This window comes from Mytilus galloprovincialis, chromosome 13 (genome assembly GCF_965363235.1).
Source record: "Mytilus galloprovincialis chromosome 13, xbMytGall1.hap1.1, whole genome shotgun sequence".
NCBI lineage: Eukaryota > Metazoa > Mollusca > Bivalvia > Mytilida > Mytilidae > Mytilus > Mytilus galloprovincialis.
In genome coordinates this window covers 57,181,141-57,253,229 of record NC_134850.1, presented here as the reverse complement: position 1 = coordinate 57,253,229, position 72,089 = coordinate 57,181,141, and the positions used below count along the sequence as shown (strand labels likewise).

The following is a 72,089-nucleotide window of genomic DNA, read 5'->3' as shown; positions in this document are numbered from 1 at the left end:
CTATGCACGTTGACTTTCTGAAATCAGTAAATATGCGAATAATGCAATAAAATAATAATAAAAAAACTACCTCAAAAATCAATTATATACAATATTAAACCAATTTCGATGGATCAAGCAACAGAAAACTTTCAACTCTATCGTTTTTTTTATTTGTATGAAGTCATGTTTTGAAATGACTTAAATGAGCCAAAAACATTAATGTACTTTCGCGGATTTTTATTTTATTTTCATTTTGTTGATTTCTATCGTATTCCTACACCAACCCTGTTACATCTAAAATTTTGGATCACAAAAAAGTGTTGAAGAATCTAAATATCAATGACCTCAAAGCTAAACCACCTGATTGTGTCTGTTCACATTCCCATTTCGTGTATAATCCTGCTTGCCATGTTTTTCTGGAGACCTAAACATAGTCAATAACTACAAGTTGAGACAATCTTTGTCCACGGGTACGAAATTCAGAGAGTCACAGCCAATCAATTGAAAGCAGAACTTCAAACTACTAATGAATTATGTTGAGGGTTTTGCAAATGACTGGGTAAAAAGAGAAAAGGTTGAGCTTGACACTCTTTCGGAGTGGATAAAATCAGGGAGGTCATTGATTCAGATAAGAGTAAGTAAGCTTAAAGGGTCAATGAGCACCAAAGCTCCTTCCATCTTAAAAGACCCTCATGTCATAGAGGAGTTGTCTTGCCTTCATGACAAATATGTTGTCGTTCCAGCTGACAAAGCCTCAAACAATATTGTTTTTGTTTGCAAGAAACACCACATTGACTGTCTGATTAAGGAACTGGGTATACATAACACACTATCCTACATATACACCTTGAACGCTTACGAAGCAGGTCCTAATCTCCTTTGGTGTTAATCCAAAGGATGAAGACCAGGATCTTCCATCCTTATATTGGATTCCTAAGCTTCACAAGAATCCTTATAAGAAAAGGTATATTGCAGGTTCTTCCAAGTGTTCCACTGAACCCCTTTCTAAAGTTCTTACTCCCACACTCACTGCAGTCACAAGAAACGGTATATTCAAGGAGTGTTGTTAATCAGATGTGGATACTTAAAAATTCAGAAGAGTTATTGGTGAATTTACAATTTCAATCATTAAAACATTGTACCAACATTAAAACCTTTGATTTTTCAACTCTTTCTGCCACTCTTCCACATACTCGAATGAAAGAACTCGTTGGCTTATGTTTCTTTAACAAACAGGGCACTAGACGTTTTAAATATCTAGTTTTTGGCTGGAATTGAGCTTACTTTGTGAAAAATCATACAGAGTCAAGGAAAAATATACCGACGAGGATATCATTGCCATGCTGGACCTTTTAATTGACAACATATATTTTGAATTTGGAGGTTTGGTCTTCTAACAGACTATTGGAATCCCAATAAGTACCAATTGCGCTCCTCTACTTTTGTTTTTATATTCATATGAAGCAAAACTTATCCAAAAGCTTTTAATGGTACTATTGTTATTGTCTTCTTTGAGCTCTTGTGCATTACTTCTTTTTATCATGCCCCCGAATAAAAATAGTTGTTATTTTGTCTTTTTTTAATTACAATTTTTAAAACAATAAAATCGGCGAAGGTTTGCAAACAGGTTCCAATACATGTGGATTTACGTGGGAATACAGTGTAACTGCCAATATTATGTATATCTTTGAGTCTGCGCTAAGTATATATATATATCTATATGGAGAATTTTATCACGGTGTTGTTAACAAAGCGAAAGAAGCACGTCATACATGTAATATTATTAGAATAACTGATTAACTTCGTTCAGAATAACGTTTTCACACTGATACACAGCCGCAGATACATTCAAATTTGAAAAGGAGGGCGGGGCAGATCTAACACCCGGAACACAATGATACGACCACATAAAATCGGAAGACAAAGGGGAGTTACTACCCCTGGAACACCCCTATATCCACCACCGCTACCTAACTCGACGATAATGATTTGCAGTTCAGAGAAACGGTCTTAAACTAAATATCATGAAATACAACGTGTGTATTATATCATAGTTTTTTTTATGGCATAGCAATATATATTAACACAAATATATGAGTCATATTCTAGGATATTCTGTTTATTTTAGTTAGAATTAGATTCTGAGTTATTTAGAAAACCTTTGAGATCTTTGGCACTTGCTGGCTCATGCGGCCATATGCAACTGGTCTCCCAGAAATCGCTTTAAGATGGTTATTCAGTTGGTAAGAACCGAATTTTATTCGTGTTAATGATCTTTTTTAATTGTTGTTGGATGTTTCTTCATTCATTATGTCATAAACAATTGATGGTATAGCACTGGTGTTGTGAAAGATATTTGCTCAATTGGATTGACCTCCTAATAACGAGTTGTTGACCTTGCAAGGCTGGTGTGTATAAAATAGATGTTTTATATATTTTCGCTATTCGAATTTCCTAAAATGTTTTTGATAATGTGAAACGAATTTTAATGAACACTATTAGTACATGTAGTAATTTCTTATGTTTTTGCTTTTAAAAAAATAATCAATTTCTATTCTTATGAATAACAATGGACTTAGTTTTCGGGCTGTAAAAGCAGTTGTTTCCAAAAACCCCGCTCGTCAAATGTGGTGGTCAAAATACATGGTTTTTCGTAACACTAGATCTCTTCAATTTACACTTGCTACAGAAACAGAAAATACAAAGTATAACAATAGAACTGGGGTGTAACCTTTGTTTTACACTTATGAAACTTTTTCTAGAACAAGTGCCCCTATGAAGAAAAGCCTATTTCCGAATATTTAGATAAAGGATTAAGAGGGAAACTGTCGAGAAACCAAATAAAACTTTTGATTCGTTCAAATTCTAATCGCATCTTTGTTTACTGTTTCATTAGAACATTTTCATTTTTTTAGAATGTGAAATAGTTCATTATAAAACTATATGACCTTTTACAAAAAGTGAGGTGACATATAACCTTGAAAAACGACAATGAAGTGACCTTTGGAAAACCGGAAGTAGCTATTTTTGCAGTTAACTCATTTACAAGTACTCATAATCCATATTTGTTTGTAATATAGATACATAAACTTCTAACTAATGACAAGTGACTTTCGAAAAACCGAAAGTGGCTAATTATCTTCTACGGGAAGTAAAATTTCCTTCATTTCACTCAAAAGTATATAAAAACCAATTAATAATTCCATTAGCATAAAGAAACTTATGATTGGATGCCAACTTTAACATCGAGTAAACATGAACAGTAACAGGTTTGACATTGAAAAGTTGAAAGAAAGCAACGTATGAAAAGAATACACAACCTTGATAAGAAATAGATTCAGAGTTTTAGAAAACTTAAATGATGAAGATGACACAGAAGCAATTGATGATAAATGGGGGAAGAATCTATTAGATTTAAACAAAAACAGAAACATACAGATTGGATTACACCTAGAACATGGGACAATATTATTATCAGGAGAGATACAAAGAAAAAGTTGAACGAGGCAAAATCACAACGCCTAAAGAAAGATACCAACTTGAATATAGCCAAATACACAGAAATGTGAATGGAATGGTACGAAACGACAAGAGGGCTGAAAAGACAGAAGAAGGCGAGCAAGGCAATTGATATAAAATAACCAAAATTATTTGTAGCAAAAACACAGCATCGTTTTATATTCATGTAAAAGACAACTAGGGAATTTGTTAACATCTGAAAATGAACAAGACAAGAACAAAGATGGACAGAACATTTCAGTGCGCTACTAAATAGACCAACTCCAACAGAACTCCCTATTATTGCAGAAAATAACAACAAACTAGAAATCAGCATAGAACCACCTGAAATGCATGAGATAATATCTGCAATCAAAAGCCTAAAAAATGGAAAATCACCTGGAAACGACAATCTGAATGCTGAACTGTTCAAATTAGACCCAGGCTTATCTGCCATCCTGCTTTATAACATCTTTAAAGACATCTTGAATAAAGCACAGATACAATACATCTGGAATAATGGCACTTTAATCAAAATACCAAAAAAGGGAACACTTAATGATTGTAACAACTGGCGTGGCATTACACTACTTTCTATCCCAAGTAAGATCATGGCAAAAATCATAATAAGACGAATTGCAAACTCCATTGATGATCTACTGCGAAAAGAACAAGCAGGTTTTCGTCCGGGAAGAGGTTGCATCGACCAAATATTTACATTAAGAAATATTATAGAACAATGCACAGAATGGCAACGGCAGCTATATATAAACTGTTTTGACTTTGAGAAAGCATTTGACAGCATCCACAGGGAAAGTCTTTGGAAAATATTGCGATCATATGGCATTCCACAACATCTTATTAACCTGATAAAAGCATTCTACAAGAGATTTCGGTGCAGGGTTGGATACAGTGATATATACTTCCAAGTAAAATCAGGAGTAAGACAAGGGTGTGTCATGTCATTGACACTCTTAATTATAGTCATTGACTGAATAATTAGACAAACAACTGCTAATACACCAAGAGGCATAAGATGGGGCACTTTAACCACTTTGAAAGACCTAGATTTTGCTGATGACTTAGCATTAATGTCTCACACACACCAACATATTCAAGATAAGACCTCAGAGCTAGAAAAATATTCAGGACAGATGGGGCTGACAATCAACGTAAAGAAAACTGAATGTCTTGTGCGGTGCTTTGTTCACATGTATTATCTTTTCCGTATAACATGTATTTTCGAACAGATATAGTTTCACTATCGGCCTTGTAGTTTCGGTATTCTTCATCTTTGTTTCAGCGGCACACACAAATCCATCGTTTCCTCGAATAAGTTCAGCTACAATGGCCATTTTCCAATTGATTCTCTTTGACTCATCGTGCACAAGAACAACGTCGCCAACTTTAATTTGTTCATTGTTATTTCCATATGCTTTGTGGTATTCCCTCAATGATGTTACATAGTCATTTTTCCATCTTGTCCAAAAGTCCCTGAATAGTTCTCTTTGTCGTTCATTTTGTTTACTTAGTGATGAAAAGTCCATAAACACGGGTTCACTGTTGTCCTTTTTCTACCACATAAGAGGTGTGATGGAGTAAGTGGTTCACTGTCGTTGATACTCGTTGAGGTGTATGTTAGTGTTCTGTCGTTCATTACACTTTCTACTTCGTAATAATAGTGCACAAAGTTTGAAAATCGACCAATGATTTTCCGAGGACTTTATTTTAACGTAGTTTTTGTTACTGCTATTAGTCTCTCCCAAAATCCACCATACTAGGGAGCACGATTCGGAATAAATATCCACTGTACACCTAAATCTGCGATTTTACTTTGTACATTTTGCGATTCAACTATTTGTTTGATTTCTTTTGAAGCTGCAACAAAGGTCAGCGCATTATCCGTTATAACAAATTTCGGTGTAGACCTGCGACTTTTGAAACGGCGAAAAGCTTGCACAAAACATTCTGCGGATAAATTCGGTCAAACCTCTAAATGAACTCCTCTTGTTGACGCACATGTAAATAAGCACACGTATGCCTTACTTATATGTTTGTGTCCATCCCTTACATGTAGTACTCCTGTAAAGTCAATACCGGTCACAGTGAATGGCGGTGCATCTTGGAAGGCGTGCTTTGGGCAAAGGCAGCGGGTCCGGAGCCTTATACGAAGTTCCATTTACTTTAAGACAAGCAGTACATTTACGTAAAATCTTATTAACAAATTGCGAAAACACGGTATCCAAAAGTTTTGACGTATATGCGATATGGTACTACTAGTTCCTCAGTGTAGCAAATTCTCGTGTGCATCTCGTACTATCAACGTTGTTAGCTGTGTGTTTGCTGGTAACAAAATAGGAAATTTGGCGGACTCGGGATTCGGTGCATTCTCTATCCTTTCTTTACATCGGATAATGTTGTTCTGATCCAGAAATAAATTCAACTGACGAATCCTAGAGCCATTTTTTGTACGATCTCCTTTTACTAGCGTGTCGTATTTCTCCGGGTAGTTTAATACATGGCATGACCTAATCCAAAAGTGTGCTGACTTCTGTATTTCTTTCATATTACATGAGCAAACTGTTCTGTCATCCTTTGATAATCTACAGTTTTGAATAAAACGTAATACATATGCCGTCGTTCGTAATAGTTTCTTGTATGAAGAAAATCTGTCAATTTCCACTAAATCGTGAATTCCTGTCGTTCTATTCTCAAATGTTGGTTGCTGGACATCAATGTTATCAGTCAATGTAGATAGTACAGAGTTATGAACCGGACGTTTTGTTGTATCTATTATCCATGACGGACAATGATTCCATAGCATGTGTTCTGTATATTGAGTGGCCATTATTCTGCGTGTAAGTATGTCTGCTGGATTTTGATCTGTCGGACAGTATCGCCATCTATAGGGTCTTGTTAACTCGTTAATTTAGCTACTCTATTTGCAATAAATCGTTTTAGTGGTTTTTTCGACATCAGCCAATTCAATACTATTTGACTGTCAGACCATAATTCTACGTTTCTAATGTTGGTATACGTGGATAAAATGTGTTGTGTAAGTCTCGCGCGAATTACAGCTGTCATTAACTCTAACTGCGGTAGTGTTAAACTTTTAACCGGAGCTACTCTTGTTTTCGCCATAATCAATTTGGATTCATTCCCGTTGCAAAGATAGGCTACGGAACCGTAAACTTTGAAGCTGGCATCAGAAAATACTTGTAGTGTTAACGATGTAGTTTCGTTTTGTTTACCGGTAAAACAACGTCTCTGAAAAGCAGTCCTGATACTCTTTTGAATGTTGGTTGCGATGTCAATCCATGTTTCGCATAACTTTGTAGGTAAGAAATCATCCCATTCGTAGTGTTCGCGCGAAAGTTCTTGGAGAAATAATTTTGCTCTGATTGTGATTGTACTCAAGAGGCCTAATGGGTCATATTTTCGACGATTGCTTCAATATCTCTCGTTTAGTGATATTTGTTTCCGATGTTAAGTGAATTTCGGGTTGTGCGAAATAAAGTTCGTCTTTTTGTACATCCCAACGCATTCCTAGTACTTTCAGTTTGGTGTCCTTGTCAAGTATTTTATCAGCGCATGCTATTGTCCGTAAAAGCTGACTGTTCGATGTCCACGATCGGAGATTAAATCCACCTTTTGTCATTAATTCTCTGGCTTCTATGTAATACTGTACGGCTTTCTTCTCTTTAGTTACGGTCGATATAATATTATCAACAAAAAAGTCCTGTTCAATCATTTTAGCTGTGTCACTATTCTTTCCTTGAGTCTGCACATGTTTGAGTAGTGTTGCGCTCAGAATAAAGGGGGAGCATGTAGCGCCAAAAAAAGAACAGACTTAAAACGATATGTCACCAATTTACTGTTTATGTTTTCTGCATCAGATATCCACAAAAATCTTGTCGCATCTCTGTCATGTTCGTGTAAACCTACGTGTAAGAATGCCTTTTCGATTTCAGTTTAAATTACGATGGCATTTAATCGGAAACGCAATAACAGTTTTGTCAAGTCATTTAGAACGGGTGATGTATTCATCAGACAGTCACTTAATCTCGGATACTGATCAGATTGTCTACAACTACAATCGTATACAAGGCGAATTGGTGTGGTTATCGAATCTTTCCTAACTGGGTGGTGCGGTATCTAATGTACTGTCTTGTCGTTACAATGTTACATTCTTCATCATCGATTTTTTTTCAATGAAACCTTTAAGAGACAGTGTCAGTAACTATCAAGTATTGTCCTTATCATGACCGGAAAGTGAAATTTTTTTTTCTTTTAATGTTTTGATATATGGTAATTCATAAACATGTTACTGAAGTTGTATATCCACTGTTTCCATGGTAACGGATAAACAATATTGTTGAGTCATTCATTATATATATATATATTTATCATATACTAAGCATTTATATATAGATTTTGCATATGTGTAATGAGTGGAAGTACACAAACCATAATTTCCCACCCGGGCTGATAATCCATATCATGGACCTCTCGTGCAAAACAACAACCCATAACAGAGCCTCTCATGCAAGTTACTTCCGGTATTTCCGGTATCAGCTGTTTACTTTTCCATTGTGACGTCAGATAATTTTTTTTGTTATGACGTCACGATTTTACGGGAACTTTTGTGCTGTCCAGTATTGGCAAACAAAGGTGAATTTGAGCCAGTGGTAAATTTGTTTGTACAGAACCAGCTGTTATTGGAAAAACAGATGTTAACATGGCTAATTAATAAAATCCAATGACAAAGACTTTCAAAATAATGATAGTTTAGTACGTGCTAACAAATGCCTTTGACAATTATGAATCATCTCATAGTAGAATCATAGCACACAATGTAGTAATAATGATCATAATACTGTAAATACTTCTATCGTCTATGCTGCTAGCTTTCAAATTTTTAATGTTTCAAAAAGCCTCTATAAGAAATGGTACAATAAGATATATGGAGTTAGTAATGATAAAGTGGACAATTTTAGTGTATTTGATGGATTCATAATTTTACTTTTTATAAAGTGTTTTACTGTTTTATTTATTTGGTTTGTTTATTAGCCTTACATAAAACAATTGTCGGAAGTATATGATAAAGAGATCAATTCATGGCCTTTTCGACCCATATTAGCAACTCGACTACGTCTCGGGCTGATATGGGAGTCTCGGGATGATACACGGGCCGATATGGAAAAGGCCATGTATTAATCTATATATACATATATATAGATTATACCATGGTATTTTTCATATTAGACCACATATTAGCCGTAGTCCGTGATATCAGCCCGGAAGCCGACATGCTCGATGGATGCTTTTGACCATTGGCATATAAAGGGTCTAATATGAACAAAACCATGTTATGTTCTTTTTATATTTACTTCAGAAGAAAACCAAGACAAGAAAACTTTTTTTTAATAATTATCAAAAGTACCAGGATTATAATTTAGTACGCCAGACGCGCGTTTCATCTACATAAGACTCGTCAGTGACGCTCATATCAAAATAGCATAAAGCCAAACACGTGCGAAGTTGTAGAGCCTTGAGGATCCAAAATTCCAAAAAGTTGTGCCAAATAGAACTAAGGTAATCTATACCTGGGATAAGAAAATCCTTAGTTTTTTAGAAAAATTCAAAGTTTTGTAAACAGAAAATTTATAAAAATGACCAGTCACATAATTGATATTCATGTCAATACCAAAGTGCTGACTACTGGGCTGGTTATACCCTCGGAACGAAACGTCCACAAGCAGTGGCATCGACCCAGTGGTGTAAATAGTTATCAAAGGTACCAGGATTATAATTTAGTACGCCAGACGCGGAATTCGTCTACATAAGACTCGTCAGTGACGCTCATATCAAAATAGTATGAAACAACAAGTATTATGTAACTTTTATAAAATTCATTTATTGTATTATTTGTTTTGCAATTTTTTATTTTTATTTTTTAAGAATATGATAAAAGATTGTAATAATATTGGTATCTGAATATTTGTTTTGGGTTAAAGCAACAATCTGCTATGAGGTCAGATATAAATACTACAAAAATCATTCAAGTTGTACAAATCAATGAGAAACTCCAAATGTTTTAGGAAACTTATCAATTAAACAATAACGATAAATAATGCTACGGGCATCAGAGGAATGTATGTTCCTAAACATCAGCACGGATACAATCTCTATTCTTTCGTTTAACAAATGTCACTCATATCACAATATTAATGTAAACTATTCTCTTAATCTTACACATTAAGTGACTCCTAGAATTCACAACAGTTGTTATTTTTGTAGAGATTATCTTATAGTTCTTCGAGTACCATCGCAAAGTATAGAGAAAAACGCCATGTTATAAAACAATTTCCAACTCGTATTCAAAAGTTGTTTCCTTTTATTAAAGAATAGAAAGTGTCTTACTAACAGTGCGGAAGACTTGGTTGATATTGCATATGAAAGGGAATTGAAACTATATTTTTCATTGCAAGCATTAGCGGATGTCACCTTTCCACCATTGCCACTTAGTTGCAGCTATTTCGATAATTTTAATCCACATATGTTCATTGCTTCACTTGCTAAATCCTTTTGTAAATTTTCATAACATTAAGAGGATTTAGATTTTTTTCACATTTCAGCCGTTTTCATGGCAACGGCAGCCATTTTAGAAATTCTAAAGTCAAATTCACATCGTGCCAGTAAACACCCATATTTAGTTTCATTTAGTTTGGACCATTTTCAATGTTTGACTTTTTTTTTCAATTTCCATGGCAGCGGTTTTTTAAAGTCCAAAGTCTCTTCTATACTTGCTTATTAAATCATAATAGGTTTCATTAAGTTCGGAGCATTTTGAAACTGGTTTCCATGTTAACAGAGACATACAAGTTTCACAATGCTTTTTGAGCATTTTGACCATTTTTGCATTGTTTCCATAGTAACAGCAGCCATTTTGAAATTCTACAAAAGCCGATCATTGTTACTGTGTAGTTTCATGAAGTTTACAGTATTTTGAAAATTTCGTTGTAGTTCCAATGATGGTCAAACATAAAAAAACTTGTATAATATGGACATTTACCTTGTATGAAAAGTTTATTTTTTTTATATAGATTTTCAGTTTCCCTGGTAAAAGCAGCATTTGTTTGTTGCCAATGTAGGATTTCAAATTTACAAAGAACGCTCCGGACAAAAAAGGTGGAAGAATAATAACAAGTAGATTTTGCCCGTCAAACAATAGCGGATATCACCCACTCAAATCCCATGCCACTAAGTAGCAGCCATTCAAATAAATTTAAAAAGCGAATACACATATATACTTGGCAATGCATCATTCTGTAAGTTTTAAAAAAAATTGGAGCATTTTGTAATAAATTACATTTTCCCTGTTCCCATGGTAAAAGCGGCCATTTTGAAAATTTCAAAGACAAATAGCACATCCCATTTAATATTTCTGTAAAGTGTTATCAAGTTTGGAGCATTTCATTTTAGGAAATTTTTGTATTTGTGTTGTTCCCATACATTTATGGTTCAGTGACCGATTCCAAAGTTTGGAAGACAAATTCCACATTTACACTTGACCAGGAATATACCATGAAAGAATCACGGAATTTGACCTCTAATTTTTAGTGAGTATATGCTATTTAAAAAGTTCCCTTAGGGTCTAATGGTAAATGTTTCCTCAGTTTCCATGGTAATAGCAGCCATTTTGAAATTTCTAAATATGGTCAACATATCTTAGTAATCTAGTGAACATTCCCATAAAGTTTCATCCGGTTAAATGTTATTATAAAAAAAATATTGGAAATTGCAATTATGTTTTTTTTCACATTTTGAAATGGTCCCATGGTTACGATAGCCATGTTTAAGTTATAAAATTACACTGCAACTCTAAAGTACCTATGTATTTGGTGATGAGAATAAAGAATAAAGAAAGAAAAAGTGTCCTTGTTTTAGTGAACAATCATTGCGATAGGTTCCATTGTCTCTGAGAAAAGTCCCGGACAAAATTGGAAATAATAATAATAAGGAAAGGGAAAAAGAAACAGGAAAATCAATATGTCAACCGACCTTGTCGATCGGGTGACAAAATTAGAAGAGGGAAAAAGAAACGGAAGAACAGCAATACCAGTATTTTATTTGACATTGTCGATCGGGTTACATAATCACTGTGCTTAAACGGCTGTGGGTAACTTAAGTTACCCACAGCCCAAGATGGCGGACTCTAAACTCGTTGATATTTAATTCATACAAAATGTACCTTTTGCGACGTTTTTCATGCAGAATGTAAATATTTATAGAATTATTGAATAAAGAAATGACTAACAATTACCATAAATTTGTTAATATAAAGTTCACTAAAGCGCAAGGTCAACTTTAAAAAATGCATAAGATGTCCGTAACTTTTTGATCGAAACTAAGCAGACTGTCCGTAACTTTATTTTTAGATGTGGGTAACTTTTGATTTAAAATTTTAAGAATTATAATTTCAACAATTAGAAGACAATTAACATCATAATTTGTAACCTTCGCGGCCGTTTATACTACTCATTCACCACCAAATGTGATTTTATTAACGCATCATACTTACACCACAGACTTTTATGTGGGGTTTGTGGTACTCCATCCTGGTTATGGTTTGAACTTTTATTTACTGATGTGCGTCTTATCGACGTTTTTCGCTTGTCAGACCAAGGCTTTTCCATACTCTTTAATGATTTGAGTTTAATTATATGTGTGCGGTTTACCTTCTCAACTGTTTCTTTCTATGTGTATTTTGATGAATACTCTTTGACGCGGCTCGGTATTTATACATCCCACCAGTTAGTTATAGTGTTAATTTTTTGAATATGTTTCCTAGTATGTATTTTTTCTCTCTTTCTATGTTATCAGGGGTTGTTAGACTATTAAATTACCCTGTTGTCCTACGTAGTTATTTATATTTTTATATACTATGTCGAATTGTTACACTATGTTGACTGCTCTTTTCCTTTTATTGTCACTGACTTTTACCTATTGTGTCTTTTAGTTTTATTCAGTTTAATGAGATTTAATGCAACTTGCATACAAATGAAAAATGCAGCTAGCTGTAAAACTAGGTTTATTCATTTATACAAAATGTCCTTTTTTTTAAGTTTTCCCATTTACTGTAAATCTTGGCCAGGGTGCCGCAATATCACCGTGCGCAACGTCCCAGTGTGTTCAGATTGACACCCCTTTTTTTTTTTTTACTGTCAATGCTGATGGGATTTGTTTTTGTGGGGATGAGAGAAAAGTGTTTTTGGCTTTTTCAAAAAGACGGAAAAAGTTTGTGCACTTAAGTCTCGTATAGTCTATCCACTGCATGCCTGGGCAATTTGGGTTCCCCTCCAAAATCCCGGATTCACGCTACCCTTGTCGTTGCTGGCAGAAAATCAGTAAGTGTATACATGCTACATGTATGTGTAAAAAATACTTGTGTAGTCTACTTGTTCAAAAATAAAAACGAACAATGATGTTTCAACAGTTTATCTGCTATGATCGGAAACAACCCTCCGAACTAGGCGATTCGGGTACCCCGACGTTATACAAAATGAGACCCGAGTTTTGCGGATTTATCGTGATTTTTTTCATATTTTTCCCAATTTTGTCTTCCATCGATACAATGAATTATATCATACTAGACATCTACTTCGTTTTGTGAATATGTTTTTCGATGCAATCTCTATCATCAGTTTAAACATTACATCCGCGTATGTCGATTCTTTGAAAGTTACGGACATCTCTATTGGTATGATGAAAAAAGTTACGGACAAGTTGTTTTGAAGTTACGGACAGCCTAAGTGTTTTTTTAAATCGTGCTGTGATCGTTTATTTTGTAGAATTTAATCACCTTTCCAGTTTAAGGGTTTCCCTAAACGATTAATACAACTTTTAAATTCAGTTGTTTAATTGATGCATTCGTGGTATTGTTATTCTATAGAAGAAAAGTATCTAACCGACGCAAGGCGGCTCCATCTTGGGCTGTGGGTAACTTAAGTTACCCACAGCCGTTTAAGCACAGTGATAATAAACAAAAGAATTCACCCTTCAGCTAACTCTATTTTAAAATATTTCGAAATTCCTTTCTTTTTACGTATATTTATCAGATATTTTATTCTTTTATGTCAATGTATAACTAGACACAGAACAGTAAAAGTGAGTAGTGTTTTATTTCCTTACTTGAAAAGCTTTGTACATTTCAATGCATGTACAAAGTTAGTGCACGCAACATGTATTTCTGTTTAAATTTCGAGATTTGGAAGCCTGTTTCGTATTGTATTCACAAAGAACGAGAGACAAACTAAAAATATTTAGTGGTATTCAATAACATTTTAATTCTGTACTGTCTCTTTATTTGTTTAACAGACTGAAAAAGGCTTGATTGTAGAATTTTGTCAAATTTAAAAGTACTTTAAGCAAATTACAATTTTATCATAATAACTTCTTGGCCGACACTCGGTTAATCGAAAGATTGGTCGGTTAATCTATATTGAGTATGCGGCTATTTGTGCAATTGGTCTGTTAATCGGGTTGGTTATACGTCTGTTAAAAGTAAAACGCACAATTTTATGTTAAACTCTATTAGATATACAGATTTTTGGCATTTTATGAGAACCAAATCAAAAAAAGAAAAATGTCTGACAAAATGATAGCTATCATAGAACATTTTCCACCTGTAAAAACATTTCATAGTCTGCGCAGTTTTCAGTGAAACAAAAAGGCGTCGCGCAAGTATGTAGTATTTTTCCTTATACGCATAGCAAATGTTTTTAATAAAAGGCGAAACAAACAATTTTAGATATCATTTAAAGGACACAAAATAGTACTTTGGTTCTAAAAAATAAATTGACATTAGTAAATATTTCATAATACCACGTTTTAGTGAAAATTATGGGAATAGGGTATGTTAATGGGTAGGACAATTGAAATTGTGTCAGTTAAGAGTTATTTAGCCACGGCAATAGTTTTACTACCTTTATATTTTCCCATTGAAAGAGTTAAGAATGAGATTTTCTTGAGTAAAGAAAATATGACAATACTGTGAAACAGTATCCTTCTAGTAAGAACATTTTTATTTTGACTTTCTTTGCCTTTTATTGCAGAGTGTGTCACTTCAATATAGCGTGGTATTGATTTGCCGCTGGAATATGCATGAATTTATTATTAACGTTTTCAACCAGCCTTAATTTTTGCGTCTGTTCAAAGTAGCACCGTCTCAAATCCGACAGAAAGTGTCTTTCTAATACAACACAGGGTACATATATAACGTGTTGTCGTTCTCATATCCACATGATATTTGTCACTGGACATTAAACCCAAATTCTTCAGCATCATCAAATTAGTTTTTTTCTTCTATTACTTAATCAAATGTTGTTTACAAATCACTCTAAAGAAGTAAATGGAAAGGAGCTAATGCAGCTAGTTTTAATTCGTTTTATTCCGTTTAGTTCCTTTCTACATAAGCGCATAGATTAACTGCAGTTGTCCGCATGTAAACTTCCAGCATTTGTCACCAATATGAGTACATCGTAATCCGTTAGTGTTTCAACACCAAAGTGTTTTTCTTCCTTTTTTAGCAATGCATCACTCTCTACTGTCCTTATCTATTATTCTATATTCTGAGTCTCCATCCTGATTCTCGAGTATACCATGAGGGTCCAGATTGGGGGTGTTGTTTATTTCTGTATTCTGTAAATTGTTATGCCACTTTTCTCTACTTTTTATTTATCTTACTCATTATTCTTTCTCTATTTTTTATATTTTAGCATCCCAATATATTTTACTTACTGATGTTAAGTTACATTACGACGTTTATCTCTGATTTATATACTTGTTAGCAATGTAGATGACAAATTGATTTCATTCTTGACAATTGAACATAATCCACATGATATATGCGACCATTCTTGGATGAAATTATTATTACTTTAATACTATGACCTTTTTAAAACCATGTTTAACAATTTTCAGTTTCCATTGTCTAAATTGTTCGTTGTTCATGTGTTGTTTCCGTATATTTTATGTTTCATTGCTCATTTGTTGTTTCCGTATATTTTAGCCGCTCGTCATTAGCCTACCCATTTGATCCGATAACACCCCATATAGCAATAAAATTATACTTTTACTGCCATTCATAACTCTTAACAGACCAATTAACAGACCGTGTTTTATACATCCGACCCATTAACAAACCAGGTTTTTAATAAAGATTGATTTATGTCACCAGATTCGTGTAGATTTTTCACACAATGATATCAATATGGTAAACAAACATAATGCCTGTCTTTTTCGATATTAAAAATATTGCATGCGAGTAGATTCAAACAACGTGTCATTTTGTGTACATTTTATGTGTGTAAAATGTGTATAAATTTATTGATGAGTAACCCGCTTTTTCATTTTTAAGATCGTATATCGAAGCTAAAAAAATAATAATTACACCACTGGATTCAGTACATTGAATTGTTTTGTTAGACATGAACATTTGTGATGATAAAAACATATTTAAAAAGTTATACAATGAAACAATAAAACCTGATTAACAGACTTTAGCCAAACCGATTAACAGACCAACCGCCGATATAGCTGCATACTCAATATAGATTAACCAACCAATATCTCGGTTAGCCGAGTGTCGGCCGTGAACTTGTATGCGTTACACTATAAATCATAGGGTCAAAAGAAAATATTTCAGAGGAAATGCTTGTAGCTTTTTTAAGCCATTATAATACTATTGAATTGGTGTAAGAAACCAATTATTTATCAAATCTCAGGATTGCATAGAACCCTGTATAATAAATAACTTTTTTCGTGTATAAATTTTTCTACTAAGCAAAAAGTTTGAGACACAAGGTTAAAATAAAAGCAAAAAAGAAGTATAGAAGTCTTGTATGCTGTTTTTACGGGGACGGCAGTACTTTAAACATTGAGTTCATTAAAAGAACATCGATAGTATTCTAGTCAGGGGCCAGTTATTTACTGGTTACTGTTTCTTGCTGTGTTACATATTTTTTTTCGTTCATTATTTTGTGTGAATTATTACGTTTACTTTCCCGTTTGATGTTTGAACGTTTGCCATTTCGAGGCCTTTTATATTATACTATGCTGTGTGTGCTTTGCTTATTGAGTAAACACGTACAGTGGTAATTTCAATAATGAAAGTGAGTGTAGGTTTTAAAAAATGTGATTAAATCAAACAAAAGAAGTGACTTTCATGACAAAAGCCTATTGGTGAAGTAGTTTAATGGAGGTTTTCACCAAACACATCAGAGATCTTTTGTTGTCATTAAAAATAAAAATATGGTAAGGAGATCTCACGAAAGAAAACAACTTCTTGACAATAGTTAAAAAAACATTGAACATGATAACTTTTTATGCATGAAAAGTGGATCTTACCTAAAATTATTATACTTTAAAGAAGACAACACCCATATTAACCGTACTAGTTGTCTTTTCCTCAATTGATATAACAAAACGAGACAGAATTAAAGATGTACTTCATACCGAGATTATTTTTACAGTACTCTTAGCATCCTACTTATCATCAGTTTTGTGTAAATATATTATAAATTGAAAATTCAGCGAAATGTTGATTTAAATTTTGGACTAAAAATATCTATGGTAGATACCCTTCCAGTTCTAGAATTATGGCATTATGCCTAATAAATTTATTTTAGGTAAGTTTATAATTAGTTTTGTGCAAACAAATTTTATGCAAATATTTATAGTTACGTTTTGCATGTGTATCAAAACATTTATTAAACATATGGACTTTTCATAAAAGTGAGAAAAGACAAACATTCGGTATTCATGGGCTATGTAAAACTTCACCAGTATCTGAGCAGAAAACTGATGAACCATAGGTATGTCAAAGGAGTCACGTCTTTTTTCTTAAAATGTTCATCGGAAGATTCCAAGACCTTGTTGATAAATATTCCGTGTCTGTGCTTTTTTGTTATGTATTTGTTTGTTTTTATAGTGATTGAAACTACAACACAATGTTGACTGCTATTTTTGACATTTTACCTTTTATGTCTATATATTTTGTTCCCACATCATTGTACATAAATATAATTTGTTGCGACTCTCATACAAGTAAAATGTTTAGCTAGCTATAAAACCAGGTTCAATCCACAATATTCTACATGAGAAAATGCCTGTACCCAGTCAGACAGTTGTTATCTATTCGTGTGATATGTTTGAGCTTTTGATTTTGCCATTTCATTAAGGACTGTCAATTAAGACTTTTTCGAATTTTTGTGATATTACTTTTTGAATACTTTTGGAATGTTTGATGATGATGATGACTTTATAAAAACATTTACTATCTTTTAATATCAAAATACCAAGAAGGTAAACTGGTTAAAACATCGGTTATTATTCCAACTGTTCAGACGAAGAATTTCCTTAAACCTATTGTACGAACTAATCTTTTTCATGCCAGCTGACATATAATGCTGATACCAGGTCTGAACACTGTCTTCCATTTCACCCCAGGTCTTTCTCATGTTTTAAATTCACTGTCAATTGTCCTTCTCCATCTTGTTTTGGTCTAAAGACGTTCTCTGTTTATTTAACCTTCCGATGGTGTCCATATTCCTCTAAGTTCAGTATGTTTGTGATTTTAATTTTTTCAGAGCTTTTTTGTTGATGATATCCTGGTGAATTCTTAAGGTGTAACCAAGCCATGTTAATATCCGTTGTTTTGAGATGGTTATCAGATCGTTTTGTCCTGTTCTGTCGTACAGATCTGTATTGGATACTTTTACAAATTTTCCTGACACATTTGGTGTGAAATCCAGAGAGTCTCTGGCTGTCTTTCTGTGTTATTCTCCTGCATTCTGGACCATACAACAAGATAAAGATCACATTTCTCTGTTTGATCTTTATTTATGTTTTCTCACTTATGTTACCAGATTGTCATATTTCATTTAGTTGGTGAAAAGATGTTCTGGTTTTCTGAAGTCTGTTTGAGATTTCTACTCTATTTATTTATATCATCCCTTACTAAGACCGGGTGCCTCTATAAGATAACGACTCCTGATAGGCATGCATCACCCACCAAGCGAATTAATACAAAATATCAAAATCAATAAACATGTTATATAAACAGTGGCGTAGCTTGCCTTCTGTTTATACCAAGACAGGTGGTAAAAAAAAATCGTTAAAAAATAGTTGCTGTTCAATGTTATTTCATCATAATAATGTTCAAATGCCTTACTATCTATACTCGAAGCTATAAAAATAACTAAATACGTGAAGGTATCACATTAGACAACCATGAAAAGTCAGTTTCCTGACTTGCTAGCAGTTACAGAAAGCAGGAACATATATATTGACATACTGTTCCCAGCAGACAGCCAGCTCAAATGCCTAATGGCTCCCAATATATTTCCAAGCCGTAGTACACTCTAATATAGTTGGCTGTACCTCACTGTGACATGAGTTTACGTCATATCACAAGAAATCATGACCTTGCTCGTGGATAGAAGAAACCTGTACAAAATGTTCAATACAGAAAAAACAAACGCAAATGTTAAGGTTTATTTGTAATAAGTTTTGTAATGATCATTTATTTGGTCGTAGGTCACGAATCAACGAATTATAGATAATCACCACAACACGACAGCTGGATTGAACAAACGAATTTCAGGATAAACTAGATGAAAAACATATGCTACATGTAAAGTGCAGCACGGCACTTGTTTTAGTGGTGTATTCCTTCGAAGGTCTTGATTTTATATCTTGAATGATTTTTTACTTTTTTCATTCACAATGAACATGACAACCGGCGAATAACTAACATTTACTTTATTCTGAAGTTTTCATTATAAATGAACAGTATTTGGTTGAATTTTTTTTATATATAAACTGACATTGTGTTTTAACTAACAGACATATTTCTCTGGAATTAGTGATTCCTTTAAATATTTCATATTCCCTGATTGTGAAAACGTACTATGAATTTAATATAGCGAGAATAAAACTTGAGAACCACAACATACACATTATTTTCTGTGCACTATGATATATAGATGCATATTTGGTTTGTTTGGTACCAGAGTCAATGAGTTGAATGCTTAGAATGGGATTATCAAATATTTTTTTTAATCATAGTCGCCCATAATTTGATTTTCCTTTATTTTATAATCTAGCACCATTTCAAATCCATATTCTTTTAAGTTTAAATTAATTACAGGGCCGATTTTTCTGTTTTCTTAAATCCTCACCCAGGCCCTCATATACTAGAAATTATTCTGACACAAAATTGAATAATTTACCTGATTCAATGGTAAACTGATTTGATTGGGTGACTCGTCGATTTTCTTTTACTCTGACAAACTTGAATTACAGAAAACTACCGTAAAGGGTTTTTCCAAATAGAAGAGGGAAAATTAATTCAAATGTTCCCATAAGACTTGATTAATTCGTGAAGGGTATGAATCAATAACCGGCAACAAGACATACCAAGTTGCTATATTATTGTTTAGTAGCCAGTTTGCTGCAATAATCATATAAAAGAAAATACAGGAAATTAAGGAAAATAATTTTTGGTATTTTTTTTACCGAGGCTACGCCACTGATAAAATGCACAGCGCAAGTTGCAAATTCTTTCATCAAGTATGCATTATAATATAACATGAGAATGTTAACTTTTTTAGCAAATATTAATTCTGTGTGATTCTTATTGCAAATACAAATTGTGCCTGTCTTTTTATTGAAGATGGATACACAGTCATATCTGTTTGATTTTAAAACAAGATGAACAATGATCGGCTGTCAATATTGTTTTTAATTTACATTTAAAAAATTGTACATTGCTATTAGTCAAGCTGCATTTATAGATGGATTTAAATATCTTAAGAAGGTGAATTTATCGTCATCTTTTGTTGCAATAGATGTGTCTTTGATGCAAACATTGAATAAAGGTGTATTTTAATGTTATCTAACATTTGAACACAAAGATGAAACCCTAGTAATGTCAGATATATGAATGATAAAAAATAAATAGCAAATACATGATTAAGTTACCATTTAAGGTATATAATAAGTATATATTTTTTGAGATAGAATTTTCTTATAATTTGCCAAAATGAAGATTTTACTATGCTTTTTTCAAAAATATAATAAAAAGTATGGGTCACCATGCTATTTGTCAAGCTATGCGTCGTTGAAAATTGCCTACATTTGGTTAGTTTGTTCCTAAAGAAAACACATTAGTGTGCATACAAAATATTTCTATGAGATAGAATTTTGAAATAAATTGTGAGAAGATAGGTTTCATAATACGTTTTAAGAAAATAAAAAGAAAACATGGTGTCACAGAACTTGTTTTCTTGCTAAGAATTAAAAATTTCCCTATTAGCCCAGTATAAATTTTGTACTAAAAGAGTTATCTCCCCTCAAATGGCTCATTTGAAAAAAAAGGATTTTAAAAACCAAAAAAATTGAAAATTGATACAATAATTTGAATAATACAATAAATTAACAAATTTTCTTCATATAAATAAGCAGTCGAACCATTATATTGCAAATCTGTCTCCAAATTTGCAGATTTCGGCAAATAAATAGACCGATTTTATACTGTGATTGTCCAATCCAAGATGGCGGTATACCATGAATCTACCTTAATATAGAATTGTAACAATAAATGGAATACTGAATATTTGTGTTGGGTTAAATCAACAGTATTTTATGAGGCAAGATATGACTACCACACAAACCATTCAAGTTGTACAAATCAATGAGATCATTTTGTGTGTTTGAAACTTTTAAATTAAACATTAACGATAATTCGTGCTACAAATAAAACAATCCACCTTATCACTATTTGTCCGCCATTACTGAATATCACACAGGTTCCCATAAAATGTTGACGTCATAAATCAAAATATCTGACGCCACAATGGAAAAGTGATTGTTGTATGCGTCAAAAGTTCAAGCGGCCGGGTCAGCCGGGATTAGCGATAAGATGTATAACAATAATTCGTGCTACAGAGGAATGTATTCTCTTAAACATCAGAACGAATACAATCACTTTTCTTTTGTTTAACGAATGTCACTCATTTCACAATGTAAAATATTCTCATCATCTTAAACATTTTAAAGTGTTGATTAAAAAATCCCAGAATTTACAATAGTTGTTATATTTATAAAGATTATTTAATAGTTTTCGAATACCATCGCAAAGTAAAGGGAAAAATGTCATGTTATAAAACTGTTTTACTCGTATCTAAAAGTTGTTTCCCTTTTATAAAAGAATAGAAAGTGTCTTAATAACCGTGTGAAACACTTATTTCACAACACATACGAAGGGAAATTGAAATAAACAAAAGGAGTCGACCATCAGCTAACTCTATAGTAAAGATATGCTGAACTTCCTTTCTTTTACAAATATGTATCAGATTTTTTTAATTCTTTTATGTCAATTTAATAACTGGCCACAGCGGGATCAAAGTAAGTAGTGTTTTATTTTCTTAATTGAAAACCTTTATACATTGCAATGCATGTACAAAGTTAGTGCACGTTACGTGTATTTCTGTTTTAAAAGTTTCGGGTATGGAATGTAAAAAAATGATAGAGTTTACAAAAGAATTCAAGATGAGAGGATCAAAACTGTTTAATCCCACTTCATCCAATACAATGTGTTGTTCCATAGATCAGACTCTTCATCCAATACAATGTGTTGTTCAATAGATCTGACTCTTCATCCAATACAATGCGTTTGTCCATAGCTCGATCTCTTCATCCAATACAATGTGTTGTTCCATAAATCCGACTCTTCTTCCAATAAATATGTTGTTATATAGATCCGACTCACACCCAATACTTTTTTTATAACATACGGTGCAAATAACAATATAAATTTCATTATCCTTTGATTCATATTGCAATGATAATTTGGCATTTCAAACAATAATCAATGATTAAAATAATTTAATTGCAGTGGTTCACATATTATTAGTAACTTTACTTATTTTAACAGATGGAAACTGACAAAAACGTTAGCAGACGACTTTACAATTGTTTGTGTGAGACAATAGGATCCGAGGAAGTTGTAAAAGCAAGACGACAATTCTATGCGACAGTAGGTTATTTCACAGAAAAGAAACACTTGTCACTAGTTACTAGTGGAAGCAAGGCAGAAGGCTTAGAAATGAAGAGTGATATAGACGTAATGTGTCTATTTAGATTGGTGAATGTGAGTGAAAAAAGAACAGACGATTCGTTTCTTATTCCAAATAATTTTGTTATGGATACTGACGACTGTAAACCTTGCTTTACTCAATTAAAAGGGAACAGCTGTAATTATGATTCACTAGTGAATTGGCTTTCTACTCCATATGGACAGGAATTGCGGTTTGAAAGTGGACGTATACGACATTGGATTGTTTCGATCTTCGGTCTTTTTAGGCCTGTGACCTTACATGGCCCATGTGCATCAGACATGGACGAATATCTTGATATCACTGTTTGTCTGCGATGTCCAGTTTTTTTCAACAAGCACAACCATGGATTAAAAGGGAACGTTTTTGGCCTTCTCCAAAATTGGTGTCAAATATATGCAGTTATGGTACTTTATTAGTACCAATAGGTACTAAGGATTCGCCAAATGAACATTTAGAATGGAGAATGTCTTTTTCCGTCGCTGAAAAACATCTGATATTTTTGTTTACACGTACTCAACTTTTATGTTATGCTCTTTTGAAAGTTATGTTTAAGCAAGCCATTGAAAAGAAAGAGAAATTTAATGGATTACTATGCTCGTATTTCTTGAAAACTGTGCTATTTTGGGTTTCTGAGGAATATGAGCCATCCATATGGCGACCAGACAATATATTGTCATGTTTTATGAAATGTTTTAAGCGACTCATATACTACGTTTACTACAAATACCTTCCTCAGTATTTTATAATCGAGAACAATTTGTTTGATTGTAGATTTAACAGACAACAAAATCGCGATTTTTTAATATTTCTGAATGAATTGTATTCGAACGGAATAATGTGCTTTAAAAATTGTAATTGGCTTTCAAACTTCTTCAGCAACATCCCTCTTGCACCAAAGATGTCTGATACAGAAGTTGTTTGTTGTACATTAAATGCAATTATTCTTATGCATTCACGGTCATATCTCTGGTTAACAGGAATGTTTTGTATCTTAGGAACCCCGTCCGAACCATACAAAAATGGGAAAAGTATTTATCAAGAGAATTTTGAATATAAGACCCAATGGATTCTTGCCATTTATTGTCTTTTGTTGGTTTTGTAAGCTTATAGGTAAAAGTATGGATAGTCACAAAAAAGTTTCTAACAGATATGAATATAAACTATTGAAGGAATTTTTGCCATACCTTTATATGGGACTGCATACAGATTCAGTTGCCAGTTGGATGTATTTAGCAACATATTTCTATTGTTTTGGCCAGTACAGAACATCTCTTAAACTTATATTCCATGCTTTGAAGGAATGCACCAATGGAAAACTATTCAACACGAAATGTACATTAACTTCCGGTAATATTTCTACGATTGAGAAAGAAGGAATACGACAGAAGATATGGAAAAGGAGACATGTTAATAAGCACCATGTCGTAAATGAGATAACTTTTTATTATAATTCTCGAGTTATTCCTCCAGAATTAGATGTGCAGGCTACCACAATAGCTTACATACCTTCGAGAGTATACATTCATTTTTTAAGGTTTCTCTGTTTCTATCGATTAAAGAAAGATTTTCAGTGTATGCAAGCGATTGATGACCTTCGATTATCCGTATCTAGAACACACCTTGACGATCATGAATGTGCTCTCGGAGAAGCCTACCATTGTTTAGCAACAGCTTTGTTGATCTTTGGACAACTGAAAGAGGCTCGATCTTATTTTGATAAATCGAACGCATATAAAGAAAAATATAAGGGTTTTTATTTCTAATTATCATTCTCATGTCATTTTATTTATTTTCTTTTGTTACATCTTCTCATATCGGACTCGAACTTCTCTTGAACTGAATTTTAATGTGCGTATTGTTATGCGTTTATTAGGGGGAGGGTTTAGATCTCATAAACATGTTTAACCCCGCCGCAATTTTGCGCCTATCCCAAGTCAGGAGCCTCTGCGTTTGTTAGTCTTGTATGAAAAAGGCATGACAGGAGTTTAGAGAAAAAAGGCAGTATGTGCATCTTGCCGAAAAGAAAAGGCATGATGACTTTATGTAAAACAAGTCAGGATAAATTATTAACTAAGAAATGCAGGGCAGGACAGAATAGAGTGTAAAATAAAAAAAAACAGGACTACACTGACATTGAGATAACATTCAAAGAAAAATACAGGACAGCATTTTTCATCCTAGCCCCCCCCCCTTTTTCCCCCTAACCCCGTAAAAAGGTAATTATCTCCTTTATTTCACTCAAAATTAGATAAAAACCATTTACTTATTCCATTTGTATAAAGAAACTTATGATTAGTTGCCAATTTTAACGTTGAGTTAACAGGCACTAGATTCTTTTCACTTACTTAGTAAATTGATATGGAAAGACCTTGAATTGTTCTCTGAACAATTGGTTTTTAATTTTAACATTGGGTTCCTTCAAAGAACATCGTTAGAATACTAGTCAAGAGCTAGTAATGCTGTGTTACATAGTTATCAAAGGTACTAAGATTATAATTTAATACGCCAGACGCTTGTTTCATATTTTTATTATCAAAAATTACATATTTGTTTTTCGTTCATTATTTTGTACATGAATTCAGACGTTAACTTTTTCGTTTGATGTTTTAACATTTGTCAAGATCATTTCGGGGCATTTTATATTTTACTATGCGGTGTGTGCTTTGCTCATTGTGTAAATCTATTAATACTTTTATTTATTATACCAGAGTTCTTATGGATTTATATTAGAAGTTACACTAAAGCTGATTTTTTCTACACTTTATGTATTACTAGTCACAGACTATTTTAAAATTTATTTTAACAATTTCAATGATGAAAATGAGTATAGGTTTTAAAATATGTGAAAAAATTTAACACAACTCGTGACTGTTATGACAAAAGCCTATTGGTGAAGTAATTTGAAGGAGATTTTCCCCAAAAACATCCACGTACGTGATTATTCTGCAAGAGATCTTTTGTTACGGAGAAAATAAAAATATGGTAAGGATATCTTGCAATTGGAAATAACTTCTTGACAATAGTTTTAAAAAATATAACATTCAACGTAATAAATTATTATGCATGAAAAGTGAATCTTACATACAGTTATTAAGGGAGCAAACGCCAATGTAAACAGTACTATTTTTATTTTCCTCAATTGATATTACAAAACGAGGCAAAATTAAAGACGAACTTCATACCGATATTATCATTACAGTACTCTAAGCATCCTATTCATCATCAGTTGGTGTAAAAATGTCATAAATTGACAATTCAGCGAAAAGTTGGAATGAAAACGTCTATCGTAGATACCCTTCAGGTTTTAGAATGATAACATTATGTCTTATGAATTTATTTCAAGTAAATTCATTTTAAGGAAATCAGATATCAAAGTCGTTTGCACAATTTTTTTTTGTGCAAACCAATTTTATCCCATTATTAATAAACCAATTTTATCCCATTATTAATAGTTTAGTTTTGCATGTTTTTTTTAGAAAATTTATTAAACATTTGGACTGTACATTGAAGTGAAAGGACAAACATTTGTTGTTCAAGAGCTTTGTAAGCCAGTGTCTGAGCAGAAAGCTGATGAACCAGTTTTTTTTTCTTCAAAAAACGTCTCGTCCTATTTTTTTTTTTTTTTTTTACTAAAAAAAGTTTATCGGAAGATACCAAGACCTTTTTTGATCAATATTTTGTATTTGTGCTTCTTTGTTATATATTTATTAATTTTTATAGTGACTAAGATTATAGCACAATGTTGACTGCTGTGCCCCTATTTTTGACATTTTAATTATTAACCGATTGTACTAACTAATCCTCTTCATGACAGCTGACAAATAAGGCTGATACCAGTTCCCATCACTGTTCTCCATTTTCCCAAGGCCTTTGAGTCAGTTTTTTGTACTCGTACTCCAAAAGTAACCAATTAAATTGTTTGATTTCATGTTTCGAGCATAATTTTTTCGCTCCGAGCACTGAGCAAAGTTTTATGACTTCAACCCCAAGTCTTTCCCATGTTTTAATATGTTTAAATTCACTTTCAATTGTCCTTCTCCATGTTGTGTTGGTCTAAAGACTTCCTTCCGATGGTGTTCATTTCAGAGCTTTTTTTGTGATGTTATCCTCGTCGTTTTTTAAAGTGTGTCTTAGCCATATTACTCTACGTTGTTTAATGGTGGTCATCAGATCCTTTGGTACAGTTCCTTATTTGATATTTTTGCTGGCCAATATATCTTACAAATTTTCCTTATATATTTGGTGTGAAATCTGGAGAGTCTCTGGCTGTCTTTCTGTGATAGTCTCTAGGATTCTGCACCATACAATATGGTAGAAAGCACATTACTCTGGTAGATCTATCTTTATTTTTGTTTTTTTCACTTATGTTGCCAGTTTGCCATATTTTATGTAGTTGGTAAAAAGATGTTCTGTCCGTCTGTAGTCTGTTTGAGATGTCTTTTCTATCTATTTATATTATCCCTTACTACGACTAGGGTAAGCTAAGCATCCCCTGATAGTCATGCTGCACCTGCCTAATACAAAATATCACAATCAATAAACATGTAATATAAAATGCACAGTGCAAGACACATATTCTCTCATCAAGTATGCATAATAACATATAACATGAGGATGTTTTCTTATCCCAGGCAGATACCCTGCGCCGTATTTGGCACAACGTTTTGGATCTTTTGGTCCACAATACTCTTTAACTTGCACTTGTTTTGGCTTTGAAACTTTTTTTTTATCTGAGCGTCACTGATGAGTCTTACGAAAAGCGTACCTGTCGCATTAAGTTATAAGCCTGGTAACTTTTGGTAGGTATTATTTGTGTATTTCCCTGTCCAGTATGTTCTCGAATTTATTTGTCATTCTAATGTTGTATTATTGAACATTGGCATAAATTGGGATGTTTGGATAGCCACAAAACCAGGTTCAACCCATCATTGTTTTTCTTAAGATGTCCTGTACCAAGTCAGGAAAACGGCCATTGTGATATTATAGTTCGTTTCTGTGTTTGTTGTAGTTTAGTGTTGTGTTTCTGTTGTGTCGTTGTTCTCCTCTAACATTTGATGTGTTACCCTCAGCTTTAGCTTTTAACCCGGATTTGTTTTTTCCGCAGTCGATTGATGAATTTCGAACAGCGGTATTCTACTGTTGCCTTTATTAAAAAAATATCAATTCTGTCTGATTTTTTTGTAAATACCAACTGGGCCTGTCTTTTATTGAGGAGGGCTACACAGTCCTATCTGTTGGTTGATATGAAAACAAGATGAACAATAATCGACTGTAAATATTTATTTTATTGACATGTGTATATGTGTAAACTGTTTTAAGTCAACCTGCATTTACACCTCGTCATCCTTTGTTGCAATATATATGTAAGACTGAGATCGATGTACAGTCTCTAATCGACGTCCGTTACTCACATCGACGTCCAAATCTGATGTTACAATAAAATAACATCCCAAATCGACGGTAAATCTTATGCTTATCTAATCGACGTCCATGTTTTGGCTTCTCTAATCGACGTCTAATTTTCATCTTTTCTAATCAATGTCCGTTTTGGACACAGAATACAAAATTGACCAGAACCGACAGTAGCTGAAATCTTTAGACATTTGAACATATTATGTGTGATAATTAGGATTTTTTAAAGACTTATAACATTGTCATACTAGACTTAATATGTAAACCGGTTGATATATTATTTTTTTTAATTTTAGAGATTACATAAAAATAAGGAGATGTGGTATGAAATGAATAATGTAAACAATTCAAATTATAAAATCGACCGTCTTATTTATCAAAAAATACCGAAAAACAAATATAACAGACACAAACCATTGGAAACCACTGCACTACAGGCCCCTAAAGAATGTGTCGGGATTTAAACATGACTTATTTTAAAGTGTAAGCACTTAACCTTGAACAGTTGTGTATCAGCACAAAATAAAACTTAATGCCAATTTCTTGCGAATATGTTTCACTCCAGGTGTAAAACTCAGAAAGTTGTTGAAAAATATCTTAGAGTCTGAATTATAATACTAAAAAAAACCCATTTGGCTGTACTTCTTTACTTTGTCTATTGTTGAAGATTGAATAACGCCCTCAAGATAAACTTTAATATGCATGATACCTATTTCAGGTTGAAATGGAAATGATGTATAAATGTTTAAACCGTACATACATGTACATGTACATGTATAAGTGTAAGTAATTATGTCAAGTACTTTATTAATTATTGATGTTGGATATTGATTTAAGACGACTACAACCAATCGGAAGTAGTTTTGTCAATACATGCCGTCACATTGGACGTCGATTAGAGTGTCAAAATATTGGACGTCGATTTGAGAATGGGACGTCAGATTTGGACGTCGATTAGAATATTTAAATATTGGACGTCGATTTGAGAATGGGACGTCAGATTTGGACGTCGATTGGAGAAACGGCCGTCGATTTGAGGAACGGACGTCGATTCAAGGCCAGACGTCGATCTGAGTCTAGCATATGTGTTTGGTGCGAAACACTAAAAAAAGGTGTATGCTTATGTTATTTACAAAATGAACACAAAGATTGAAACCGTAATGATTTCAGATATATAAATAATAAACAAAATAGCAAATAAATGATGAAGCTACCGTTTGATATTAAATTGTCACAATAAATGGAGTCCTAAATATTCGTTTTGGGTTAAATCATCAATCCGTTATGAGGCCAGATTTGAATACCACAAAAAAACCATTCAAGTTGTACAAATCAGTGAAATCATTTTATGTTTTTGAAACTTATAAATTAAACAATAATTATCATTTGTGCTACAAATTAAACTGTAACAATAATTCGTGTTACAAAGAAATGTAATTTTCTAAACATCAACACGAATACAATTACTACAGTGAAATGCAGTGAAGTTAAGCATTTGATAGTTCATTAATAACATTCTGGCGTATCATAAACAAACAACTTGTAAGGTCTTATTTCATTGGCCGAAAGATTCAAATACAACAACAATGTAGTCAGTGTGCACGTGAATTGACCTAGGTGACCGACAATGGAATGTACTATGTTACTACGAACGTAAAAACAAGGATTTGTTTAGTTTACAAACCTTTGTTCAAAAGAATTAAATAAATCTTTTGTTAACTTCAAATAGTGGAGTCGAAATTTTATACTGATATTTTGTATTAAGTAATATTCTAAGTTCTGTATGCATGCAGCAACTCAATTATCGTGTACTGCATAATGAGAAATATAAGGATAAAATAAAATGCATGTGTCGCTTTTATACGGATGAATATATGAACCACTTTTAATTTCTTTCATACTGACGATAGGTTATAATCCCAACAATGTCGTAGTCACTTATAATAAGTATCTCATAATACTGATCCATTAAAATAATTAATGATGGGTTGCACTGACATTCCTCCTTTATTATTTTCATGCTATAAAACATACGCACAGTAGCTAAGCGTACCATAAACGGAGCAAAATTGTCCCCCAAAATAGAAACGAAATAACTTTAATCTTATTATTTGTGCACCTGAATGAATTCAGTGAACTGGTGAAGGCATGTTGTTATAATAAATTGAAATGTTACATCGGCGAAGATTATTCAGTTCTTTTGCATTTGTTGAACAAAATAATAAATTAAGTATGACTCCACCTAAGAATCATGCAAAATGAAAAAAAAGTGATTTCCCCTATTTAACCAATATGCTTGATATTTGGTTATGTGACATACTTTGAGTAAAAATTAACATATTTTCAACCATATTATTGTTAATGCCTACTATTACTGTCATTTATACCCTAATAAAAATTCAGATGGGCATGTTTTTCTCACTATATAAGTATTGGAAATATGATGGATGCTATAACGTATATCTGCCGAGAGCAGGCGAGTTATAGTATACCATTTTAGCATTTCAAAAAATATGGAGTCTCCCAAACAACATATCAAAAAATTATATTTGTAGGCTATTATCAATAAAAAGTTATTTCATTTTAAATTAACCGCTTTTTCTTACTATTTCAAGAAAGACAACTCTGGTTGAACTTCAAAACAAGTAAAAAAAAAAAAAAAATTCATAATGTATTCTGCATTTTTTATAAAACTGCAATTAAAAGTGTTGAGAAATTGATAATTTAGTAAAGATTCATTGTTTTTTATGCGTTAAATTGGATAGATAAATCATTTTTACTAATGACTTTTGTTCAGTGCATCGTGTCTTGTAAACAATTTATCACTTCCGGTTATGCTTCACTACATGTGGAGGCAAATTTACGATGCTGCTTTCCATTGTATAAAGCACCCTATATTTTTTAGATTTTAGTTGTGTACAGTAAATCTTATAAATAAATATTGATAGGGCCTAGATATTTTTACCTTTTAATTGCGTAAATTTTTTTATCAGTCCTTTAATATTTTAGATTTTATCCGTGTACAGTGAATCTAAATTTTTAAAGTTATTAGGGGAAAATCTTTAGTGTATAAGTTTTAATTAACTCCTGTCCGGATAATATCCGTTGAGGAGGTGTTGCATAATTGGAAGGATATACATATAGAAGAAGAAGAAGTTGTTTATCATACAATATGCAGCTGTCATCAAAGAAATTCTAGTTGTGTTCTTTACAAATGTTACTCGACAGACACAACTAAAGCTAAGTCTGTGTCACAGAGATGTAAAATATCATTTACTGTATAGTAAGATCTAAATAACCCAGTAATAACAAATGTAAAGCATTCCAAACAGAAAACTATTAAACGGTCTGATTTATATAAAAAAAATTTCTATAAAAAACAAATGCTGGTATGATATATACATATGCGATGGTACTCTAAAGTGTGATGGTCACGCTAAAGTGCGATGGTTTAGATTTAATCTAAACCTAATAACTTTAAAAATTTAGATTCACTGTACACGGATAAAATCTAAAATATTAAAGGACTGATAAAAAAATTTACGTTGTTTGCTCTATGGTCGGGTGGTTGTCGCTTTGACATATTCACCATTTCCTTTCTCAATTTTATAAGATATATATATATGTAGGACTCTAAAGTGCGATGGTACTCTAAAGTGTGATGGTCACGCTAAAGTGCGATGGTGTATGCTAAAGTACGATGGTGTCTCACGCTAAAGTGCGATGGTTGTTTGTTCGCTAAAGTGCGATGGACCAAAAGGGTAAGATTCGAGGGATTAAAACATCGAGGTTAAAAAAATAGTCTTTTTACAAAAGATAATTGGTGAAGATTGCCATTCACACAGTCTATCACTAATGGGAACATTGTAATTAGATTGCATTGTAAATGTAAATTACAAATACAAAATAAGATTATTGTCGGAATATGTAACATTTTTTTAAGCTTTAATCTAAACAAGAGAGAGAGAGAGGTGATGTTCGCTGACTTTTCTTCTTTTTCATAGTGACCACACAAACATGTAATATTTTCCTTCAATACACAAACGAATGTTTTAGCCGACTAAATCAAATTATAGTTTACGCATGAAAACAAGTACTTTTTTCTACCGACGTTACTTTCCAATAAAATCGACAATGTTTTCAATGGAACTGCAAAGTAAACTGCAACATAAACAATGATTCAAATGTATCTTTTCGCTTCCACCAAAACCAGGATACATGATATCCATGCGAATACCGACAAAGCACGGTCAGGTTTAAATCAATTCAGTCATTGACATTTGTTTTTAAAGGTGTTAATAAAATATTTGTAATTTATCTTCCGGCGTGTTCAATTTTTAGTTTGTATAAACGACTGTTAACGTCATAATCCAACTACGTTTCGTACGTAGATACTTTCGCGGACCATCGCACTTTAGCGTATGGAAGCATCGGACTTTAGCGTAGATTATCGCACTTTAGCGTGTCCATCGTACTTCAGCGTTCCATCGCACTTTAGAGTCCTACATATATATGTACAACATTTAGTTAGTACATGTACATAAACAAGGGACAACCACATGCACTGAATTATATGTTTTACATACTTTTAAGGGTACTTTTAAAGGATTTATAAGTCAATGTAAGTGTGTAATTTGTGTGCTTTTTTGTTATCATGTTATCTTTTATGTTATATTTTTTTTGCCATTTACATGTAGCTGCATATTGGGGATTTATGGATGCAACTCCACAAAGACAATGAAAGACCAGGACTTGGATTGCCTGAAACTTTCAGAAACGTTCAGAAATCTTCAATATCTTGATTACTATGTCATGATGCCTTTGCATTGTGAAACTTTATTTTTCTTAATATGTCAGAGTAAGCAACTGAAATTATACATACATTTTTTTTACTGTATTTTTGTTTGTTATATATCACAGTGGACCATCTCTGAGTCTATATATAGTTATATCATTGTATATTACTCTTTATAATTACTGTTGCCAGACTCACTTTTAGGAATCTTGGAATTGCATTTGTATTTCACTTTTTTTCCTATTCCTAGTTAAGCTAATATATATGTAGGACTCTAAAGTGCGATGAGAACGCTAAAGTGCGATGGTCTACACTAAAGTGCGATACCTACACACGCTTAAGTGCGATGGTCCGCGAAAGTATAGACGTAATGAATGTACTATGGATTATGACGTGAACAGTCTTTTATAAAAACAAAAAATGAACATGTTGAAAGATAAATGTAGAATATTTGATTAACAACTTTAAACCAAATGTCCATGACTTACTCAATTTAAACATGAGCGTGCTTTGTCGGCTGAGGCCAATGTGTTTTTTGGGGGATGCTGGAAGAATGACTTAAGTCCTGCAGTCGACCAGCTTACTATACAGATACAAAGTATCCTTTATCCTGTTTCTAAAAGAAGCTTACGGATACATTGAAATAATTGCTTATGTTGCAGTTTACTTTGCGGTAACCGTTAAAATATTGTCGAATTTATTGAAAATTAAAGTCGGTAAAATAAAGGTACTTGTTTTCATGCGTAAATCATATATTGTCTGCTGAAAAATAGTGTGTACATTGTAGGAAAATACACCTGTATTTGTACTCGCTGCGAAAAAGGAGAAAGCTCAGAGAACATTGCATTTCTCTGTCATTTAAGTTAACGGAATGTTTTAAACAAATAAATGTTTCACAATGAACGAATTTTGTATTTGTAAATTACAATGACGACTTTAAGGGGAGATGTTTACATTAGTGATCGACTGTGTGAACGGCAAACTACGCTAATTATCCAAATATTTGATACCGGCCCACATTTAAAAATATATAGATTTTTGTCACAACTAAATTACCATTTAGCAATTATTTACGCGGTCGTTTTTCTTAATTTAGAAACAATCACTTAAGCCTACCGGTACACGTAATTATAAAGCCTATCACATACATGTATGTCATAAAACCTTATCATACTAGCTTTTGCAAAAATACTATTTATTACATCCGTATTCTTTAAAGTTTTTAGTCCTTTAACATTACCCTTTTTGGTCCATCGCACTTTAGCGTGATACACCATCGTACTTTAGCGAACAAACAGCCGTTGCACTTTAGCGTGAGACCCCATCGTACTTTAGCGTAGACCATCGCACTTTAGCGTGACCATCGCACTATAGAGTACCATCGCACTTTAGAGTCCTACATATATACAAAAATATGTTTTGAGAAAAGGTATGAAGGTTAAAATTAAGAATGGAAAGGTCAAGTGAGCTTTTCTCATCACTTGGCGTCCGTCATCTGTCGTCCGTCGTCCGTCGTCTGTAATACAATATAGTTTTGGTATGTTTTTATATCACCGCAAAAATTGAAATTTTTTTGGTCGTATATTGGTATGACGTTGGCGTTGTCGTCGTTGTCATCCGAAGACATTTGGTTTTCGCACTATAACTTTAGTATAAGTAAATAGAAATCTATGAGATTCACACACAAGGTTTATGACTATAAAAGAAAGGTTGGGATTGATTTTGGGTGTTTTGGTCCTAACAGTTTAGGAATTAGAGGTCAAAAAGGGCCCAAATAAGTATTTTTCTTGGTTTTCGCACAATAACTTTAGTATAGGTTAACAGAAATCTATGAAATTTTAACATAAGGTTTATGACAAAAAAAAGAAAGGTTTGGATTGATTTTGGGAGTTTTGGTCCCAACAGTTTAGGAATTAGAGTCCGTCGTCGTGAACTTCTACAAAACTCTTCTCTGAAACTACTTGGCCAAATTTAACAAAACTTGGCCACACTCATCATTGGGGTATCTAGTTTAAAAAATGTGTCCGGTGACTCGGACAACCAACCAAAATGGCCGCCATTGCTGAAATAGAACATAGGGTAAAATGTAGATTTTGGCTTATAACTCTGAAACCAAAGCATTTAGAGCAAATCTAACATAGGGCAAGTGAAGATCTATCTGTTCAGATGAATCGGATAATCGGTTGTTGGGTTGGTGCCCCTGAATTGTTAATTTTAAAGAAATTTTGTCATTTTTGGTTATTATCTTGAATACTATTATAGATAGAGATAAACTGTAAACAGCAATAATGTTCACCAAAGTAAGATCTAGAAATAAGCAACATAACCAAAATGGTCAGTTGACCCCTGAAGGAGATACTGCCCTTTATAGTCAATTTTTAACAATTTTCATTAAATACAAAAAAAAATTACAAAATACTAATGGGCAAAGTTCATTATAGATAGAGATAATTGGAAGTAGCAAGAACGTTCAGTAAAGTAAGAACTTCAAACACATCACCATCACCAAAAAACACAATTTTGTCATGAATCAATCTATGTTCTTTGATTAATATGCACATAGACCAAGGTGAGTGACACAGGCTCTTAAGAGCCTCTAATTAATTATTTAAAGGCTATTTCTTGCACTTCAAACATATCTGAAAAGCTTTCATTGAATTATTATAGAGCTTAACTGTCAGAGTTAAAATCCAGGAGGGGGGAGGGTGACATATATCTTCAAAGGGTTGTTTGAAAGATTTAAGTATAGCATCAATATTTAATATTTTTGCTCCTTACAATGATTTTGTACAGAAAATGATAGTTTATAAAAATATAGTTTAAGTGATTTTAAACGAAGATTTTGTAAATCTAGGCATTTGTCTCCATGACGACCAAATTTCCTTCTCAACTTTATTTCATTATTTTGAATAATTTGATGTTACAATGTATTACATGGAGAAAAATTAAATGCTGGATTAAAATTTTATTATTATAAAGCATACATTTATCAAAAATGTGTAATTCTCAAAATCTGTGTGTTCTTTTTCCATGGAAACTGGTAGTTCGATTTGAGGATAATGATAAAAAAGTAACTGTTTCCTTTACTTTGGTTCAATATTTAGGTGTTATACAAGCTAAAAAGACATAATCAAATGAATTGTGCTTTAAATACACGAAAATGATTTAGCTTATTGTAGAAAAAAAAAATGCCCCTAAAAAAAATGAGACAAAAAAAACCTTTTTTTTCTGAAAAATCTTAAGGAGGCTACAAACGATTATTTTTGATATGTTATAGACAAAGGTCCAATGAACAAATGCAAACAAACAGGTTATTCATAGGACCCTGCTCATGGAAGAAAATAGAATTTGAAAAACATAATTTTCACTCCTTTTAAGAAAATAAAAAAACTGCAACAATTGGTTGCCATGGAAACAAGAGTTGCAATATTTGCAACTTCTGTTTATCAACTTAAATTTTTAGAACAAATGTGGAACTATGATAACATATATTTGTTTTATCAAAATTAATTAGCAGTTTATAAAAAAATCTGTGATGAAAAACAGAAATTTTTAAGGTTTAGGACTGAAATTAAAGGGTTGTTATAGTGCCATCGTAACCATAGCAACCAGATGTACAACACATGTGTAATTGTTATTTTTTTTAGTTTCTTATCAAAATAGAACATATGAAGCCCCAAAAAGTCAATTTAAAAACTATCACTGTATCACCCTCTGCCTGATTCTTAGGTGGAGCCATACTTAATACTTGTGAGAAATGTCGTAGTTTATAAGGAACAATTCTCGTTTGAATTGTTTAACATTGTCATTTCGGGGCCTTTTATGGCTGACTTTGCGGTATGGGCTTTGCTCATTATTGAAAGCCGTACGGTGATCTATAGTTGTTAATTTCTGTGTTATTTTGGTCTCTTGTGGAGAGTTGTCTCATTGGCAATAATACCACATCTTCTTTTATATATGTATTTATAGTAAACAAGGTATTATCCCGCAGTTAAGATTTGTCACTTTTTAAGAACATATCCGTAAAAAAACGGACGCCCACCGGACAGAAGGGATCAGAAGGGCAATCATACCACATCTTCTTTTTTTAATATAAATGTACTGTTTTCGATTTTAAATGGATGAACATTTATTTTTTAATTTTATACTTTAAGAACAGAGCTGCATAACATTGTTGAACTATTAGCTAAAGTACATGTAGTATGTATTCGTATTTAAAATGAAATACAAAACGAAACATGTATGATAAACTGATAAACAAAATATCAAGAAATTAAGAATGACTAAATGCCTCTAGAAGAAACTCACCCTTTTTATCAAAACATTTTATGAATAAACACTTTTTTAAAAAACTAATTGTTTCTATTTACATGTACATATTTACAATATACAATTTACGTTCGTTTTTCAACCGAGAATAGCAAAACCTCATGCAGTATATCGTTGGAGTTTATAGACTACATTTAATTCCCCTGTGCCATGGTTTGCCATCTGCATTTTTTTTTAACAAAGCATGGTTGGTTACATGTTATGAATTTACACCAGACACAAGTTGTTTCCTTTTTACTTACAATTTCGGGATTTTTTTACTCAAGTAAACGGAATCAGAAAAAAAAATCGATATCACTATCCTATGTCAAATACCTAAAACTTGTCAAAGAATATGAAAAGTGTTTGTAAAAAAGTACGGTTTCATTTTTCAAGTACAACGCTAATTCATCGAGTCCATTGAGTGACAGAAAAGGCTGATTGAGCATCTTGGGGAAGTCAATGAAACAAATATGTGGATTTAGTTTTTTTTTAATTTTCATTGAACTTTTGATGTCGTCCCTTGATCCAGAAGACAAATTTGAATTAAATATTTCGATGTGAAAACTGTTAAGATTTTAAAGTTTAAAATTTTACTATCAATTGCAGAAAATTATAAAACCAATGAATTTCACATTCACATTTATAAAAGCTAGAACTGTGATTGCATAATCAAGAACACAATCATGTACGCAAATACGACGATGGAAGCTTAAAACGACCTTGACCAGCTACGTGAATATTGATCAGTTCATTCAACGTTATAGTACGTGTGTTCTATTTTCGCAAGTGTGAGGTCGAAGGTTTGAATTGACCAATGAAAACGATCGTTCCTTAAAGAGTTAATCTAATAAAGTTTGTTTGACTGATTATATCGCACGACCTATCGCTAAGCTTGGCCGCGGATAGGTGTATTCTTTTGTTTCACAAATGTCACTCATATCACAATGTAAAATATTCTCATCATTTTAAACATTTTAAAAGGTTTTATAAAAAAATCCCAAAATTCACAAAAGTTGTTATTTTATAAAGATTATCAAATTGTTCTTCGAGTACCATCGCAAAGAATAGAGAAAAACGTTATGTTATAAAAACATTTCCAATTCGTATCTAAAAGTTGTTTTTCTTTTATTAAAGAAAGTGTATGACTAACAGTGCGAAAGACTTAGTTCACAATGCATACGAAAGGAATTGAAATAAACAAAAGGATTCGCCCATCAGCTAACTCTATTGTAAAGATATGCTGAACTTCCTTCCTTTTACAAATATGTATCAGATATTTTATTCTTTTATGTCAATTTAATAAATGGTGATTAAAGTGAGTAGTGTTTTATTTTCTTAATTGAAAACTTTTATTCATTGCAATGCATGTAAAAATAAGTGCACGTTACATGTATTTCTGTTAAAGTTTAGGATAAGGAATGTACAAAAATAATAGAGATTACTAAAAAATTCCAGATGAGAAGATCAAAACTGTTTAATCCCATCTCATCCAATACAATGTGCTGTTCCATAGACCCAACTCTTCATCCGATACAATAAGTTGTTCCATAGATCCGACTCTACATCCGATACAATGCGTTGTTCCATAGATCCGACTCTTCATCCGATACAATGCGTTGTTCAATAGATCCGACTCTTCATCCAATACAGTGTGTTGTTCCATACAGATCCGACCCTTTATCCAATACAATGTGTTGTTCCATAGACCCAACTCTTCATCTGATACAACGTGTTGTTCCATAGATCCGACTCTACATCCGACACAAGGCGTTGTTCCATAGATCCGACTCTTCATCCGATACAATGCGTTGTTCAATAGATCCGACTCTTCATCCAATAAAGTGTGTTGTTCCATAAAGATCCGACTCTTTATCCAATACAATGTTTTGTTCAATAGATCCGACTCTTCATCCAATACAATGTGTTGTTCAATAGATCCGACTCTTCATCCAATACAATATGTTGTTCCATACATCAGACTCACACCCAATACTTTTTTTTATAATACCCTGTGTAAATCACTATATAAATTTCATTATCCTTCGATTCATATTGCAATGATAATTTGGCCTTTCAAACAATAATCAATGATTAAAATAAATATAATTGCAGTGGTTCAAATATTATTAGAAGCTTTACTTATTTTAACTGACTAAAATATTTGCAGAAGACTTTACCTTTGTTTGTGTAAGACAATAGGATCAGAGGAAGTTGTAAAAGCAAGACGGCAATTCTATGCGACAGTAGTTTATTTCACAGAAAAGAAACCCTTGTCACTAGTTACTAGTGGAAGCAAGGCAGAAGGCTTAGAAATGAAGAGTGATATAGACGTAATGTGTCTATTTAGATTGGTGAATGTGAGTGAAAAAAAAACAGACGTTCTTATTCCGCATAAGTTTGTTATGGATACTGACGACTGTAAACCTTGCTTTACTCAATTAAAAGGGAACAGCTGTCATTATGATGCACCCGTGAATTGGCTTTCTTCTCCATATGGACAGGAATTGCGATTTGAAAGTGGACGTATACGAAATTGGTTTGTTTCCATCGTCGGCCTCTTTAGGCCTGTGACCTTACATGGTCCATGTGCATCAGACATGAAGGGATTTCTTGATATCACTGTTTGTCTGCGATGTCCAGTTTTTATTCAACAAGCACAACCATGGATTAAAAGGGAACGTTTTTGGCCTTCTCCGAAATTGGTGTCAAATATATGCAGTTATGGTACTTTATTAGTACCAATAGGTACTAAGGATTCGCCAAATGAACATTTAGAATGGAGAATGTCTTTTTCCGTCGCTAAAAATTATCTGATATTTTCGTTTACTCATACTCAACTTTTATGTTATGCTCTTTTGAAACTTATGTTAAAGCAAGTCATTGATAAGAAAGAGAAATTTAATGGATTACTATGTTCGTATTTCTTGAAAACCGTACTGTTTTGGGTTTCTGAGGAATCTGAGCCATCCATATGGCGACCAGAAAATATATTGCCATGTTTTATGAAATGTGTTAAGCGACTCATATACTACGTTTACTACAAATACCTTCCTCAGTATTTTATAATCGAGAACAATTTGTTTGATTGTAGATTTAAAATACAACAAAATCGCGATTTTTTAATATTTCTGAATGAATTGTATTCGAACGGAATAATGTGCTTTAGAAATTGTAATTGGCTTTCACACTTCTTCAGCAACATCCCTCTTGCACCAAAGATGTCTGATACAGAAGTTGTTTGTTTTACATTAAATGCAATTATTCTTATGAATTCACGGTCATATCTCTGGTTAACAGGAATGTTTTGTATCTTAGGAACCCTGTCCGAACAATTAAAAATGGGAAAAGTATTTATCAAGAGAATTTTTAATATCAGACCCAATGGATTTTTGCCATTTATTGCTTTTTGTTGGTTTTGTCAGCTTATAGGTAAAAGTATGGATAGTCACACAAAATTTCATAACAGATATAGATATAAACTATTAAAGCAATTTTTGCCGTACCTTTTTATGGGACTTCATACAGATTCAGTGGCCAGTTGGATGTATTTAGCAACATATTACTATTGTTTTGGCCAATACAGAACTTCTCTTAAACTTATATTCCATGCTTTGAAGGAATGCACCAATGGAAAACTATTCAACGCAAGATGTACATTAACTTCCAGTAATATTTCTTTGATTGAGAAAGAAGGAATACGACAGAAGATATGGAAAAGAAGACATATAAATAAGCATCATGTGGTAAATGAGATAACGTTTTATCATAATTCTCGAGTTATTCCTCCAGAATTAGATGTGCAGGCTACCACACTGGCTTACATACCTTCGAGAGTATACATTCATTTTCTAAGGTTTCTCTGTTTCTATCGATTACAGGAAGATTTTCAGTGTATACAAGCGATTGATGACCTTCGGTTATCCGTATCTAGAACACATCTTGAAGATCATGGATGAGGTGCGCTCGGAGAAGCCTACCATTGTTTAGCAACAGCTTTGTTGATCTTTGGACAACTGAAAGAGGCTCGATTTTATTTTGCTAAATCAAACGCATATAAAGAAAAATATAAGGGTTTTTATTTCTAATATTTAATCTCATATATGCCATTGATAATAAATATGTTGGACACGGAACCGTGATGGTACTTTGAACTGCGATAGTCACGCTGAACTGCAATGGTCCATGCAGAATCGTGTTGGTCAACACGATGAAGTGCGATGGCGGCATTGTGACGTCAACCTATTGATACTTTATGTGTGAAACGAACAACAACCAATGTTGGTTACAGCAACTACATAGACAAATCAGACATGAGAAAAACTTGACAATAATAATATACATGTTTCAAACATTTATTGGTCTCTTTTCCTCAGTTATAATATCGCGCGTCTGGCGTATATACTTAATTTAGTCCAGGTATCTATGATGAGTTTATTTAATAAAAGAAACAACTGTTTTTATATCATTTTGTTTGAAGGATAACTATGTGGAAGTGCAAGGTTGGTTACGCTGAATAACATGTAAAGTTCAAGATTGTTTCAAAACTGTCAACAAAAAGTAAAGGGCTAATACAAGCGAAGTCTGATAAATGCTTTTGAAGTTTTGTGAAAACCATAAAGCCTATCAGTTATGTTCTTTAATATTAAAGTCATCTGGAACTTAAATTATGAATATTTTTTTTTATAAGTAAATTGCTAGTTTTTATCATAATTAGTTATCAAAGGTACCAGGATTATAAATTAAATCGCCAGACGCGCGTTTCGTTTACATTAGACTCATCAGTGACGCTCAGATCAAAAGTGTTATAAAGCCAAACAAATACAAAGTATAAGACTTATGTCCATATACTTTTTCTAAAGAATATTCTATAATTTGTTCAAATTAAGAAGACACTAACTTGTTTTAATAGTTTGCTTCCAGTAAACAATTTGACAATATGTTTTCCGTAAGCAGTGAACTCAGTGTGACCTTTCTCGTTAAAAAACCGGTGGTCGCAATACGCATAGATCTGTCATTTGAATAAACGTTTATCTGATTGTACATGTTATACACGTGCTTAATATTCATGCTTCTTTGTTGATTGTTTACAAAGGTGACAATCGGTAAACTATGGATTCGAAACACGACAATCTTGTGGCTAAGAACATAATTATATGCGTGTTATTTGATTTCATTTGATTTGTTGTTTGATGTTTCTTCATTCGTTATGTCACATACAATTGATGGTATAGAACTGTTGTTGAAGAAGATATTTTCACGAGTGGTTTTCCTTGCAAGGCTGATGACCAGAACTGCCAAACGCAGTGCCGGCTGTAGACGGTTCATATCTTGCAATTCGTCGCCAACTAAATCAGCCACAGGAAAAGTTTTATTCTTTATATCGACATTTACCCGGTATCCACACCCAGGTTTTGATTGACAACCAAAATTACATACATAGTGGTCTCCTATGAAGAACAACTGGATACCAGAAGAGAACATGGACTACAACTTGATGTTATCAAGAATCTTGTTTATATTAGGGGATGACAAGTAAATGTCGAACATGTTATGCGCAAACTTTTAAAATATTATAAAAGACTTGTTAAAATGTGGCGTCATCCGCGCCGTAAAATAAATCTTAAAGTTTGCGCTGGTTTGGTAGAAAAGGTCACAAATCAATTGACTGAAAACAATAATATCTTTACTTTATCGTGCTTCAATTGAGTTTACATAATGCACTAATATGTTAACGGTAGTAATTTATAAAAATCAATATTTATTTGGATATGACCCCTTTAAAATGCTTATCTTCTCTCGACTCTCGCTTGTTGTTTGTCAAAAGTAATCATGTATCTAACACGTCTATTAGTCCCAGTTTAAATCGGCCTTAAGAGTGACAAGTGACTGACATTATATTTTATTCATTTTTTAATAAAAAAAAATTAACATTTATTTTGGTGCAAATACAGTTTTTCAAAGCTTGAGAGTATATCTTTTTTATTCATAATTTGTTAACTCAATCATGTATCCAAGTTCGTTTACAATCATATTGAAGAGCTCTTAGGGATTTCTACGGTTCATCTTCGAAACATGGATGTTGACGTGTAGTAGAACAAACAAGCACAGCAATTGATTAAACGAGAACGTAAGTTGGTATCGATACTATGTGAATATGGTATACTTTTGGTACTGATATGCTGTAAGGAATCTCTAAACAAACACCTGGAATGGAGAGTTTCTTTTTCCGTATAGTAGAAAGCATCAATCTCGTTTACGCACACTAAGCTCCTATGTTATGCACTTATGAAACTCTTTATGGAACTAGATGTCCCTTTATTGTATTTGACAAAACGTTTAAGAATTTTTGGTCCTCAATGGTCTTCAACTTCGTACTTAATTTGACCTTTTAATAATTTTTTATTCAAGCGTCACTGGTGAGTCTTTTGTATGCGAAACGTTCGTCTGGCGCAAATATAAAATTTCAACCCTGGTATCTATGATGAGTGAATTTTCAGCTGATTCATATATCAGCTAAATTGGATTACAAGGATTAGTTAGGCGAGGAGCTGTCCAGAAACCAAACATTTGTATACAAGATTTTCCATAGGCTATGAAAGCACTATTAATTCGTTCAGATTCTTCTCGGACCCACTTATTTCTTCGGAAAATGCTTGTACCAAGTCAGAAAAATTATTATTTAATTTCTATTCGTTCTGTTTGTTGATAACAATTGATGTTATCAGTGTTTATGGACTCTCCTTATTGTAATTAACTTTAGAGTTTTAAAATTTATGAATACTTTTTTTTAATATATCAAACTTTATATGGATTTATAATGGAAGTTACATTAAAGTTGATCTTTTCTACAATTTATTTTATCTAGTCACAGACTGTTAAAATGATTTTCAACAAGTTAAAAGTCGACGAAAGTGAGTGTAGGTTTTAAAAAAGTTAATAAATTAAACAAAACTCGTGACTTTCATGACAAAAGCCTATCGGTGAAGCATTTTTAAGACAGTTTCTCCAAGAACATCCGCGTACGTGATATTTTGTTGTCGTGAAAATAAAAAAATACGGTAAAGAGATCTTACGAACGGAAATAACTTCTTGACAACAGTTAAATAATTAAAAATAAAACATTCCACGTGATAACTATTTATGCATGAACAGTGGTGCATCCATAAAGTTATTGTACTTTAGGGAAGCAAACGCCCATGTAAACTGTACTAGTTGTATTGTCCTCAAAATGAGTCAGAATTAAAGAAGTACTTCATTACGATATTACCATTAAAGTACTCTAAACTTCATGTTCCTCACTAGCTTGTGTAAAAATATCATAACTTGAAAAATTCAGCGAAAAGTTTATTAAAATTTTAGAATGAAAACGTCTATCGTAGATACCCTTCTGGTTTTAGAATTATAACATTATGTCTTATGAATTTATTTCAAGTAAATTAATTTTAAGGATATCAGATATAAAATTAGTTTGCACAAAATAAATTTGTATGCAAACAAACTGTATCCCATAATTTATAGTTTAGTTTTGCATGTCTATTAGAACATTTATAAAATATTTGGACTGTACATAAAAGTGAAAAGACAAACATACGGTATTCAAGAGCTTTATAAAACGTCACCAGTGTCTGAGCAGAAACCTGATGAACCAGGGTTTTGTCAAAGAACGTCTCGTTCTTTTTCTAGAAACGTTCATGGGAAGATTCCAAGACCTTGTTTATAGATATTCCGTTTTTGTGTTTTTTGTTATATATTTGTTTGTTTTATAGTGATTAAGTCTATAACACAATGTTGACTTTGTATAGTCCTTAGTGTGGACAGTGTGTTACTTGCCAATTTTTGTTATACCCCTTCCAAATTTATTTGTCCATGTGTTATGCCTCATATAGCAAGTTGAGGGGTGAAATGACACTGTAAAAAAATTTGGGTCATAAATATTAATGTAAAGTAGTGATTAGGTCCAGCTAAAAAAGGTCAAAAATTAGCTCTTCGGAAGCTGTCAAAAGATTTCAAGACCCCCTTAACATAAAATTGTCCATATTTTGAGTTAGAGCTGATGAAGTTTTCTATAATTTTGATATAATTTGTCCCAAAAGTAGTACAACACACTGTAAAAATATTATTGAGAAAGCGCAGGTGGGATTTTTTTAATTTTCATTTATTGTCTAAAAGAAATGCACTACGAAATTACTGTGTACTCGGACCAATTTACCTATTATAAAATTGAGAATGGAAATGGGGAATGTGTCAAAGAGACAACAACCCGACCATAGATCAGACAACAGCCGAAGGCCACCAATTGGTTTTCAATGTAGCGAGAAACTCCCGCACCCAGAGAAGTCCTTCCGTTGGCCCCTAGACAAATAGGTCTATATGTTTTGTTCACACATCATTGTCAATAAATATAAGAGGTAGGGCCAATATGCCGAGGATTTTTTTCACAGAAGGGCCAATTTCAAAAAGTGCATACAGAGTAAAATTTCCTATAAAAACCAAAAATAAAAATGCTTTTTGATCAATATCTCGATTTATATATAGTATGATATGTGTGATCAATAGTTAATTTAACCCAAAAAAAGGATGAAAGTCCAATATCCGGATTTTCGGGTGTTTTTATGTGGAAAAAACAGGGAATCCCCCAAGAAGGACATTTCAAACCAAAGAAAAGTTATGCTTTTTATGACTGTTGTTATTCATACTACTTTTTACTTCAAAAATGAAATTGGTTTAGTGTGTCCTTATTACATAAAAAAACAACTTTTTAAAGAAAAAATTGTAACATCGATAAATTGTACCAATATAGTTTCTAAATAAGAATCATAATGATAAGAATCGCCGTAGCTCCACCAGTAGAGCACAGAACTACTAATAAACGACGGTTTTGAAGAAAGGGTTCGAACCTCGCTCAGAACTTTTGCATTTTTTTGTGTTGTTATATTAAATTTAAAGTTTCTATCATATTTTTTCGGTTGTTTGCTTGATTCATAGAGTCATTTTGGTTCATTTTGACTATTCAGTTAGTGTACTAGTAAATAATTTTACGTGTATCAAAGAAAAAAACAATGTATCGCTTATTGTGTGCAATCCTATGACTGTCCATACTCTTGAATTACTTTCTATTCATGTGTTTACGTTATTACATATCTCCAAGGGACAACTGCCGTCAAACTGATGTAGGTGCCTGTACATAACCAATAACACGAAAATTAATTCTATAGAAATTAAGCCTACATGTTGCGGGTGTAATATACACATAACTTAAAATAAGGCCATTTTATACAATTTTCATAACAACAAAACACATTTCGTCGAAACCTTTTTTGAACATGGTATTATATGTAACAAATGCAGTCAACAACAATTTTGTCGCCAAATCACAAACTGTAAAGATACTAGTACTGAAATTTTTACCACCGTCTATACACGGGTACATAACTCATCAGAAAAATAAAACAACATAACAGAACAAATCAATTACACTACAAATCGTGATTGTAGGTAAAACATCAAGAAGCTGTTGCATCTGTATCACAACGAAGGGCCGATTTGTTAAAATTACAGAAAAGGCAATACAACATGAAGTAGTAACACAGGGTGATCTATGACCAACTGATGTAAAATGTTCTGCGGTTAAAATATATACATGCACATGTATTTTCTTGTCTAATCTTATAGACGATAAAACCTTAAAAGACCAGGACAAATACTGTGTAACAGATATACATAATCAGAATGAGAAAATCACGATTTGAATTAGTTCGATTTCATTTGGCTCCTTGAGAAGTTACATGGTATGGCACCTTGCATAAAGGATGTTAATAATAAAATAAAATCAATATTAAAAAATCAATAGTCATGGCCTTGTTTTTGTAAGAATACCTGTTCAAGGTATGAAAATAAATGATGTGACGTATTTTTATGTACTATAAAAAGCATCTATCGGGCTATTTAAAACATTGTTTACCTATCTTATCGAATGAAACAAATTGCCGACAAATTGTCCCTACCTCTTTGTGGCGATTTCATACAAGTAGACGGTTTAGCTAGCTTTTTAACCAGGTACAATCCGCCATTTTCTACATAAGAAAATGCCTGTACCAAGTCAGAAATATGACAGTTGTTATCAATTCCTTTGATGTGTTTTAGCTTTAGATTTCGTCATTTGATAAAGGACTTTCAATTTTGACTTCTCCACGGAGTTCAGAATTTTTGTAATGCTTGATGATGGTACAAAAAATATTCTTTAATAACAAAATACCAAGATGCTGAACTGAAAAAAAAAAACATTTGTCATTATTCCAACCATTATTAAAGACGAAGACTATCAAAACAATTTCATTCAACCTATTGTTCTAACAAATCCTCTTCACACCAGCTGACATATAAGGTTGATACCAGGTCTCAACACTGTTTTCTGTCCTTAGCAATCTTCTCCATTTCACCCCAGGTCTTTCCCATGTTTTAAATTCACTGTCAATCGTTCTTCTCTATGTTGTTTTGGTCTAAAACTTCCTTTGTTTCTTTCATCTTCCGATGGTGTCCATAACAGAGCTTTTTTGGTGATGTCATCCCTGTTTTTTTCTTAAGGAGTAACCTAGCCATGTTAATATCCGTTGTTTTAATGTTGTCATCAGATCGTTTTGTCCTGTACCTTTGTACAGCTTTTTATTGGATATTTTTGCTTGCTAATATATCTAACAATTCTTCCTCATACATTATGTGTGAAATCCAGAGAGTTTCTGGCTGTCTTTCTGTGTTATCCTCCAGCATTCTAACCATACAACAAGATAAAGAGGCCATTACTCATGTAGATCTTTATTTTTTTTTTCACTTATGTTGCCAGCTTGTCATATTTTATTTAGTTGGTGTTCTGGCCTTCTGGGGTCCGTTTGAGATGTCTTTTTTTCGTTTTTTTTCTTTCTATTTATTTATATCATTCCTCACTAAAACCGCTTGCCTCTATAGGGAAAGCGACTCCTGATAGGCATGCATCACCGCCCAAGCGAATTAATACAAAATGTCAAAATCAATAAACATGTAATATAAAATGTACAGCGCAAGATACATATTGTCTCATCAAGTATGTATTATAATATTATTATGTTTCTAGCAAATATTAGTTCTATCTGATTTTTATTTCAAATACAAACTGTGTCTGTCTTTTATTGAGGATGGCTACACAATATTATCTATTGGTTGATATACAATTAAGATGAACGGCTGTCAATATTTATTGTATTTACATTTTAAAAAGTGTACACTGTTATAAGCCAAGCTGCATTTACAGATGGTTTTAGATATCCTCAGACAGTGAATATATCGTCATCCGTTGTTGCAAAATATAAATATATACGTGTTTGGTGCGAAACATTAAATAAAGGTATATGCATATGTTATTTTACAAATAAACACAAATATTGAAACCCTAGTAATGTCAGATATATGAATAATAAACAAAATAGCAAATAAATGATGAAGCTATCGTTTGATAAAAAATTGTTACAATAATTCGGAATATTTGTTTTGGGTTAAAGCAACGATTTAAATATAAATACCACAAAAACCAATCAAGTTGTACAAATCAATGAGAAACATCATATGTTTTGGAAACTTTTGAATAAAACAATAATGCCAATTCGTGGTACAGAGGAATGAATTTCCCTAAACATCAGCAAGGATACAATTATTAGTCTTTTGTTTATCAACAACCGTGCGAAACACTTGGTTTACAATGCATACGAAAGGAAATCAGAAATGTCCACTTCAGCTAACTATATTGTTAACATATTTTGAACTTCCTTTCATTTTACGTTTATTTTTCAGATAATTTGTTCTTTTATGTCAATTTATAACTGATACAACGCCTGAGTTTATCGATATGTACATTTGACTAATTCACCAAGAAAAGTATAGTTTGTGAAAAGAATGGGCAAACATTCGTATTTACAGTTTAAACTATAACAAGAAACATTATTATACTTCACTAACTAATAAAATAATTAAGATATTACTGTATGTTTTTCGTGCCTTTCAGGAGAATAACACCCATTTCCCGCGGCAAATATCACGTAAGCAAAATAACTGTTTGGAAATATGCGCGTATGCAAAATAAATGTTCGGGAATAAACGCGTAGCAGGAAAACTCCAAGTGATTGTACAGTAAACTAGCAAGCTGTTGTACATTCAATTAAAATATCAGACATTGATCATGAAAATTAAAATGTTTGGGTTTCTACTGGAACAAAGGCTTTTAAACTTTCAGACAGGTAAGACTGTATATCAGAAAAAGGTACATGTGAAAATTCTGGTAGCAACGATTGTTTTTTCGATGTTTATTAGAAAATGTTTGATCGCTGTTATGTGACGGTCTAGATCGATTTTCCTCGGAGCTCTACCATTCTAAGGAAAACGTTTGGATGCAAATATTATTATTTGATTGGTTCATACTCTCATATAGAATGTTTTGATTACCAAAACTTGCAGCATAAACGTTATATAGTAACATTTGAGTTCATCAAAATTTCCATCAAGCAATTTGTTATATTTTAAATGTCGGACATGCTTGACAGTCTCCCGAATGACCAATATATTAGAAAACTGTACAGTTTCGTTCCCACACTGTGCAAATGGAAAAACCAATGCAAATGCTGAAAAAAATATTTTAAACGAATGGAAAAATTCCTGACATGGTATAGGCACTTTCTAATGTATATAATGGTGGATTAAACCTGGTTTTATTGCTGGTTAAATCTCTTACTGGTATGACAGTCTCATATAATTTCATTATATTAACAAAAAGGTGCGAACAACACTTACAGATACATACGGTAACAATGTCAAAAATTGGGGAACATTAGTCAACATGGTGTTTTAATCGCAATCACTATAACAATAAACAATGATGTCAACATAGAAAAACACTAATACCATGGAAACCGGTGTGATTTGAGATACTCCGGAAGTGTATGGAGAAGCCGTGGATGGAAATGTAGATGCTTTTGAAGGGTGAGCAGACTTGTTTTTACCGGAAGGGTAAGCATTTTTTCAAATAGTATCACACGTTATATTGCTTATGACAAATGAAAATAAGAAATCGAAAATAAATTGATTATTTACATACGTATGAATAATAGATATAGCCTTTAATCGTCTTTTGGAGACTGGTTCTAATACGTTTGATCCATATCATTTCCATTACCAGAAATACGATGTTCATACGATATTTTAATAACGTGCTGCTCATCTATTCTTGTTTTTCGTACTGCACGTATAAACTACTGCGGTTGTAAAATCGTACGATTTGACGCACGAACAGATTAAAGGAGTTTAATGGTCCATTTAAATATTTCTTAAACTTATATTCCAAAGTCGAGGTCGACATAGTGATTCGTAAGGAAAAATTGCTACTGACCATTGTTTGTTATTCTGGTTCAAAATCGTTACTTTCTTTATGTATATTAGATCGCTGGTTAGGAATTTTGGTCCTCAATGCTCTTCAACTTCGTACTTTATTTGGCCATTTTAACTTTTTTGGATTCGAGCGTCACTGATCTGTCTTTTGTAGACGAAACGCGCGTCTGGAGTATATATAAAATTTAGTCCTGGTATCTATGATGAGTTTATTTTCCTGTTTGAATTTTTTTTATACTAGTCTTTGTGTGGCCCTTTAAAGCTTTCTGTTCGGTATAAGACAAGGCTTATTGTTGAAGGCCGTTATTTGATCTTTAATTGTTTACTTTTTACACATTGTGACTTGAATGGAGAGTTGTCTCATTGGCACTCTTACCATATCTTTATATTTCTATGTAAAACTGCTTTTACTTTAATTTCAGATTGCAAGTAAAATTCACTTTATTTCATTATTCATCTACATGTAACAATGATAACCAATTTGAATAAGTCACAATTTCCTTTTAAAAATCTTTTTTTTTTTTTTTTTTTTTTTAACGATAACAAATATTTTATTCAATCATTTCCTGCTATATAAATACCTAAGTAGCCCAGGTCGCATACTTAGGGGCCCCTGTATTTTAACAGCCTCACTTGACCAAGGAAAATATCAAATGAGTTTATACAATAGTTTTACATACATAATTATATTTAAATAACCAATACAATTGATTTTCACACCTGATAAGCATCACTGTATAAAATCACTATCGTATATCCGGTTCACTGAACAAACATGTGTTGATTTAAACTGGAAAAACTTTAAAATTTGATTGCGAAAATAAGTTATAGTTTGACTTGAAGAATTTTGATGTGATTGAACAGAATTTGAAAGTATTCTTTAATATATATTTATGGATTATAAAAAAAGGATAAAGCACATGTGGTGAGTACAAATGTATTACGAAGCATAATATATGTGGTAATTTACTAATGTAACTAATATGCACAGACATAGATTTAAATAATAATTACAATACAAAATATTGTTTTTTCTTTCTGTTATAATAACATATTGTTCACTACTTTATACACAAGATACAATAAGATAAGTATATATATATGGAATCGAACACACCTTTCGTTTAGAGCAGTAGAACTAAGTACATCTTCCTAAAAATTTTCGATAAAGAGTTTAATTTTCGTTTTGCATATATACTTTGTATCCGAGCGTAGCAGAAGAAATTTTAATTCGTTTTTCATGTGCAGTTTTAGCAAAGCCTGTATAGACTGTACATTCAGTTTAATTTTATCGAATTTGCATTTATTACGTATTTTCCAAATAGCCCATTTGAAATAAAGTAATATTGCATTAACAATGGAATTATTCGAATTCTCTGTACAAGTTCCTAATAAAATATTTTTTCAACGAGAACCTCGTCGCTTATAAGGTTACAAAGTTGTAAATTTCTAACAACCGTTTCTATTAATGGTTTAACATTGATACATTGATAAAATAAATGCTCAAGAGTTTCAATATTATTAATTTCATCACATAAGTGACATTTTCCATTCGACATGTGCATTATTTTCAGTCTGTTTTCAGAATATATAATCCTGTGTATACATTTCCATTGAAATTCTTTAACTTTTCTATTAATATCCATTTTACTTAGATTTAGCCAAATTTTTTCCCAATTTATATACTCCCTATACAAATTTTCCCATTTTGTTTGACCCTTAGGGGTCTCAGTTATGTTAATGTTTAATTGAACATATTTTAATGTCAAATCCTTGATTTTAATAATTTTATTGTCTGGATTTAAAAATTCAAGGTTTTCAGACATTTTTATTTTGTTGCTTTTTAAAGCAGGTTGATCATCGTTATGTTTTAAAATCTGCATGAATGTTTGTGGTATGGAACTTTTAATTCGTGAATATTCCGAAATACAATTACGTTTATCTATTAATTGTCTATATATTTCATTGCACGATTTAAAATCTTTGGTATTATCGTCCCATATATCACCAATAGTTTTGATATGACTTTTTGAAAAGGAAGAATAAAATAAAGATTTGCCCTGAAATAAAATATTTGAGTTTCCAAATAATCGCTGTTTCTTTACTTCCATTTCGTTAAATATACCCTGTGTGATCTTTGTCAATTTTGACCACAATTGTAAAGCGCTTCTGTAATAATATGGTAGGTTTTTTATCTCAAGACCTGAAAGGTCAGAACATTTACACAGAAAAAGTTCATCCTCAAATTTCTTATCACATTTTTTTAACCAAAATTTCCTATTGCATTCCAACTAGATAATGGCTTATGTAATATCGAATATAAAGATTTGATATATTTAATCTTAAATCTTAATTTATGCCACCTTGAATTGAAATACTTTATGCAAAGTTCATCGTATTAAATATCCGGGTCATATGATCCGGAACATCAACACAAAAGAGACAAGTAGCAGATTTATTTAGACATCTCGAAAAAAGGAGGATATTTATTATGTAAGTATAGCCATTTCTACTTATCAAACAAAATACTTCAAAGATAGATTATTGTATCAATTTTAAAACTCTTTAACTCATATTTCTTATTCCTGATTGCGCTTGCACAGCATCAAGTATATTCAAAATAAGCTTTTGGAAGGTGTAAGATATTAATTCAATCTAAATCTCAGAACTGGTAGCACATTTTAACAACAGTACATATTATGTATAAGTCTGCCTTAGAATTGATAAGTGAGGAACATTATAATCTATATACAAACGTATCATATATTTTTTCGATATATATATATATTTTTAATTTGATGCAAAAGCATTTATCTTTGCTGCTATTGTAAGTATAGGTGTTTTCAAATCTTGTTGGTATATCTTTTTTTTTAATTCATACATGTATTTTGTAAACTGAATAATGTACCTAGATCATTATCCAACATATTCAGAATGTAGACCATAGAAAAACAGATAGATTATAAAATAATAATTATTGCGAACTAGGTGAAACTTTTCCACTGAGTCATTACCTTTTGGTCAATATATATAAACTTGTGCCAGTTATATTGTCCCATTGATTAAATACAATAGATATACATTTAGATTACTTCTGAAAGAAATCCATCCTTAATTGATTAATTTACATGAGTAAAATATCATATGTACATGTAAACTCACGAAACTGGATGTGATGTTGTATTTATTCAATATGAATAATATATTTGCAATCTGTGATTCAAAAATTAAAAGCTGATCTTATGGAGAAAAAAATTGTCTTTGACAAATAAAAACTTAAAATTTCAATAGGAACAATGCTAAACATTTTGTCAGAAATCTAACTTTTTATGAAGAGTTCAGGGTTCATATGGAACATATTAAAAAAAATATCATTGATATTGAATGTATGCAATATCACATGCAGTTTTGTGAGATAAAAGTTGTATTTTCGTCCTTTAAAGATATCTTTATTACTCGTGTAAAATAATCAATGAGTGATGGATTTCTCTTAGAAAAAAATAAAGGTCCTTGTGAATAAACTACACAGAGAACAATAGCTATTGTATTTATTCAATATGACAATAGAACTGACAAACTTTAAAATAGATTGATGGAAATGACTCTGTGGGCAAGTTTCATTTCGTTTTCATTTCGCAATAATAACTGTCTGATGTTGTTAGACGTATTGGTTCCAATCGGTATTTATCTCCTTTTTCGATGTTTGAAGGGATTATATTTTTGCTAATTGAATTCTATTAAATTGTAACAAAAAAGGTAAGATAAATGTTAAATTTGAAGCACTTTTCTTTATTAATGGAAATAAAATAAATTAAAACAATCTGTCGTACAAGTGAGAGGTTTAGCGCTATAAAAATAGGTTCAATCCACCATTTTCTACATTTGAAAATGACTGTACCAAGTCAGGAATATGACAGTTGTTGTCCATTTGTTTGATGTGTTTTGACATTTGATTTTGCCATTTGATTAGGGACTTTACGTTTGAATTTCCTCGGAGTTCAGTATTTTTGTGATTTTACTTTTTGTTTAAAACGGGGAAAACAAATGTTGGTACGAACACCATCCCTTAAACATACAGTATTTCTCTTTTTAGTGTCATTGAGAAAACAAACAACACAGATGAAATGATTTATCATCATTATTATGTTTACAAAGCAGGTTGATGAATATTAACAACAGTTCTCAATATAGAATAGTTATTCTGGATATCTACAGTAAATTTTGCAGACATGGACGTTACAGCTGATGTATGCAGAAAACTCTACAACTACTTGTGCGAGATCATAGGATCAGAAGACATCGTAAAAGTAAGGCGCCAATACTACGCTTCTTTAGATTATTTTTGTGAGAGAAAGACAACTTTTGTGACAAGTGGAAGTAGGTCAGAAGGGTTAGATATGGGAAGTGATTTAGATATAATGGGTCTGTTTTCCTTTATACATATAAGTCAGAGAAGATCTGCTGACTCTTTTCTAATTCCGAACAATTTCACAATGGAAACCGAATCCTGTAAGCCCGGGTTTACTCAACTGAAAGGACACAGTTGTTATTTTCATCCTTTGGTGCATATGATATGTGCTACGGGAGGAAGCGAGGAATACGTTTTTGCAAGTGGTGATATCAGAATGTTACTGTTATCTTGTTTTAATTTGCTCATGGGACCACAAGGAAAAGAACATGGTCCATGTATATCTAATGGCATCGAAAATGGCACAGTTGATTTTGCGTTGTGTTTCAGATGCCCAGAGTGGATCAAACAGGCTCAGCCATGGTTAAAAAGAGAACGTTACTGGCCGTCTTCTAAGTTGGTATCGATAATATGTGAATATGGAATACTTTTGGTACCAATTGGTTGCAAGGAATCTCCAAACGAACACTTGGAATGGAGAATTTCTTTTTCCGTAGCAGAAAAACATCTTATATTCTCGTTTACGCACACTCAGCTCCTGTGTTATGCACTTATGAAACTTCTATTAAAGGAAGTGATTAATAAGATAGAAAGTTTAAGAGGCTTATTATGTTCATATTTCTTGAAAACCATTATATTCTGGGTTTCCGAGGAATCTGATCCATCAATATGGCGACCAGAAAATATTTGGCCATGCTTTATGAAATGCCTTCAGCGTCTAATATACTGTGTAAGGTACGAACTACTCCCTCATTTCTTTATTACAGAAAACAACCTGTTTGAGCAAAAATTTAATCAAGATCAGCATCTCAAACTAGTAAATTGCTTGGCCGAACTGTATTCAAAAGGTCTGGGTTGTTTTAAGAACAGCGAGACATTATCACGTTTTTACAGCGGTTCTTTTGTTCACAAGAATAAATCTAAAACAGAAAGGATTTGTTGTGAAATAAACACTATAAGTGCTACATTGAATACAAGTGCTCAACTCCGAGTTTTAGGAATGTTAAGTTTCCTTCCCATGAAAGTAATGAATCACAATTTGTATGATGCGTCATGTCAATTCTATGGTCGTCAAATAATCCGTAGATTTCTTGACATCAAATCGGATCGGTTTTTACCATCTATAGTATTTTTCAGATTTTGCCAAATGTTCGGAAAAACTTTCAATGTTCACGTTGATTTGCCAAACAGATATAAGTATAGTTTATCAAAGCGATATTTACCGTATTTTTACCTTGGAGTTCATTCAGATGCCGTTTCTGGTTGGCTTTATTTAGCTACCTACTTTTATGGTTTTTGTCAGTATAAAATAGCTGTACAACTTATTTTACACGCGTCTATCCATTGTTCGGATAATAAATTGTTTATGAATTCGATTAAACTTTATAGCAGCAATCTAGACGATATTGAAAAAGAAGGTATCTTCTCTGGTGAGTGGAAAAGATTGAATCTCTACAGGCGTCATGTCATACATGAAATATCTTTTTATTTAAACTCAAAAATTAAACCAGTAGAACTCAAAGTACAGAATACTATTTAAGCTTATATATTTCCTAATGTGTATTTACACTTTCTACGTTTCTTATGTTTATATCGTTTAAATGAAAATTCCAAACATCATACGAGTACACAAGCCTTGCTTGATATAAATGAAGCCTGTAAAGATGCACATTTTAACCATAATGATTATTCTATTGCTGACAGCACCGAATGTCTAGCTTCGGCTTTATTAATTTACGGATGCCAGGAAAAATCTAAAATTGTTTCCACCTATATCAAAGGGTTAAATAAATCATTTAAACAGTTCTCGTTCGATCCGATAATATTATATTTATTAATTGATAAACTCAACGATTTGACTTGAATTGAAATATTTGACAACGAGTCGAATTTTATCTAATTACATTGTTGATGTAAAGAAAATAGCTTACTGTATACGGTCAAAGATTATTATGTTTATTCCAGAAGCTTGACACACTAAAACAAATGATAAATATAAAGTTAAAATCTAGGTTTGAACATTATTTAGATTACTGTTATAATTCACACTTTTAACTTAATTGCGTAGTTGTACATTAAAGCTGAACATTGAAACAAGAAGATGTACTGACATGGCTAGGAAATTACGTTTATGCAAATGTGCAGTACGTTGAAAACAAATACCACTTTTTATTAGTATGCCGTGCTTATAGATCAATTAGACCAAAATATTTGCCAAAATTCTATTGTTCTTGACCAAACAGTACTAAATTACAGCATTAAAATTAACGTCTGTTATACCTGTGTGTAGTTACATAAAATCTGCATGGTCAATCAAATCACATATTGTTACTTAATGTTATTTGTTTTCTGATAATGCTTTTTATTGTATATACTGTTTATCATTTGTCATGTTGTTAATATATTTCCAATGCTATAGCATATATATGCTCTTTGCAATAAAAGATTAATTCAAAACGTTAGCAGCGAAGACGTAGACAATTGTGTGCTCTCTCTCTGAAAGGGGCACATGCTCACCGATTTGACTAAAATTCTAATATTTGATTTATAACAATGTAAAACATTTATCCTAAAAATAAAGTATAAAATAAACAGTTTACAGGGCATATGGTCGAGAACATATAGCATTGTTTCGTGAATATTTTAGTCAAGACGCCATCTAATTAACGACCGAATTCGCCTCCAAATACCTCCGATGACCATACAAGTGATACAAACATAATTTGCCAAAATTCTATTGTTCTTGACCAAACATTACTAAATTACAGCATTTAAATTAACGTCTGTTATACATATGTGTAGTTACATAAAATCTGCGTGGTCGATCAATTCTCATATTGTTACTTAATGTTATTTGTTTTCTGATAATGCTTTTTATTGTATATACTGTTTATCATTTGTCATGTTGTTAATATATTTCCAATGCTATAGCATATATATGCTCTTTGCAATAAAAGATTCAATCAAAGCGTTAGCAGCGAAGACTTAGACAAATGTGTGCTCTCTCTCTGAAAGGGGCACCTGCTCACCGATTTGACTAAAATTCTAATATTTGATTCATTACAATGTAAAACATTTATCCTAATTATAAAGTATAAAATAAACAATTAACAGGGCATGGGGTCGAGAATATACAGCATTGTTTCGTGAGTATTTTAGTCTAGACGCCTTCTAATTAACGACCGAGTTCGCCTCCGAATACCTCCGATGACCATACAAACATAATTGATAACAGCAACTCGTGTAATTTGATTTTTCTAGGTCTGTTTAATTTCATATTATAGATAAAAAATATATGTTAATCATCGTCTTTACCTGTATGAATGATTTTTTGTGGATCGAATTAGTCAATTAAACGATTTACCTTAGTTTCACTTTCAATGTTGACATTATATTCCTTTGATTAACTATACACACACAATTTACGTGTTATCCATCTCTATCTAAGGGGTTTAATTGAAGTACACATGAGTCGGATTAAATAAGGCCTAATTATTTACTGGCAAGTGAAAAATACATTATCAATTTTCGTCGCTTATTTTGACAAAATTGAACAATACTGACTGCTAAAAGCGAATTGTTATCTCACTTTTATTAATGATTGCACAAAAAAACAACATATTTTAGATTTTTTATAAATCTCGTAGCAAGTGTCCCTTTAATTAATCAATCAATCAATCAATCAATCAATCAATCAATCAATCAATCAATTAGTCAATCAATATTTCAAACAAGTCAGAAATGTAAATAGTTATCAAAAGTACCAGGATTATAATTTTATACGACAGACGCACCTTCGTCTACATAAGACTCATCAGTGACGCTTAGATCAAAATAGTTAAAAAGCCAAACAAATACAAAGTTGAAGAGCATTGAGGACTCAAAATTCTTAAAAAGTTGTGTAAAGTACTTCATAGTATTTGTATAAAAGTAAGACAATGTGGTAGGATTGACAATGAGACACAGATCCATCTAAGACCAAACATCGTAGATGTAAACACATATAGATCACCGTACGTCCTTTTACAATGAACAACGCCTAAAACGTTGATGAAGCTATCCTAGGCCTTCATGACTAAATGTAACACAATTCAAAAGAGAAAACCAATGGCCTAATGTATGTATAAAACAATAATAGAAAACAAGTATGATAAACAACAAACAACGACAACCACTGAGTCCTGACTAAGGAAAACACATACATAATATGGACATAATGTGTCCTTTGCACTCGGGGTAGTAGTTTTATCTTTTCTTTTTCCTTTTGGTAGTGAAGTAATATATAAAAAAGAAGATGTGGTATGATTGCCAATGAGACAACTATCCACAAAAGACCAAAATGACACAGACATTAACAACTATAGGTCACCGTACGGCCTTCAACAATGAGCAAAGCCCATACCGCATAGTCAGCTATAAAAGGCCCCGATAAGACAATGTAAAACAATTCAAACGAGAAAACCAACGGCCTTATTTATGTAAAAAAAATGAACGAAAAACAAATATGTAACACATAAAAAAACGACAACCACTGAATATACAGGCTCCTGACTTGGGACAGGCACATACATAAATAATTTGGCGGGGTTAATTTGGCGGGGTTAAACATGTTAGCGGGATCCCATCCCCCCACCCTAACCTGGGACAGTGGCATAACAGTACAACATAAGAACGAACTATAAAAATCAGTTGAAAAAGGCTTAACTCATCAGATGGACAAAAATATAAGTGGACGTGGCCGGGTTCTGATTACTTTTGGACAGGAGAGTTACCTGTCCTCTTTCTTTTGGGAAGCAGAGTTATCTGTCCTTTTTCCTTTGACAGTACAGATGTATGTCCTTTTTCTTTGGACACCAGTGGTATCTGGTCTTTTCTTTTGGACAGTAGTGTTATGTGGTCTTTTACTTTGGGCAGTAGATTATTTTATCCTTTTATTTTAGGCAGTAGAGCAATCTGTTCTTTTTTCCTTTTGGGAATAGAGTTATCTGTTCTTTTTCCTTTTGGCAGTAGAGTTATCTGTCCTCCTTTACTTTTGGGCAATAGCGTTATCTTTCCTTTTTCCTTCTGGCAATGGCGTAATATGTCCTTATTACTTTTGGGCAGTAGAGTTATCTGTCCTTTTTTGGCAGAAGAGTTATCTGTCTTTTTTCTTTAAGGGTAATTGAAGAAACTGTCCCTTTTCCTTAACACAGTAGATATGTGTTCTTTTAACTATTTTGCAGTAGTGCATATCAATTTTCCTTTAATTATTAGATAGAGTAATCTGGTTTTTTTCTTTGGGCTGTAGTGTTGTCTGTCCCTTTTCCTTTGGGCAGTATACTCAAGTGTCATTGGCACTAGGGGTAGTAGACTCAAGTGTCCTTTGAACTCATGGTTGTAGTTTTATCTGTCCTTTTTACTTTTGGACAGTAGAGTTATCTGTGCTTTTTTCTGTTGGCAGTAAAGAATTACGATTTTTTCTTTTGGTCGGTATAATTGTCTGTTCTATTTCCTTTCGGAAGAAGTGTTATCTGTCTTCTTTCCTTTAGGTATTATTGTCATCTGTACTTTTTCATTAGTTTTAGAGGAATCTGTCCAGTTTCCATAAGCTTTATGCAGTAGAAAAGCCTGTCCTTTTCTTAGGACAGGAGAATATTTTGAACTTGAAATTAAGGATACTACTGATACTAGAAGGACTGTTTCATACCTTGATCTTTTCCTCAAAATTGACACAGATGGACGACTTCACACGAGAATCTATGAAAAACTGGACGATTTCAACTTCCCAATGATCAATTTTGCATTTCTCAGCAGTAACATACCCTCTGCCCTTTCGTATGGTGTTTACATATCTCAATTGATACGTTATTCTCATGCATGTTCACACTTTACGGACTTCATATACAGGAGTGTGCTCCTAACGAAGAAACTGCGCCAACAAAATTATAAGGAGGACAGATTAAAAATGACACTCCGTAAATTTTACGGACACCATCACGAATTGGTTGATCCATACTATGTGTCTTTGTCCAAACTAACTAAGGACATTTTTACCATGTGTTAGATTGTGGTTTGCCATTAGGTCGTCTGATCTTACCGAACGTGACTTATTCCCGATTGTGACAGTTTTTGCTGAGTATGAATTCGCATTGCTATAAGACGTGTCACGGTACTTTTCCGTCCCAAATTCATGTATTTAGTTTTGATTTTATGTTTGTTATTCTCATCACATTTGGTCAAATGTCTTAACATTTGTATTTGTAAATCTTTTTTTTGTTGTATTCGGGTGTTATGGTAAAGATAATTAATCACCCAGTTCATTTATTAGATTTTAGTTTGGGTCAACGATACGATACATTTAGTTTACAGTTTGATTCAGAAGAAACACCGACATAGCTATATACGATTAATTATCTAATTTCTTCCACAATTTGATATTAATTTGTATTGTAATTTTCATTGTTATTAATAAATTTTATATCAGTATTACAAATCTAATCTTGAATTCTATCCTAATTCTATCTTATTTTTAGGAATTTTTTTTTAGAAATACAGATGTGACGTCATTTTGTGCGTTGATGGCTTTGGCTAACACGGCTGTAAATTTGTATGTGCTGGTTTATGTTGTTTTATGTAATGTAACCGTTTTTTTTATTCTGTAGTTAGTCACCACTTCGGTTTTATCATGTATATCTATTATAAAGTCATTTTATAAAAAAATTACTGTTCGCAAAAGTATAATTGTTCTAAATAATAAGGATGTTCTTATCCCAGACAGAAAACCCTGGCCGTATTAGGCACAACTTTTTGGAACTTTTGGTCCTCGATGCTCGTCGACGTTGTACTTGTTTTGGCTTTCGAACTTTTTTCATCTGAGCGTCACTTGTTAGTCTTGTGTGGACGAAACGCGCGTCTGGCGTATTAAATTTTAAACCTGGTACCTTTTGTTAGCTATTAATATTCGTGTGTTTCTTTGTCCTATATGTTCTCCCGTTTACTTGTATCGTAGTCCTGTCATGTAATCTTGTCATTTTAATGTTAATATATTTAACATTGCCATAAAAGCGGGAGGTTTGGCATGCCACAAAACCAGGTTCAATTCATCATTTTTTTTCTTAAAATGTCCTGTACCAAGTCAGGAAAATGGCCATTGTTATATTATACATGTAGTTCGTTTCAATGTGTATTACATTCTAATGTTGTTTTTCTGTTGTGTCGCAGTTCTCTTATATTTGATGTGTTTCCCTCAGTTTTAGTTTGTAACCCGGATTACTTTTGATCAATCGATTTATGAATTTCGAACAGCGGTATACTACAGTACTGTTGCCTTTATTGAGAAAAATGCTTATCTGTCTTCTTTCCTTAGTTTCTAAAGAAACCTGTCTTTTTTTGCCTTTAAGCAGTAGAGTTATTTGTCATTTTCCTTTGGGTAATAGTGATATTTGGTCTTTTCTTTTTTGAAGTAGAGGCTAGAGCTATCTGTCTATTTTCTTTTAAAAGTAGAATTTGCCCTTTTCCTTTTTGGCAGTGATGTCATTTTTTCTTTGGAAAGTTGAGTTATGTCCCTTTTCCTTAATACAGCAGCGCTACCTGTCCTTTTAACTTTTGGGCAGTAGTGTTTGCTGTCATTTTGCTTTGAGCAGTAGAGTAATCTGTCCGTTTTTCCTTTTGGGTAGTAGTGCTGTCTAACATTTTTCCTAGACATTGGAGTAATCTGTCTTTTTTTTTTAGGCTAGTGTTTTTCCTTTTGGACAGTAGACTTAAGTGCCATTTGCACTCAGTGTAGTAGTTTTATCTGTTCTTTTTACTTTTAGGCAGTAGAATTATTTGTCCTTTTTTCCTTTCGGAAGTAGAGTGATGTGTTTTTCTTTCTTTTTAGCAGTAGAATTGTCTGTCCTATTTCCTTTCTGCTTTTCTTTAGGTAGTATTGTCATCTGATTCATTAGTTTTAGAGCAATCTGTCTAATTTCCCTTATACGGTATATTAACCTGTCTTTTCCATTTGAGCAGTAGAGTTACATATATCTGTCCCCTTTTTTTGGCAGGAGAATATTTTGTCGTTTTTCCTAGAGAAGAAGGTTATCTGTCCACTTTCCTTTAGTTACTAGAATAATCTGTCTTTTTTTGCCGTTATGCGTAGATATCTGTCGTTTTCCTTTGGGCAAGTGTTATCTGGTCTTTTCTTGTAGGCAGTAGAGATATCTGTCTTTTTTTCCAGTAGGCAGTAACGTAATCTCCTTTTCCGGCCGTTAGGCGGTAGGATGTATCTTTTCTTTTCCTTTTGGAGTGATCTGTCCTTTTCTTTTGGGTAATAGAGTTATGTGTCTTTTTCCTTTGAACAGTAGCGTAATCTGCCCTCTTTACTCTAAGCACTGGTGTTATCTGTTTTTTTCCCTTTGGACAGCAGTGTTATCTGTTCTTTTTCTTTTTTTACTTAGAGCTATTTGTCTTTTTCTTTTGAAAGTAGAATTAGCCCTGTTCCCCTTTGGGAAGTTGTAATGGCTGTCATTTTTAGGAAAATAGAGTTATCTATTCTTTTTTTCCTTTTGGAGAGAAGTATTATCTGTCCCTTTTGTCTTTTGTTAGTTGAGTTGTCTGTCCTTTTTCCTTTGGGAAGTAGAGGTACTGTATCTGTCCCTTTATTCCTTTGGGGAGAAGCTTTATCTGTCCCTTTTTGTTGGAAGTATGTCATTTTTCCTTTTAAAAGTAAAATTTGCCTTTTTTTTCCTTTTGAACAGTGGTGTTATCTGTCATTTTTCTTTTGGGCAGTTGAGTGTTCTGTCCTTTTTCATTTTTGAAGTAGAGCAACCTGTCTTTTTTCCTTTGAAAGAAGATTTTACTTTGGACAGTAAGGTTGTCTGTCCTTTTTTCTTTTTTTTAAGTAGAGTTATCTGTCTTTTGGAAGGAGAGTTTTTGGTTGACTTTCCTTTGGACAGTATTGTTCCATTTACTTTAGGGAAGTGGTAATATCTGTCTTTTTTCCTTCGGACAGTTGAGTTTACTGACTTTAGGTCAGTAGTGTAATCTTTCTTTTTACTTGTGAGCAGAGGTGTTATTTGTCCTTTTTTACTTTCTGACGTACAGGTATCCATCTTTTTTCTTTTGGGCATTCATATTATTTGTCCTTTTTCTTTTGAACAGACGTCTTATTTGATCTTTTCCTTGAGGTAGTGTGTTATCTGGACCTTTCCTGTGGACTGTGGATTTATCTGTCCCTTATCCGTTAGGCTGTAGACGTATCTATGCCTTTCTATTTGTCAGAAGTGGTATCTTTCCTTTTTTTTTGTTGGTAAAATTATCTGTCATTTTCCTTTTGGCAGAAGTGTTATCTGTTTTTTTTTTTGTTCCTTTGGACAATTAAGTAATCTGTCCTTTCCCTTTTATGCAGAGGTGTTATCTGTTCTTTGCCAGTGGGTAGTAGCCTTTCTATCCTTTTTCTTGTCGCATAAGTGTTATCCATCCTTTTTCATTTGGGTAGAAGTGCTGTCTATTTTCTTTCGGGAGAAGTGTTATCGATTCTTATACTTTTTTTCCTTTTTTCCTTTCGAAGAAGCGTTATCTGTCCTTTTTCCTTTAGGTAGTAGCGTTGTGTGTCTGATTTCATTTAGGAGAAATGTTATCTTCATTTTTCCTTTGGGTAGTAGCGTTGTGTGTCTGTTTTCATTTAGGAGAAGTGTTATCTTCATTTTTCCTTTGGGTAGTAGCGTTGTGTGTCTGATTTCATTTAGAAGTGTTATCTTCATTTTTCCTTTGAGTAGTAACGTTGTGTGTCTGATTTCATTTAGAAGTGATATCTTCTTTTTTTCATTGGGTGGTATAGTGTTTTCTGTCGTAGTTTCTTTTGTGAGAAGAGTTATCTGTCCTTTTTCTTTGGGAAGTAGAGTTATCTGTCCTTTTTCTTTGGGTAGTAGTGTTTTCTGTCTTAGTTTCTTTTGTGAGAAGAGTTATCTGTCCTTTTTCTTTGAGTAGACAGAGTTTTCTGTCCTTTTTAATTTGGAAGTAGTGATGTATTTCTATTTTTCTTCGGGAGAAGTGTTGTTTGTCTTTTTTTCTTTGTGAGAAGTGATATTTATCCTTTTTTCCATTGGGTAGTAGTGTTGTCTGTCCTTTTTCTTTTGGCAGAATTGTTATCTGACCCTTTTCATTTTGGAAGTTAAGATATCTGTCCTATTTCCTTTCGGGAAATAGATTTATCTGTCATTTTTCAATTTGGCAGAGGTGTTATCCAACCTTTTTCCTTTGAACAGTTCAGTAATATGTCCTGTTCCCCCTCCTTTTTGCAGTAAACCAAACAATTTCACGCTGTTTTAATGAGTGGTATTCTGCTAAGACAGAAAATAAAAGCAATAGAATTAAAACAGGATGCGTGCTTAGAGATCTCTATCACCATTCCCATATTTAAAATGAATTCCTAATTTTAAGACTCAGTTTGGTATTTGGAAATTATTTAACGTAAAAAACTATGTACAAACGAGAGTAAATAAAACTAATCTAAAAAAGTACAGTGACCTTAAGTACATGTATAATTAATTCTTGCATTTTTCACAACACACGAGTGACAAATATTTCTCAGTATTCAATTACAATATAATACTCTCCCTCCATTTATATACTAGTAATAGACTAAGCTCTAACTGAAAAAATGTATCGAATAAAAGAATGATCGCAAATATGATGATATCGAAACAATGTTCTCTAACAGCAAAATAGTTTAATAATATGATAAGGAGATTTCAAAACGGGAAATTACTTCTCGAAAGTAGTTAAATAAAATATTTCACTTAATAACCTTAATGCACTAGAAGTGGATCTTACATAATAGTTATTATACTTTGAGGAGGAACAAGAAAACGCCCATGTAAAACGCACTTGTTTTACTTTCCTCAATTGATATAACAAACCGAGACAGAAGTAGACACAGTATGGCGTCCATTATCACTAAACATGCATACATTTTGTTTAGGTACTAGCTGAAGCACGCCTCCGTGTGCGGGAGTTTTTCGTTGCCTTGAAGACCCATTGGTGGCATCCAGCTGTTGTCTGCTCTTTGGTCGAGTTGTTGTCTCTGTGAAATATTCCCCATTTCCATTCTCTATTTTACACTTCATATCGATATTACCATTACAGTACCCTTAGCTATTAGTTCATGCGAATCGAATTCGAATTACGTCTGAACGCAGCATAAACTTCTAAAAATAGCTGAAACCGTGCAGAACTATGGTTATTGTGCTGTTGTGATTTGATTCAGTACATTGTTTGGTTCAATAGAAAACTCACTTTAGATTTTAATAACTACGATACAATCTTTTGGTGTGTGTTTAACTCCCTACTGGAACACATCTCACCAATACACTATGTATTACATCTAAACCATTGCGGGCGAAACCTTGTGTATTTGTTTTAGAAGAAACGTATCTGAATATTTAATTTAAAATATTTAAGAGTTATTAAGTACCTTATACTTACGAATGTATTTATCGCAAAAGGGTGAAATATTTTCATGTAGAGATATTTTTACATGTTTAGTACACATAGTTATATGAACTAGTACATATTTTTATTTAGGGACTAGCTAAAGGTGGCACGGTAGTATTTTTTGGCCCATAAGGGATAATGATAGCCTTTTTAGAATTTTCACCACTTTCTAACACTGCAAAAAATTCTACATTCACAGTTAACTGAAGTACTTTCATTTTACTATTCAGAAATGAATTTAAATATGTATCATGACCGTTTACTTTTTTTGCTATTTTTAAAAACCTAATGCCACTAGTACTTTTAGGTATTTTATGGTGCAGTGAATACAAAATTTTAAAAAATTCTAAAAAAATCATTTTCATCTGTATGTAAAATTATTTCATATTTTTTCTACACCTGATTCATCCCTCAGTTTGGGAAAGTATGTTCAGTTGATACTGTATTTTTTGTCCAATCACACTGTTTATATACATTTACCTAAGTAGGGTACACAAAAGAGCAACCTAAATTCTGGAATGCAAATACTACCGTGCCACCTAAAGATCACCTCTGGGTGCGGGAGTTTCCCGATGCGTTGAAGACCAATTGGTGGCCTTTGCATTGGCTAATATCTGCTCTTTGGTCGGGCTGTCATCTCTTTCACATATTCCCAATTTCCATTCTTAATTTTACACTTTATATAGATATAACAATTAAAGTACCCTAAGCTATTCGTTTATGCGAATCGAATTCGAATAACGTGTGAACGCAGAATAAACTTCTAAAAATTGCCAAAACCGTGCAGAACTACGTGTATGGTTACTGTGATGTTGTGATTTGATTCAGTACATTGTTTAGTTCAATAAAAAAATCACTTTAAATTTGAACAACTAAGATACAACCTTTTGGTGTGTGTTTAACTCCCTGCTGGAACACATCTCACCAATACACCATGTATTACATCTAAACCATTGCGGGCGAAACCCCGTGTGTTTTAGAAGAAACTTATCTGAATGTTAAAAGATTTAAGAGTAACTCAACCTTAAAGTACCATATACTGACGAATGTATTTATCGCAAAAGGGGAAAATATTTTCATGTAGAGATATTTTTTATATGTTATGTACACACATAGTTATATAAACTAGTACATATTTTATTTAGGGACTAGTTGAGGCCAACCTCCGGGTGTGGGACTTTCTCGCTGCTTTGAAGACCTATTGCAATTGGTGGCCTTTGGCTGAGCACTATCTGCTCTTTGGTCGGGTTGTCGTCTCTTTTACATATTCCCCATTTCCATTGTTAATTTTATTAAATAAATAAGCATTAGTAAGAGTACTTCCTTTCCGTGTTACTATGCTATTTATAATTTTAAAAGATGATACTAGTGAAGAGCAGTTTTTTGTGATGCGTTCAGTGTTGTGAGCATGTGAATTAACTGATGTGATTAAATACGGATTTGGCTAAAATTGATCAGAAATCTAGTTCAACCAAACAATGCTTTATTTCTATGTACAACAAATACAGAAATTTGCATTTGTTATTTGTCTCTTTCGTTTTACTAACGTCATTCCATTCTGTTGGGCCGTTACATATGGTTTCTATAAGAATTGTTCTACTTCTGAATTAATAGTCGATTTCTATGTCATTTGATAACTGTGGAGAGTTGTCTCATGGCAATTATACCATACATATCTTCTTATTCTTCTATTTGTTTTTTTATATTTTTTGCTGATGTAAATTTTCAGCATATTTTTTGCAAACAGAGAACTATATATTAATAGATATAAATAAAAAAAAACTTTTACCATAAATTTCACTTCAAGACTTCTTTATCATCCCATTCCTAAACAAAATAATAACCGTTTGTTTCTAAAGATTTGTTATGCTTTTAGGTTTGTCATTTCCCCCCGTATAACTCTTACTCCGGCCCTTATTTCACTTGTCCTCCCTCACGTCTTCTTTATTATTTTTCCTTGACTGACTGTAAACATGCAGTTGAAACATACAATTCTACATAAGAAAATGCCTGTACAATTCAGGAATGGGACGGTTGCTGTCCATTCGTTTGATGTGTTATATCTTTTGATTTTCAATTTGATTAGGGACCGTTTTTGTTTTGAATTTTTCCCGGCTGAGTCCAATATTTTTGTGATTTTACTTTTTTTAATACAAATACATGTATTACTCGTATACTTTTGCTTAATATACTGTTGCTTCAGCTGGTGATGTTGAAGTAAACTTTCGATTTTATTAAAGTATGTACGTGTTTAATCTGATGTAACTTCATTAAATTTAAAATTCGTGAAACACGTTAATTAGAGGAGAGCAGTTAACAAAACAATAAAAGCATCCCAGACTATTTAATAATGCGCGAAAAAGTCTACAGGATGTCTGCGAGACCAATATAAAGGTAATAGATTCCAAAATTTACAATAAATTCATGTTCATAGGTGTAAGATTGAGGTATCTTTTCTTAATCATTTTATTACTTATTGGTAATGACGGACCCAATACATCAACATTACCTCTCTACGTTAACGTGTGTTCCCGTGACATCAAAGGATGTGAAGTGTGGGAATATTACCCAGGTGATTACCCAGGTGAATATATGTCGGAAATTAATACGATCATTAATGTATACCATAAAACAATGCACTACCTATATTAACAATTAATTAGTGACCAATTTACGCATTCTGGTAGTGGACATTCGGCACGTCAGTCCTGGAATTTATAGTATATAACTTATAGCCAGCACTGAGGGTTGATTGACTTACTATGGAATTGGTTGTGCACGTACTTCTATCCATTCTTGTGATTTTTAATTCAGTGCAAGGTAATTGGTCTATTTATTAAGAAGTGCCCGTGTTAGATATCTTATTCATTTTCAAAAAAATATTTGAAAGTTTTAAAAAAAATCTATTTAATTTTCACAATAAAATATTAAGATAATTTAAAGTATATTTATAATAATGATTATAAAAAAAAAGATAAAACACATTATTTAGATATTTCACTAACCTGTTCAATATCTCAAATTATGCTACAATCGTGTACATGATATTTATTTTCATATTTTGTCTAAAATAAAGACTTATTTGTAATCGATATATCATAAATTATTATATATATACGAAGTTAATAAAGTTTTGCAACATACAGTTTAATTCAAAAACTTTATAGAATCAAAATTATTCAGAGTTGCGGAAATAAAGTTTATAATATTTTTTTCTGTCGCCAGTACAAATTGTTTATAGTCTACGTTTGTTATCAGTTACTGTATATAACGCACGGCTTAATGTTAATCTGGCTGTTAACAGGTCTTTTTGAAAACTGATGTCTCTTAAGGAACGACCATACAACTTCCAAAAAAGGGGGGGGGGGAGGGGTTAAAAAAAATTTTTATCCAGAATTTGGTCAAGCAGATGACAAAAAAATTATTCTATATGTAAATTCACCTATAAATGTTAGTATTAAATTTTAGAAAAATACTCCGATTGATCGCGTAAAAAAACTAAATGAATATATATTTTTTTTGCGTGAAAGAGAAATTCTGACTGAGAAAAAGACCCCCTTTTAAATGGTTACTCCCTAAATGAAAAACTCATGATATATATATTAGCGAACAGTCGACATCCTTGCCACATACCTGGATTGTAACTTGTTTTGCGTTTATCATTAAAAATTTATGAAATCGAGGACATGTGCCATGATGTGGTACATGTATGTTTGTCAACAGGAATAATTATCTACCATAGTTAATATAAAGTGAAAGCAAGTTAATATCAGCCACTGCACGGCCTTCATCAATGAGAAAAACGCATTAAGTATAGTCGGCTATATAAGACCCGACATGAAAAATGTGAAGCAATTCAAACTAGAAAACAAAGACCCAATTTAAAACAAACTGCATGTATTCGATACAACTCGGTTTTGTACAACATAATGAATCAATAAATGAATGAAGATTTTCACGTTGTACATTGCCCACTAGATGTATTTTTGTTATCATTGTTTCCTTCCGGAATCAAAACAAACCAGTAAAACACACCAATATGACATATTAATGAATAGTCGATATGACACCATTCATGTCCGATTTATGACGTGTATGTTATTACATAAAAATATATTATCGGATGCAATGATTCACAAATTACTGACCATTGTATGATATAAGTTTTGTAAACTTGTGAACAATTTCCTATCATTTCCCAAAGTATTATGACTCAGGGTTGTAATGGGTTTATATTTCGACCAGTATTATATTTCTACGGGCTTAAATAGTAACGAAATACAAACGTCAGTAGCCATGGCAGTAGTACTTCGGTACTGTCATGGACGTACAGATAAAGACTTATTTAGTGCTCTTTATAAAATTTCGGAGATAATTTTAAATTACGGAATTTATCTTCGTCGTACATAGCTCTGTATTCTTTTCCGCCTTTTTTGCTTTTAAAAAAACCTTTTCAATTTCTGAAATAAGTTTTAGATTTTATAATATTTTGGTCTCGAGCATCACTGAAGAGACTATAATTGTCGAAATGCACATCTCGTGCAGTAAAATTGGTACCGTTAATACTCAGTCATAATTTTTCGCTTACACTATACTTCGACCCCCCTCTAGTTTTATTTCGAACAGGTTCGTGCTGCTTTTAACTTACTTTTGTTTTCAGTGCTTCTTACCATTTTGTGCTTTTAATGTTTTCAGTGTATAAGTTGTTACTACCAACTAAGGTCTGGTCCATCATTTGTTTATAAAGTCATGTATTCATTTCAAACTTTCACATTCGGCCAATATATAAGGTTAGATCATTTACCTATACGGATGTGTAATTACTTTTGTTATTTTAACAGATTGTTGAAAAAATTGATATAATTCGATGCCTTATAAACAAATATATTTCAAATGCACGTATAAGGGGGTTTATGACACCATAGGGAGTACGGTTAGTAAGGAGAAACGAAGCTATACAACGATCTAAATTAGTGTTTGGTAAACTGCTGTTTATCCAACTAAATTATTCCTGTAAATTGTGTGTTTCAAATTTCTAGATTTTTTTTGTCGACAGTTCAGAGTAAATGTTTGGTCAAAACTTTATGAAAATTAAACGAGCCAAATTTATTCAAGTCAAAGTGTTGGGTACCCCCTAAAACGGATTGGTGTCACCAGTGCAACAGAACTTCTTACAATTCTCTAGCACTTCAGTTCAAACCTATTATTGTTGTGCTTTGTGCTACTCAATCTTAAGTCTTCTTTGTATTGTTTTACGTTGTTGTCTTGTCGTCGTTTTTTCACTGTCTGTCTTATTCGACTGACGGTATTTCGTTGCCCCTTGGTACCCTTTCTCCATTTTTCATATTCATTTGATATGTAAGTTATAATGGAAATCTTTCATGTAGATTTTCCTGTTAGAATTGTTTAACATTTGTCATATATGAGCATTTTATGCTTAACGGCATGGGTTTTCCTCATTATTGAATGCCGTATATGCAGTTACCTGCAGTTACCAACTTAAACGTTATTTGTTAGATATGGTAGACAGTTATCTCATTGGCTTTCAAACTACATCCTTGTGTTTTTATAAAACAAAACTATTTGCTGTGCTTTCTGCTACCTGAAAAGCTAGAAATTATTTCATTTTACTTGTACA

General features: G+C 32.6%; 2 protein-coding genes across 2 annotated transcripts in view; both read left to right on the top strand.

Moving 5' to 3' along the window:
• The first annotated feature begins 54,688 nt into the window (after positions 1-54,688).
• Positions 54,689-56,914, top strand: LOC143056861 (uncharacterized). The gene has a single exon (XM_076230029.1). The coding sequence runs from the start codon at positions 54,819-54,821 to the stop codon at positions 56,535-56,537; it is 1,719 nt and encodes a 572-aa protein (XP_076086144.1). The 5' UTR covers positions 54,689-54,818; the 3' UTR covers positions 56,538-56,914.
• Positions 56,915-69,108: 12,194 nt separating this feature from the next.
• LOC143056518 (uncharacterized) overlaps positions 69,109-72,089 on the top strand; it is a 7,106-nt gene continuing 4,125 nt past the window's right edge. The window contains exon 1 of the mRNA XM_076229599.1: positions 69,109-69,271. Coding sequence (XP_076085714.1) covers positions 69,214-69,271 — 58 coding nt within the window. The 5' untranslated portion in view covers positions 69,109-69,213. The remainder of the gene's footprint in view (positions 69,272-72,089) is intronic.

Coding starts and splice junctions, on each gene's coding strand:
- LOC143056861 (XM_076230029.1), top strand. CDS start 54,819: ATGGACGTTACAGCTGATGTATGCAGAAAACTCTACAACTACTTGTGC.